Consider the following 60,948-nt stretch of genomic DNA (forward strand, 5'->3'; position numbering starts at 1 on the left):
TGATGTTGTCTCACTTGTTTATTTTTGTTTTTGCTGTCAAATAAAAAAAAATCATTCCCTAGACCAATGTCAAGGAGCTTATTCTATGTTTTCTTCTAGGGGTTCTATGTTTCAGGTCTTAGGTTCAAGTCTTTAATCCATTTTGAGTTGATTTTGTGTGTGGTGTAAGACAGGGGTCCAGTTCCATTCTTTTGCATGGAGCTGTCCAGTTTTCCCAACACCATTTACTGAGGAATCTGTCTTTTCCCCATTGTATCATCTTAACTCCTTTGTCAAAAATGAATTGACCAAAGATGCGTGGGTCTATTTCTGGGCTTTGTCTCCTGTTCCATTGATCTATGTGTCTATTTTTATGCCAGTATCATATGGCTTTGATTATGACAGCTTTGTAATACAGTTTGAAATTGGGATGTCTGATGCCTCCAGCTTTCTTCTTTTTTCTAAAAGTTGAGTTAGCTATCAGAGTCTTTTGTGGTTTCATACAAATTTGAGGATTATTTGTTCTAGCTCTATGAAAAATACCATTGGAATTTTGACAGGAATTGCATTGACTCTATAGATTGCTTTGGATAGTACGGACATTATTGCAATATTAATTCTCCCAGTCCATGAGCATGAAATGTCTTTCCATTTATTTGTGTCCTCCTCAATTTCTTTCATTGGTGTCTTATAGTTTTCAGTGTACAGATATTTCACCTCCTGGGCTAAATTTATTTCTAGGTATTTTAATCTTTTTGAAGGTATTATAAATGATATTGTTTTCTTAATTTCATTTTCTGACAGTTTGTTGTTGGTGTATAGAAACACAACTGATTTTTTTATATTGATTTTTAAAAATTTATTTTTTAAAATTCAAGTTAGTTAACATACAGTATAGTATTGGTTTTAGGGGTAGAATCTAGTGATTCATCACTTACCTATAACACCCAGTGCTCACCTTGAAAGGTGCCCTCCTTAATGCCCATCACCCATTTAACCCATCCCTCCACCAACCACCCCTCAGTTTGTTCTCTGTATTTAAGAGTCTCTTATGGTTTGCCCCCCTCTCTGTTTTTATCTTAATTTTCCTTCCCTTTCCCTGTGTTCATCTGTTGTGTTTCTTAAATTCCACATATGAGTGAAATCAGATGATACTTGTCTATCTCTGACTGACGTATTTGTGTATTGATTTTGTATCCTGCCACTTTACTAAGTGTCTTTATTAGTTCCAACAGTTTTTTTTTTTTACTGTAATCTTTAGGGTTTTCCATGTATAATATCACGTCTTCTACCAATAGAGACAATTTTACTTCTTTACTTTTCATTTTACTTCTTACTACTTCTTTGGATGCCTTCAATTTCTTTTTCTTGCCTTATTGCTCTGGCTAGGACTTCCAGTACTATGTTGAATAAAAGTGGCAGGAATGGCACCTGCATCAGAATTACCCGTGATATTTCTTTAAAAATTACAGACTTCTGGGCCCCTTTGATTCCCTTTGTCTTTTTTTGCATTGGAGTGCCCCAGCCTCAACCTCTGCTTTCTACCTTTACTTATTTCCCTGCTACTATTCTCATTCTTTATAGTCTATTCTCAACACAGCAGCCAGAGCGATCCCTTAACACTTTTAAGTTAGATCCTGCCTTCTTCTCCTCTCCTCAAAACTCTCTCATGGCTGGAGTCACAGGGTCCCTCCTCCATAGCTCCAGTTCGCGTGGGGCTCCTGTAATGTTGCTTTCTTTCCCTGTAGCTTCAGGCCTAGGAATCACCTGCCACTACCTCATCCCCGTGATCTCTGTGACCTTGTCTCTTATCGCCCTCCCCCTTGGATCACTCTATTCCAGCCAGCAAGCCTCCTTGATGCTTCTCAGGTCTGTTTCTGCCTCCGCCCTTCATTTTTGACCCAGATAACGATATCGGTTACTTGCTCACTTTTTTAAGGGCCCTACCCAAATGTCACCTTCCCTAAGAGTCCTTTCTGGGTAAAATAGTGACTCCCTCTACACCCTTCGAGGCACTCCCCAGCTCTCTAACTCTGTCTTATTTTCTCCCTATCGTCACCTAGCATATTGTAGATCCATTGTTACTTTGTTTCCTGCCTGTCTCCCTGCACTAAGATGTAAGCTCCAACAAGGAAGAGATTTTGTTGTTGTTTCTTCACAGCCCCAGCCCTGGTGTCTAGCCTGGCCCACAGGAGGCTCTAAGGGAACATGTTTTTGAACAAATGAATGAACGAATGAGTGAACCATATATAGGCATGTAAACGCGTGAATGAGGATAGATACACACTAAACTGGCATAGTGGTACCTCTGGGGAGTGGGGTTATGGAAAGGGGACTTACATTTTGTACATCAGCTTCCCTGCTGTTTGAATTTTTGTAGCAATCAAGCACGCATTACGCGTGTAATTAGAAAAATAGAAACAATAGCGGTCTTAAAAAGAAAAAGAGCTCTACAGAGCCCAAAAAACCGCTTAGGAGATCAGGTTGGGCAGCAGGTGGCAGGGTTGTTCCAACTTCTTCTCTCTGCCAGGCTGGTGAACATCAGAGCCCACAGGCATGTGGCCTGGTGCTGGCACAACGCCAGGGAGAGTGGTGTGAATACGGAAAAAAAAAAAAAAAAAAGGCTGCAATTAACACACAGCGTGATGTGACCGGTGACTATATCTGGCAGTGAGGTTACGGCAGATATTTTTTTTTAATCTTCCTTGCACTTTTGTGTATAGTTTGATTTTTTTTTTTTCCATGATGAACACGTAGTACTCGTGGAATAGGGGGAAAGAGGAGCATTTCATCTTTTAAAACGAAAATGTTTAAAGGTGTCAAGTCTTACGTCCCCAAGCGGGAGGCTGCCCCGGCTCTAGATTGTAGAAGGCTTCTATAGCGTTTCTCTGCCCGCGAGAGCCCCAAGGAAATGCCGCCCGCTAACTATGGGACAGTAAACTGGACAAACTTACCAACGTCCGTAGATTGTGGAATCACCTCTGCCTCAGGTGACCGAGAGTTTCCCAGCGGAGGAGTTTGGCGTTCCCGTGTCGAGGCTTTAAAAGGTTCACAGCTGCCGACTCTAGAAAACGACATCTCTATAGGTACAGAGTCACAGAAAATTCTAGAAAAAGAATTTTCATCCGACACTTTTCCCTTCCCCAGCCCCCCAAGCTTTTTTCTGCTTTATAGCAGCTGCTCTCACCAGGGGCATTTTGAAGCAGGATTCTTTTGTCCTTGCCCACATAAACCAGTGATTGACGCAAGGGGCAGCCAGCTGAGCGTGACCATCCCTTGTGCCACTTGGCCTCTAGGATCTATGTGCGTATCTCACCTTTGGGTTATGATTTTGCTGTTAGTGCCCCTGCCCGCACCTGCCACACGCAAACGTACGCGTGTGTTCACGTGCATGCATGCACACGCACACACATCCAGCTCCGGACAGGAAGCTCACGAGACCCCTCTGGGCCCTCTGTATTTCACCCTGTCACCAGGTGCCTCTTCCTTCACCCCACCCGTGCTGCTCCCCACCCATTGACGGGTGCGGCCTGGCCCACGTCCACCATCCTGCTGGGCATCTGCTTCCCCAACACTCCTACGTTTTCACTCCCGGCTCCCAACTCTCTACCGACCCTGCGTGTATGTCAGTCAAAGCTCCATTATGCAAGGAACAGAGACCCGCTCAAGCTGGTTCAACAGCAAAGTGTGTAAGGGGACAGGAGAGTGGGGCACTGGCCGTTGTAAGGAGATGGAGGTCTTATGGCGTTCCCAAGAGAGCCACCGCAGCGGGACCCGGAACGGGCAGTGTGGCAGCTACAATTTCTGGCACTCCCCCCAAAGGCCCGGGATCTCGCTCCGTATCTCTGATCGGCTCTGCATATCTGCCCCATCCTCCTCTCTCTGTTGGCTGGTTTCCTCTTAACTTTTGCTCATAGACGGTCCCTCATATTTGACCCAACCCCAATCTGTCTTATAGCCTTTCACTCTCATCTCAGATTGTGGCTCAGACCCTCGGCTTCCTTATACCATATTCCCAAGAGAGGAATCTGTTCAAGTTTACCTTCTTAAGCTAGGCCACAGGAGTTCTCCAAAGAGCGCTAACCTCCCTATGAAACAGCCACCGTTGGTCAAACGCCCAAATGCTGCCATCAGACACCACTGGGAAGGGTTGGGGTCTCAGGGACGTTTCGGATCACGGAAGCCACGTGCAGATCCCTGTGGAAGCACGGGCAAATTATAAGCATCTCTGGTACGGCAGGCCCGGAAACTGTGGTCTGATTACAAATCCAGACCAAAGGGCTCTGTCTACGTATAAGGACTTACAAATCCTACATGATATTCATGTGTCTCGTCTATTCGCAGAGACTCCCAGAATTTTCAGGTCTTCAGGTTCATTCAGCCTACTAACGCCTGTCCTGGTCCCTGCTCCCTGGTCCCCACTGCCTGTATTTAAGTCCCTTCATTGAAACGAAATGTGGTGTATTCATAATATGGAATGTCACTCAGCCGTGCAAAGGAATGACGTACTCGAACATGCTAAACACAGAGGAACCTTGGAAACATGTTAAGGGGAAGAAGCCAGTCACGAAAGACCACATACTATATGATTCCGTTCATATGGATGTCCAGAATAGAGACATCTATAGAGACAGAAAGAAGATTAGTGGCTGCTTAAGACTGGAGGTGGGGACGGGGTAGGGAAGTGATGACTAAAGGGTACAGAGTTTCTTTTTCAGGTTATGAGAATTCTCAATTTCGAAAACTAACTCTGGTAAAAAAAAAAAAAAAGAAAGAAAGAAAAGAAAAGAAAAAAGAAAAGAAAAGAAAAGAAGAAACCTGTGGCGATCGTTGCATATATCTGCGAATATCCTAAAATCCACGTCTCTCAGAAACTCAAAATGGCAGAAATGCAAAAATCCTTTGTCTCAGACTAGTGAAAAACCGTTCAAGTGGAGGAAAAATACGAGACACTCTAACTTCCAATTAATTTTGCCTCATCGTGAGATGAGTCATGGCACACGCAGAGATACAAACCCCAACAAAGGTGGTCAAGTGTGGCAGTGAAATTCCAACCCAGGGCGCACGATTCTCCCACACTCGTTTTAAGGAAAACAGCATGAGGGTATGCATGTGTGGGTGATGGTATTAGACTTTTGCAAGGAGTCGTTAACAGCTAACAGAGCAATTGCTTCCACTTGTGGGAAGTGTTGCATTTATTTTTTAAAAAATTTTTTATGTTTTTATTTATTTTTGAGAGACAGAGACAGAGCATGAGCGGGGAAGGGGCAGAGAGAGAGGGAGACACAGAATCCGAAGCAGGCTCCGGGCTCCTAGCTGTCAGCACCGAGCCCCACGCGGGGCTCGAACTCACGGAGTGCGAGATCATGACCTGAGCCGAAGTCGGACGCTTACCGGACTGAGCCACCCAGGCGCCCCCATCTCAAAGTAGTTTTAAAGGTAAGCAGAGCAGTGCGTGTTTCCAAAACTAATAACAGGAAAGAAATATAGGCGAACAGACCAGGACAGACAGGGTGTGTCACAGAGGAAGGAACCAACCGTGGAGTAAACTTTTTCAAGTCTGACCTTCAGAGAAGCTAACTTATGTTACTTAGCTCTCAGTTTAGAAGTTCAGCTTCCCTGTTAGACGTTTTTAAATGTGTTTAACCGCTAAGTATTTAAGAAATTATAGCCGATTGCTAGCACACCGACATGGGCTCACCGAGAGCTCATTCAAATAGCAAAAAGCAAAACGTGGTTTTCACAATTAGGTAGTGCTAAAAAAAAAAAAAAAAAAAAAAAAAACGGCCAAGCTATGATTCATTTGCTTATTTAGCCTTCATTACAGAATTTTAAAATAGGGAATTAAGTCACTTTAATTGACACTAAAAAGTACAACACAGAGCAAGGTAAAGCAATTCATATTTACATTTTTGTATAAAATATGATATGTATCACAAAACACTTAAGAATGAGAACAGTGAAGCGTTCTTTCTAAAAAAAAAAAAAAAACTTCCCCTTAGGGGCACCTGGGTGGCTCAGTCAGTTGAGCATCTGACTCCTGATTTCGGCTCAGGTCATGATCCCAGGGACGTGGGATTGAGCCCTGCATCGGGCTCCTTGCTGAGTGTGGAGCCTGCTTAAGATTCTCTTTCTCGGGGTGCCTGGGTGGCGCAGTCGGTTAAGCGTCCGACTTCAGCCAGGTCACGATCTCGCGGTCCGGGGGTTCGAGCCCCGCGTCGGGCTCTGGGCTGATGGCTCAGAGCCTGGAGCCTGTTTCCGATTCTGTGTCTCCCTCTCTCTCTGCCCCTCCCCCGTTCATGCTCTGTCTCTCTCTGTCCCAAAAATAAATAAAAACGTTGAAAAAAAAAATTAAAAAAAAAAATTCTCTTTCTCTCTCTCTCTCTCTCTCTCTCTCTCTCTGTCTCTCTCTCTCCCTCTGCCCCTCTCCCTCACTTACACTTTCTCTCTAAAAAAATAAAAAATAAAATAGTTGACTCTGACTTTGGCTCAGGTCATGATCTCAAGGTTCGTGAGTTCGAGCCCTGCATCAGATCTTCTGTCCCCCTCTCTCTTCCCCTCCCCCGCTGGTTCTCTCTCTCTCTATCAAAATAAATAAATAAACTTAAAAACTTTTTTTAAATTAAATTAAAATAAATAAATAAATAACTCCCCTACGACACTCACTTTATATTAGGAATGAAGTTTCCCGATCTCTATGCCAGAGGTAGTATTAAGTTTATCTCTTTTTTTTTAATTTCTTTTTTTTAAAAGTTTATTTATTTATTTTGAGAGAAAGAGTGTGTGCACAGGACAGGTGGGGGGTGGGGGGGGGGGTGCGGAGAGAGGGAGAGAGAGAATCCCAAGCAGGCTCCGAACCCTGGGATCATGACCTGAGCCAAAATCAAAAGTTGGACGCTTAACCGAGCCACCCAGGCACCCCTTACGTTTATTTCTTAACTTGCTTTTTCTTACCTGGTGATACGAAAATCCTGTTTTACAAGGGTCTGTGTTGCAAAAGGAAAAAGACACAGTGCACGGTTGGCAGTGTTTGGAGACTCTAAAACTCATGAATTATTTGATACTCTACAGCTGTCTTCCTCCGATTTCTAGAAATGGGGTTGGGCTAGGCCATCTTCACTTTGAAGTAGTCTGGCTTCTTGCTTGCTTGATGCAGACCCAGTTTGAAGACCTAAATCTGTGTTTCTGGTGTCAAACTTCTTCCTTTCTGTCACAAGCTCATAGGAAATGAGCGGATGAAATATACACATGAAATAGACAAGATACGATAAATAATAATCCCAAGTCTGTGGAACCAGAAAGACAGCCGTTGCCCATTTCCTCACCTTTTCACCCCGGAGACGGTGCTAAGCACAGAATTAGTAAATCCTTACCCAGTCTCCCTTTTCTGAGATTGCAGGGGGTGGCCCTGCACTAGAAGTTGACCTAGCCTCCAAAATAAAGCAAGAAATTTTCTACTTCAAAGCTTCTGTGAGCTCCTGGGGCAGGAGGCTCTGTGATCGGTTTACTTCGTATGCCTCTGGAGCACAGTGGGAAAACAGGAGAAACAAAACACTGTCACCCGTTTTTGTGTAACAGTACAAGTTGGCAGGGCCAGCCTGGCAGGTGTTGTGACCCTTTGGGAAGTCTTTCTATTCCTCGCTTTGGATTGGACAGGACAGTCCTTAATAATTAATGGGTCCCCATGGGAGACGTGTTGATCCCCGAGGATCAGATCATGTCCTAAAGGTATAGGTCCCTGAGTCAGCCTGCTTAGGTTCACATTTACCATTTTCTATCTGTGGGACTTTGAGCAACCTTAACATCACTAGCTGGGTAACCCCTCTGAGCCTCAAATACATCATCTGTAAAACTACTGATAAAAATAGTCCCTCCATGGGTACCTGGCTGGCTCAGTTGGTGGAGCATGTGACTCTTTTTAAAAAAAAAAATTTTTTTTAATTTATTTATTTCTGAGAGATAGAGCGAGACAAAGCACGAGCCGGGGAGGGGCAGAGAGAGAGGGAGACACAGAATGTGAAGCAGGCTCCAGGCTCTGAGCTGTCAGCCCAGAGCCCGATGCCGGGCTCGAACCCATGAACCGTGAGATCATGACCTGAGCCGAAGTTGGACGCTTAACCAACTGAGCCACCCAGGCACCCGGCATGTGACTCTTGATCTTGGGGTTGTAAGTTTGAGCCCCATATCGGGTGTAGAGATTACTTCAAAATCACATCCTAAAAAAAAAAAAAAAAAAAAAGTCCCTCGATGACGGAGTTGTGAGGATTAAATTGCCATATCTCATTGAATCTAAGATGATCTAAGACATCATCGACTGTAGGATAGACCATTATTTTATGTACCTCTCAAAAAGAAAAGACAAGTTACCCCATTGAGCTCCATACATCTTGATGTTGACACATCCTGGCTTCAGAAATGTTAAAATACTAAATGTGCACGTTTCCTAATCAATGAAATGCAGTAGTTAATATTGATACGGCACTTAGAGCAATGCACGACATATAGTGAATGCTTAAAGTTTGCTATTTTGAGGTAGGCTTTCCCAAAAGGAAGGTAGTCGTCCCCACCTTGAAAATGGAGACCTTACTGAGAAGAGAAGTCCACAGCCTTCAATAGGAGAGAGTAAGGCCAGGAACCCGATGTGTCCACAGAAGACCCTTGTGTAGGAGTTAATTCTTTCATGCTTTTTTGTTGCACAACATAAAGGCAAAGCCACATTTATTTAAAAAAAAAATTTTTTTAATGTTTATTTTTGAGAGAGAGAGGGAGAGACAGAGTGTGAGCGGGGGAAGGGCAGAGAGAGAGAGGGAGACACTGAATCCGAAGCAGGCTCCAGGCTCCGAGCTGCCAGCACAGAGCCCGGCGCGGGGCTCGAACCCACGAACCGGGAGATCATGACCTGAGCTGAAGTCGGCCGCTTCACCGACTGAGCCACCCGGGGCCACATTTAATGTATGGTTTGCATCCTCTGTCCTTCATTGAAATTCTCTCCAGTTACCCTTACCCCACCCCTCCAATAAAGTCTGAAACTCCTATAAGACTCTGCGTGCTGGAGTTTGAGACGACTGCCCAGCTTGGAGCTGATGCCCACGCAGAGATGCAGCAGCACCCTGGGAAGGACCATTGTGCAGGAGCTCCATGTGGTGACAAGGTCGGCCATGAGCGGGGGCCTGTATGGAAGAATCTCAGAGAATGGCCCGGAGGGAATCCAACCCAGAGAAGTGGCTGCCCCGGAACACCTGACCAAGAGGTAAAATACGAGGGGGCAAAACCTCCTTTCCCCAGGATTTTAGAGAAAGAAAGACCCTAGAAAGACCCTTGGGGTGGCAGAAGTGGCTAACAGTTTAGGTCACATCAACGATGCTAATGCTTAGGTCACATGGATGACGAAATTATAAAACAACCCACAGAATCCGCACCAGCAGTCATGGAATTGGATCGCTATCTTTACTGTGTTTCTTCACTTTAAAAAAGGCACGTGTTGGGGGGCACCCGGTTGGCTCAGTTAGGCATGGGACTCTAGATCTCGGCTCAGGTCATGGTCTCACGGTTCGTGAGATCGAGCCCCGCGTCGGGCTCTGTGCTGACAGCATGGAGTCTGCTTGGGATTCTCTCCTTTCCTTTCTGCTCCTCCCCCACCCACACACATGCGTGCACACTCTCTCCCTCGCAAAATAGACTTCTTAAAAAAGAACATTCTTCACACTTGATTATTGCTGAAATCAGGGTGTATAATTATGGTGGAGGCGATGAGGAGAATAATAACAATATAATATAATAGAGCTAGCCAGGTGTCCCTCTAAGTCCCTTATCTGTAACAACTTATTCATAACCCTCTTTGAGAGCTGAGGAAACCGAAGCTCAAAAAAGGTGAAGTACGTCTTGCGAGGTGTCACGTATGCGCACCTATTAAGAGGCAGAGGTGTGCCGAGGCGTGACCCTAACCATGACCCTGGCATCCAGTTTGCCAGAACCCTGGGATTAGTGTTCTCTCCCGAAGCTATCTCTAAACCAACGGTGTGCCTTAGATCCCCAGTGCTATTTTAGAATCGAGGAAATCCAACGGGTGGGGAAACAGTACCCACAGTCCAATCTCAGTCTCCCCAGACCATTTTCATCTCTCGTTTGACTTCCGGGAGTGCTCCGACGGAGGGCCTTCCCCTCGGCGGTTAGTGAAGGGGGTGGTGCTTATGCAGCGAAGACTAGCACCTTTGGACGGCGCCAGTCCTCAGCTGGCTCAAGCTTTCTAGACTCTTCTCAGTGCTTTAGAGCACACAGCGGCCTAAAGGCCCGCTGCAAGGCCGCCATTTGCCCGGAGAACCCTGGCCACCGCACACCGGGCACAACTTTGTGGCAGCTGGGAATGGGTAACGTTTGCTAACTGAGACTGGAAAACCACGTCTAGGTTTTTGTTTCACGTCGTTCAACTTTTTTGAATATCTCAAACCTGACCCGGGTTTGCGGGAAGCCCGGAAAGACTTCGTTAGGAAAAGCAAACACTCAAGCAAACAAAAATCAGATGCTGCCGGGCGCCTGGGTGGCTCAGTCGGTTAAGCGTCTGACTCTTGGTTTCAGCTCAGGTCATGATCTCCCGGTTCGTGGGGTCGGGCTCTGTGCTGTTGGGATTCTCTCTCTCCCCCTCTCTCTGCCCCTCCCCCCACTTGCTCATGCTGTCTCTCTCAAAATAAATAAACATTAAAACAATTGTTTAAAGTAAGAAACGAAGGGGTTTGAGAAGAAAAGTGTAGTCGAGAGGGGAGACAAAACCGCCGGATGACCTGAGTGGTGAGAGATCTCTGTGGAGGAAGGGGGAAAAGAATCCGAGGCTGCACGGTTGTCTTTTATGGGAGCCATCTTGAAACTGAGCCACGAATTACGGGACATAAGTACAAGTCTCGCACCTAGCTTCCTGACGCCATTTTGTCTCATTCCTCTGGGAACGTGCATGGATCTTCGGTTTGAAGATTTCAGGGTGTCCCCCTCAGCATGTGTCCCGAGGGGCAAGACGCAAACCATAGCCAACCACCACAGCAAACTCCTCTTGCTATAAGCACACTGCTTCCACCAGCCAACTAGGCACAACTAAGCCAAGTAAGCAATCAACACAACCGCTCTCCACAAGGGCCCCAGACAGGATTTCTCGCCGTATATAATAACCAAACTCTGGTCCCCCATCCCGATATTCAGCCTGGCTCTGGGTCTGAAAATGAAATCAGTCATCTCTGAAGTCGAATATCCGCCAGGGCCATCTCTGGGCATGGGGCCCCCCAACTCATAGTTTCCAGATAATACCATGGTGCTCATTTGGGCTTTAGAAGTTCACAGCCCTGATTCTCTGAGGAAAGCACAGGTATGAAAAACACTTGGGGGAAATGTGTGTGGGTAACTAGTTATAAGCCAGCTGGTGAACGTTTGGTGACCTACTGTCCTTCTTTTAAAGATTTTTTTTCTTTCTTTTATTTGTTTTAGAGAGAGAGTGAGCAGGGAGGAGAGGCAAAGAGGGAGAGAGAGAAAGAATCCCAAGGAGGATCCACGCTCAACACGGAGCCCAACACAGGGTTTGATCCCATGACCCTGGGATCATGATCTGAGCCGAAATCAAGAGTCCAAAATCAGTTCATCCGACTGAGCCACCCAGGTCTCCCGGTGAACCAGTGTTCCTTAGAACCCACTTATGGGTTGAACCCTCAGGGGCTAAGTCACTACCTCCCATCTTTTCTGGAAGCAGTGGAGAGGAGATAATCCATGGAATGAACAGCAGGGGCAGAGATTAAGGAAACACACAGAGCAGCCAAAAACACTGAGAGCTGGGTACCACTTGTCACAGACAGTGGACAGAACAGGAATAGCATAATGATTTTTTTTAACGTTTCTTTATTTTTGAGAGACAGAGAAAGAGCATGAGCAGAGGAGGGGCAGAGAGAGAGGGAGACCCAGAATCTGAAGCAGGCCCCAAGCTGTCAGCACAGAGACGTGGGGCTCGAACTCACAAACCTCGAGATCATGACCCGAGCCGAAGTCGGACGCTTAACCACTGAGCCACCCAGGTGCCCCAGGAATAGCATAAGGATTAAGAGACAGACAGAGGAAGTGGGCTGCCTAGACTTAAACCTGCCATGCCATTCCATAGCTGGGTGAGTTAATTAACCTCCTTGGGCCTCAGTCTCCTAATCTATAAAAAGGAGATAATAGCAGGATAGCTACCTCAGGGGGTTCGTGCGACAGTATATGTGTTGTTAAATAGACAATTATAACAGCACGCCTAAGCACATGGCAAGTGCTCTATATTATCGTTTCTGAGTTCTAAATGTTTCTAGAATGTTCTACCAACCTCAGCTGCCATGCCAGTTTGGTGAGCAGCCGTTAAGGACGGGGCAATTCAAAGGTGGGTGAGAGGACAGCTGCTATGAGGAAAACTTCCAAGTTCAGGTCATCGATTACCTCCCGCAAAGTCTAGTCCTTTTACACACCCACCTTTGCGGGGGGCAGGGGAAAGTGGGAGCGTTTCCACATGGACATGAAAGATTGAAATTGCTTATTTCGGGAAAAGCAAAAGCAAACACTATGGCGATACAATGGGGGCCGTCCCCACCTACTTCCTAGGCGACTTCATAGGAAGCTGGCATTGGCCCTTTGAGCCGTGCGGGGTCATCTGGGCCTGGTTCTGTCACACACCTACTCTTTTCTATTCCACCATGTAACAAAGAACCAAGTCACCGTTCTTTGGTTACCCAGCACTTTGATGAGTGCAACTCTTCATTTCCTAGTAACCGTTTCCTTCCTCATTACTAAGCCCTACCAACCGAAGGCCTCTGAGCCCTTCCACTCTGACTCAGAACAAGAGGCCCGCATGGCAAGCCCGACGCCATGAATCAGAGCTTTTCCAGTGTTTGTTGATAGGAAGGGAAGAACGCAGATATGGCAACAGCGATCACAAAAGCTACGGCTTTGGAAACCTCGCAAACCAATTTCTAGTCACTCGTCATCTAAAGATTTTTCCTGAGGGGTAAAGCACCTTGATGTGAAGGCGGAAACGATGACACAGAAAGTGCAAAGGTCTCCCTCTCCACCCCACCTCATCCTATGCTCCACTCCGTCCCGCGGCCCACAGGTGTTTCATCGCTCAGGATGGGGAGGAAAGGGTTTGACACCGAATTCACATCAAGGTGTTAGCAGTCGTGAGTGTGACCCCTCTGGGTAGTATTTCTAGGTAGTAGGTGCAACTGTGAAGGAAGTCCCAGGTAGGGTAACAAATCTCTAAGTGGCGGACATCCCAGCCCTGTGACTTCTAGGCCCCAAGCCCCAGAATAAGATGAACTGGTCCGGATGAGACTTTTCTCAAGTATCCCAACTAAACCACTTCTCCCCCACTGGTCAGTCTCTCACCAATGACCCCCTTTGGTTTTCTTTATAAGCCTTATCACGATCTGGAATGGTCTTGTCAGTTTCTCTATTTATCTGATGATTGTCGGCCCACCCTCCTGAGAATGTAATGTACATTAGGACCGGGGCTGTGTCTGGTTCATTCACTCCTGTATCTTTTAGGGCCAAACACAGTGTCTGTCACGTAATAAATAGGTGCTCAATAAATACTTGTGAAGTGAATGAAGGACTAATGAACTGAAGTGATTTTTTTTTTTTTTTTTTTTTTTTGCACGAGATAGCACGGGGCTGTGGCAGTGTTAGGAGGCATCGGTCATGTTGTCCCTCAAAGGATGTTGGGCAAGGGGTAAGGTGGAATTCAGGCTGCCAGAGGCCAGAACGCTCTCCTCGGGATGTTTACACCAGCCTGGGGCAAGATGGGAACACCTCATCTTAATCGAAGCGCTGCAGAGGAGATTGAAAGGCGAAGAGAACAGGTCTCCAGGCGATAACCCCACGGCCCCGAAAGTTCAAAGGTTTCTACTTCGTTAGATGTACATCTTCCAATGACTCCTCGCTCTCCATGGCCTTTGCCTACGATAACCCTCACGACAGTGAAGGGGTCTGGGACAGGCCCCCCCACCCCGGCGCCCCCAGGATGTGCCACTCTGGGGTGCGGATTCTTTTGAGCTGAAGGCAAATCGAGACCCTGTGGGCTCAAGAGAAACTCTTGCGCCTCCCTTAACTGCGTAGAAGAATCTAAATTGGAGGGTCTTTCCAGAACAAGGGCTGTTAGCGGAGGTACATTTTATCCGAGTGACCCATCTGTACGGCAGGCACACATCTAACTACCAACATCTGCTCTTCTTATCGCTCTGTGAGGTACTTTTCTTCCCTCTGAAGTCCCAGACCCCTACCCCCTTGTCCTTAGTTCGGGATGACACATACATCTCCCTTTGCCTGTCTTTGGAATTTCCGCGTCCGCGTGGGGTCCCTGTACGTATGGTATTAAATTCGGCTTTCTCCTGTTCATCTGTCCCCTGCCAGTGGCTTCTTAGTCCGGCTAGAAGGACCCTTGGAGGGGATAGGAGTCTTTGCTCCCCGACAACAGCAGGAAGGTGTGTGGGTGGCAAGTATTATTAGGCCTCCGTGCAGGCGGAGAAAGTGAGACACGGCAAAGGTGGGTGAGGTGAACCGACGACGTGACCTATTGTGTATTCCGTTGAAGGCGCCACTCACCGAGTGCCTGGTCTCGATCGGCCTCTTTTTCAAGCCGTGTCAACCAATAGCCCACGTTAGTTTTGTCACTCACGTAGGCCCGGCTTTGCTTAGCTCGGGACTGGGAGTCTTCTCCGATGGCCTGGAGGCCGCCCCTGAGCACACAGTCACAAATGAACTGGGCTGGGAGGACCAGAGCCTCTGTGGTGACAGTGCTTAAGAGCGCTGGGTTTCCTGTAGAGAACGAAAGGGGCCTTCCGATTGGCTCGCGATCACAAGGCTCAGTCTGGGGCCAGGCACCGTGCTTCCCTTGTGTTATCTCACTGTGTTCTCATAACCCTCCAGGTAGGAAGTCTCTTTATCCCCCTTTTATAGATGAGGAAGCCGAAGCTCCCTGACCTGCCCAAGGTCACGCAGCTAATAGGCGGCAGAGCCACTTGAACACGAGTCACCTGGGTCCACCTCGCCGTGGGGTCAACCGCAAGGCATTTGTCCTTCCAGCGGAAGACGTACCCACCAGCACCGGAACAGAGCACTGGGGATCTGTCATCCCACACACAGTAGAAAGCTCATGCAGCCAGAGCCCCCACGCAATCACCACTGGCATCTAGAGCGACATAACGGCACAGGCTCTCAGCGAGGGTGCAGCGAATGCACCGGTCGTGTTGGTAACGGAGCCATTGCATCTTTCAGGAAGGGGCACCGCGTGTGTAGAGTCTTTCTTTTAGAAAGATTTCTCTCCGACAACACTGTAATGTGTAAGCGCCCACCCGTAAAGGGCCGGCCCTCAGTTACATGGGAAATGGGCTTCTCTGGAAGAGTCTTGCCCCCGTCGGTTCTGGGTAGCTGGGCTTGCCTGCCCCCACTGTCCTCCCTTCCCACGCAGCGACGACGCGGCAGTCAGCTGCGGCGATTGGGAGCACAGGCTCTGAAGTCAGACTGCTGGGGTTCTAATCTTGGCTCCGTCACTTGTTAGCACTGTGATCTCAGGCAAGTCACTTCGTCTTTGTGGCCCCATTTCCTCACCTGTCACTCATTAAATGCATTATTATTTGTAAGGCACTTAAAACGGAACCCGGCGTAAACACTGCATGAGCTGCCGTGCTGCAAGTAAGAAATGACCCCGTGATGACAAACTGGCTCGTGGACAGGCCCCCAATAGACAAAGTACAAGCAGCCAGTTGAAGGCGAAGCCTGGGAGGTAAAACTTCCGTGCACCAAGGACTTCTGTCCTCTTCCCGCTGTTTGTTGTTGGGCTCCAGGGTAGTTAGACCGTGGCCCGCCAGAAGCCACACTCTGTGACCACCGACACTCAGAATTGCCCACCTCTGTCTTCTAGCAATTCTGCGTAGGTGACTCAGCGCTCACTTTCTAATTCCCCCTTACCACTGAAGCCCGAGGCGAGCCCGAACCACAAGAGCCAATGATATTGTCAGTATACATTGGGCGGCCCCTCTCTCTCCTTCCTTCGGAGTCTGCCTCCGTCGATCTCCCAGGCACTCTGGGCCTTCAGTAGGAGCCCTGGCCGGGCAGGACTCCTCGCAGAGACATCCCACAGGTTATTGGCCTGGAGTTCCAGTCCTTCCCCGTACGGGATTCCGATTGAGCACAACCTACACCCGAGTAGCTAGCTGGATTCGAATGGCCTAAGCCCTCATTCGCAAAACAGATACGCTCCATCCGTTAATAGCTCCCTAATCTTTATTAGGGATCTGCAGGACTGATCCAAGGTGGCTTGGTGTTTCCATCCACCTCAGGATGTCCTCCCTCCTCCTGCCCGGCCACCCTTGATAGCTAGGACCTCTCCTTTTCTCAAAGTCGGCCATAGCAAACCACATCTTGGGAGCATCAGAATAGGTCTATAGCATCTCTACTTATGTCCTCGGTAGGGAAATGTTGGATGACTTTGTATCTTTTGTAAAATTTCTGAGGTCATCTATTAACTATTTTCCTCTGAGAGTTAAGCGATTTGGGCAACTTTATACTTAGAGAAATCTCCAAAAGATTAAAGGCATGATTGCCCCCTTTTTTTTTATTCAGAAGAGCACATTTTATCAGTAAAATATAAGATCAATTCATGCATGCAGAGAGTTTTCATGAAACATTCATCCGTCCTTATGAAATGTTGGATTTTATGCAAATGGGAGTATATGGTACATGATTTTGGCAATGAGTTGATGGTAATACCTCCCTGATATCTGACTTCTCTTACTGAACAAACACTTTTCCCTTCATTCGGCAGGCCTACGCTTAGGTTTCTTTCCACTTTTCTGCTCCTCTCCACCCCTTCCTCCCTACCCATTCCACCCCATCTCTATTTATTACAGAAATGAACAAAGACAACATGCTATGGGTTGAGTTGTGTCCTTCAAAATCCGACTGTTGAGGGGCACCTGGCTGGCTCGGTCATTGGGGCATGCGACTCTTGATCGCAGGGTCCTGAGTTCGAGTCCCATGTGTGGTGTAGAGTTTACACAGTTTAAGGAATTAATAAGATTAAAACAAATAATGATAAAAAAGTAAAAATTCAGATGTTGAAACCCCAACCCCCAGTGCCTCAGAATAGGACTGTATTTGGAGATTGAGTCTTCAAAGAGGTGATTAAGCTAGAAGAGGTCATAGAGGTGGGTCTTAATCCAATACGACTGGTGTCCTTACAAGAAGAGGAGATCACGCGGTCCGTGAGTTTGAGCCCCGCGTCGGGCTCTGGGCTGATGGCTCAGAGCCTGGAGCCTGTTTCCGATTCTGTGTCTCCCTCTCTCCCTGCCCCTCCCCCGTTCATGCTCTGTCTCTCTCTGTCCCAAAAATAAATAAACGTTGAAAAAAAAATTTAAAAAAAAAAAAAAAGAAGAGGAGATCAGAACACAGAGACAAACAGAGGGAAGATGGAGTGAAGGCACAGGGAGAAAGCAGGCATCTATAAGCCAAGGAGAAAGGCCTCAGATGAAACCACCCCTTGGACCTCTAACCTTCAGAACTGTTAGACCTTAAATTTCTATTGTTTAAGCCACCCAATACGTGGTATTTTGTTACATCAGTGTTAGCAAACGAATACACTGTATTGCACAGGCAATTAATACTACTCTTTCTGTGTACTTAAGGTGACCAAGCATGCAAATCTTTAATAACCTGTATATGCCAAAGGGCCATGTATCCTGGGGCAAGTCTTCAACAGGACAGATATATTCCAGAGCCCAGGGCCACCGATGTGAAATAGCTGGCTGGCTTAACCAACAGTGACTATAGACCTCAGCACTTTGTCCTTACAGACTGACACTCTGGCAGCAGGAGAGCCTGTGTCACAGCTCGCTCTGTTTATGGGGGAACAACCAAGCTAAGGGGGCCAGATCCACTCTGTGGATGCCCCTCCGCTAAGATCACAGCCCACGCAGTCTGAGGCCTGTCGTGAAAAGAGCTACCAGCCCCAACTTGAAACAATAGGGCTGACTGCCTTGGTCATTGGCATAGGCTCAGGTGGTGAGCACAGAAGAAGGAACAAGAGCTCAGTCTTGAACCATAGCAGAAGGGGAAAGGCCCTGGGTTGCAAAACCTGGCTTCTTGATCTGAGTCTCAAGGATTCTAAGTTACTTAGCCTCTCAAGGTCTTTCTCACACCTGTAAAATGGATGAGTTGCACCCCCTTCCCGCTGAGACAGAGGTTCTCAAGGTGGGATCAACATGAACCACCTATAGCACAATCATCTGGGATACTTGTCGCCCGTGAAATCCTGGGCCCTACCCCAGACCCACTAAATCAGAATCTCCTACCTCGGGGCCTCGGAATCTGCATTTCAAGAAACTTTGTTGCTCCAAGCTCTCTTCCAACTCAACATCTCATGAGCCTATGACCTTTTATCCACTCTGCCTCTCCCTGGCATCTGTTTAGAACTAGGATCACTTTCTTGCTTGGACCCCTTGCTACTCTTAGCTGCTGGTATGATCCTTAGTGCAGCTGGTGATGTCCTCAAGTGCTATCAGCTATAGAAACCCTATTTGTACTTTTAAGTGAGGAGAAAAGTAAAACTAACAGTTTGGTGGGAATTAAGTTTGAAACTACTAGTTTAATATAAACTTCTGATGCTGTGTTGCTTTTGATCCTCCAGAACTTGTTTGTCTCTCATGGACACAAATACTCAGTGGGTAACCTCACTGAAAATTTCCTTGAACTGGTTCCTTTGACCAACCAACCAACCAACCAACCAACAAAAAAACAACGGCGGAGAGAAGGGTTCACTAATCACTTGAGTTCTACCAAACATCGCATAATTGTTTTGCATATCACTGTTTTGGCCTTTCCTGCTAAAGGTCTTTCCTTGGGTTTGCAAACAGGAGTTTGACAAGAGTCCTGGTACTGACTGAGCTTTCTTGGTAATGTCACAACATTTCCAACCACAGAGTTGGTCTGCATTTGAGTCAGAGCCATTAGAGGAAGATTAATGTCTGTGGACAAAACTACTGAAATCTTTTATTGAGGAAGCCAACTAGATAATTACATTGAGAAAATGTCTTTTTACAATGGTGAGGTACAATCTGCCACCTCTTAGCAGAGAAATGCCCAGAAGATATTCTTAAAGAAGAGGAGAGGGGCGCCTGGGTGGCTCCATTGGTTAGGCGTCCGACTCTTGATTTCAGCTCAGGTCATGATCTCAGAGTTCGTGGGATGAGCCCTGCAGGGGCTCTGTGCTGACAGTGCAGAGCCTGCTTAGGATTCTCTCTCTCTCTCTCTCTCTGCCCCTACCCTGCTCTCTCTCTTTCTCAATAAATAAACTTTTGAAAAGAGAGGAGACAGGGGCGCCTGGGTGGCGCAGTCGGTTAAGCGTCCGACTTCAGCCAGGTCACGATCTCGCGGTCCGGGAGTTCGAGCCCCGCGTCGGGCTCTGGGCTGATGGCTCAGAGCCTGGAGCCTGTTTCCGATTCTGTGTCTCCCTCTCTCTCTGCCCCTCCCCCGTTCATGCTCTGTCTCTCTCTGTCCCAAAAATAAATAAATGGTGAAAAAAAAATTAAAAAAAAAAAAGAAAAGAAAAGAGAGGAGACAATATGAATATTTGAGACTCTCTCCCACAGGCTGTAGGGAATGGCATTGAAGGATGACTTCCTGGGCTTTTCTCTGACATCTGTTTTCACAATCTTCCTGTAACTCAGGGCTTCCACCTTTATTTCCAGATGATCTGGGTTGGTGTCTCAAGGAAAGCCTTGTTTCAACTAGTCCCAGGTACTTTTAATCAAAGTCAATGGGAAGTTCACAGACACACATGATCTTGGGTTGAGCATAAACACGTACCGTGGAAATGGTTGGAAAAGTCAGTTTTAGAAAAGCTGAGTATTGGCTAAAGGGGCGGTACCCTATGTAGAAGTCAGGATAGGTAAAGCCACCAAATGTTCAAATGGCTCTTTTCACTTGAGAATACACTGGCCCTGGTAGCTTTATTTCCTGAGCATTGGCAGTCAATGATGAAGATTTTCTTGTATCAAGATCATGCTTTCTTCTAATGGAATCCGGGATAATAAAGAGAGTCTATACTTACAAAAGAAGCTCACAGTGCAAACGATTTGGATTGATAACGCTTGTGCAAATCAACAAAGACAAATTATGGATTGTAAACATTTCCAAACATTCACGGGGCCCTAAGTAAAGCTCAGGGTTAGAACTTTTCAGCAGTGTGACAAGATGCAAGGAACCCCCATCCGGACTCTAGAGTCTGGGTAACACCTCCGTCAGCTGAGCCACTTAGAACCAGAAAGATTCTGCTTATTACCTTAGGATTTCATCTGATGCCTTCCAAGATGCTAGAATCTTCTCACTTGGTTACCACGGAGGTAAGGTGTAAACCCATCAGGGTACACTCTCCATCAAACCAACCAACCAGATTAAAAGGGTGTGGGAGAGGCCTCCACATGTGCAGCCTCCACATCAAGGCCACTGAAACATGACATTAGCTAGCAGTAGGTGAGACAGGTGCCAATACAGAATCTGAGTTTGAGGGTGGTAAACTTGAGCCGCTGAAAATGACTCAACCGATTGCTCCCATACGTGCTCCATTGCTCACGGAGGGGTATCTGTTTAGACAGTCCTCAGTTGGAGGCGCCTGGGTGGCTCAGTCGGTTGAGCGTCCGGCTTCGGCTCGGGTCACGATCTCGCGGTCTGTGAGTTCGAGCCCCGCGTCGGGCTCTGGGCCGACAGCTCGGAGCCTGGAGCCTGCTTCGGGTTCTGTGTCTCCCTCTCTCTCTGCTCCCCCCATTCCATTCATGCTCTGTCTCTCTCTGTCTGAAAAATAAGTAAACATTAAAAATAATTTCTGGACAGTCCTCAGTTTGATGCTACTCATGCTTGGTGGCTCCAACTTAAGGGTCTTTGAAGAAATGACTGTCTTCCCCAAATAGAATAAGAGCCCTTTGGGGGCACCAGCCACATCTCCAACCTCTTAACCTTGTGCCTTTTGCAGACAAGCAGGAGAAAAACCGCAATATGACAGTGATGCAGTGTTATTAAAAAGAAACCATTCTGAGCACCCGGGGGGCTCAGTGGGTTAAGCACCCAGCTACTGATTTCGGCTCAAGTCATGATCTCACGGTTCGTGGGATCCAGCCCCGCATCAGGCTCTGTGCTGATGGCTCAGAGCCTGCTTGAGATTCTCTCCCTCTCTCCGCGCCTCCCCACCTCAAAATAAATACATAAACACTTAAAAAATTCTGTTATGTTGCCTTTTATTTTTATTTTATTTTATTTTAATTTTTTTTTTCAACGTTTATTTATTTTTGGGACAGAGAGAGACAGAGCATGAACGGGGGAGGGGCAGAGAGAGAGGGAGACACAGAATCGGAAACAGGCTCCAGGCTCCGAGCCATCAGCCCAGAGCCCGACGCGGGGCTCGAACTCCCGGAGCGCGAGATCGTGACCTGGCTGAAGTCGGACGCTTAACCGACTGCGCCACCCAGGTGCCCCTATGTTGCCTTTTAAAACAGTGGTTACTAGAACATAGAGCAATGTCAGATGCTTAGTAGAAAAGGCTAAGTGGAGATGACTGTGAGATGGTGGATGTGGTAATTAACTCAATGGGGGCATCTTTCCACGGCACGTATGTACATCAAATCACCACGATGTACGCTTTAAATACCTTACCGTTTTATTTGTTAATGATACCTCGATAAAGCTGAAGGAAAGCTAAGCGAGAAAAAAAAAAGCATGATACAATCATTACCTCGATCCTATAATCACAACTATGAAAAGGTTTATGTGAGGGAAAGACCAGAAACTGAGACTCGATGGGGTGAGCCATTCTTCATCCTAAAAAGATTGCCCAGGAGAGGGGCTCCGCTGGGCTCTTCGCTTCAGTAAGTAAGCCCAGAGAAACTCTGAGTCATCCCGGAAAAAGAGGCAGCAGCCTCATTTCTGACCGTCCTTTCAAATCGAGGCCATCACGTAGCCCATTCTTATGTGTGCCTACCAGAGTGGTTTCAGAAAGCTGAGTCTCAAGGTGGATCAAGGGCAGCTGGAAAGCCCTGATTTTGGCTCAGTGTGGACGGGCCCGGAACTTGGGAAAGGGAAATGGAGCATGCTGGGTACAAGATGGGGCCTCCTCTCCCTTGGAAGGAAGATGACCTTTGTGGCTAAGTTTGCCACTGAAGAACTTTCCCTGTCCCCACAGATCATCAAGTGAATCACCAGGTTCACCAAAATATTTTGGGGGATGGCTGCTTACTACCTTGACACACACACACACACACACACACACTCTATCAAAACCACATTTGAATCAATCCCGCAATTTTTTTTTTTTTAAATGGGGAGTGAAGCTTAATACGTAGTGTTTGTTGAGGAGACAAAAAACAGTTAAGTGACAGCGTCTGGTGCTACATAAGTAAGGACAACGTGAATGGAAGACCACTCCGAGGCTACTAGAACAAACTCCAAGTTACTCTGCCACCTTCTGGGCTCCGGAGCTGTTTGCCTTTATTAGGATTTGCTATTTAATAGTGATGGAACGTGCTTCTGAGAACCGGCGCTAAAATCGTCTTATTCGTTTACAAAACCAGTTCCCAATAGGGAGGAATGGGGTTGGGGGGACTTAAGTAGAAAAATGTTCACTCCACCCAGTGTTCAGGGGAGAGTGAGTACGAAGTTGTATGGCCGGTATGAATCCAGTGATGCAAAAGGTATGTATATTTATTTCTTTATTGAGAGAGAGTGCATGCAAGGCAGTGAGCCTAGAAGGAAATACTCCAAAATGTTATCAGTGTTTATCTTTGGGTTGTGGGTGCTTTTTGTTTCCTTCTTTATATTTTTCTGCATTTTAAAGTTTCCCACAACGAGCACTTATCACTTTTCTCATCAGAAAACCAGAGCTCCAGCAGGCATTGGTGGGTGAAGCATTCTAAAACACAGGGCCCTACGTGACAAGAATAAAATGGGTTTAAGAACGATTTTAGAGAAATCTTTGGCTAAGTGAAAATGAATTCTTCGCAGAAATTAAGGCCTCTTCGAGGTAAACTTTTTTTTTCTGCTGAGATCTAATGCGGCAGCCATCCCCCCCCCCCCAAACACACACACATACACACACAAACTTGCCCTAATATCTCAGCATCTTGCCCCATCACCCAGGGCCCGAGCAAGAGGGAGCTGAGGGCCTACGGTATGGCCAGCATTGCACCGGGTGTGATGGGGCTGCAGGGATCTCTCCTCTCCGTTGTGAGTGAGCTCAGCCCCCATTAGCTACGCGAGAAATTTGGATTTCATCTGCCCATGCCCCCTCCAGCGTCCCTTACCGTAGCGGGAGCCCTCATAGAACAGAGGTTAAAAGCACAACACAGGAATCAGGCTCGGATTTCCATGATTCTCGGTGCTGCTTACTCGCTTGGCCAAGTAACTTGACCCTTCCCGGCTTCCGTTCTACCTCACAGGCTACTGTTGGGAGCCTCCGGGCAGATAAAGCGCACGAACTCTTTGGCAGGGACCGGGCATATCGTAAGTGCCCAAACGATGCTGGTCCCATCCTGTGCCCTTCCCAACGTCACCTCAAGTTCTGAAGTATGGTGGTATCTTGCCGGGTGTCGAGCAGGAAAGAACCACAGAAACAGCCATACAAGGCACTGGGTGGACAAAAGGGGGTGGTGATGTGGGAGGCAGTGCAAACATTTCGTACCATTCCTAGCCACCCACAAGAAGCACAGACTTTCTAGAAGGAAGGGCCGCGTTGCTTGGTAGATGGTTCGGTTGCCGCAGGAGCTTAGATAAAAGAGAGACTCCTATGGGGCTTCCTGGAGAAGGTACAGCTGCAGTTGAGTCTTGGAGAGACGGGTGTGGGGAGGTACAAAGGAGTGGAAGGGGTTGCAGGGAAGGTGAATGGAAGGGGAGGCATGATGGACGCAGTAATGCTGGGCTGTTGACCTAAACTCATACGTTTTACGGTCCACGTAGTCACACAGCTGTTCAACAGCACAGCCAGGGCTAGGAACTCGGTCTTCTGCCCGCCCAGAGTTGAGTGGGGATGGGAGGGCGGGGAGGAGGGCACGACCGCAAAAGGGGATGTTCCAGAAGTGGATCGTGGTGATGTTGGCACAACTCTGTGAATATGCTAAAAAGCCATTGAAACGTATACTTTAAACGGAAGAATTATGGGATTTACGTCTTGATAAAAAGTGTGGTAAAAAGTACCGAGGGCCCCAGGGCCCATCCTGGGTCCTGGCCCAGATCAGGGGCCCAGGTGCCGGGAGAGGAGCGGGGCAGGTGAGCGGCAGTCATGAACCGTTGAGCTCAGACGGTGCCCCTTGTGTTAGAAGTGCCAACTGTTAGGTTCCGGGTGCCGGCAAAGAGCTAGCTGGGTGGGTGCATGGAGACCTGTGGTTTGGGAAGTGCTCGGGCCAGCAGAGGCCCCAGGCAGCGTCCCCACTGCCTCTGGTAACATGACAAGCACCAAAGAGGGCTGCGGCTTTGATGCCTACCTCGTTTGTATGCTCCACGGCTTTCCAGAACCTTCTGTGAAGCTGTAAGGGGTCCCTCGACTTCTTGAACACAATGGTCAGGCTTTCGATGAATCGAAACACACATATCCACAACTGCTTCCCCTTCATTCATGCCACAAAACAGGAACGGCCCGTGCCCTTGTGGACGTCGTGATCCAGCGCGCGAGAGGGTAATCGAATAGGCACTGTGGTAGGCAGAATTCTAAGATGGTTCCCGAGATTCCTACACCCTGATGTGCATGCCTTGTACGGTCCCCTCCCTTGGCAGGTGGGCAGGACCCATGAGTATGATGGGGATATTACTCCTGTGATTCGGTTACATAGTATGGCCAAGGGGAGGCGACGCTGCAGATGTGCTTAAGGTCCCAAATCAGTTGGCTTTGAGTTACTCGAAAGGGAGATTCTGCCGGTGGAGCTGACTTAAAAAGCAAAAAAAAAAAAAAAAAAAAAAAAAAGTGGGAGATGACCATTGGCACAAACATTACAGAAAGGGAATGTAGGGTGCTAAGAAGGTCTGCAAAGGAGATATTTAACTATATACATACATTTGTATATATATACGACAATAGCTAACACTCAACGTAATATGTCCTATTTTCCAGGTGCTGTTTTTTTAAGTTTATCTTTTATTTTAAAATTTATTTTATTATTTATTTATTTTAGAGACAGAAAGTGCGGGGGGGGGAGGGGCAAGAGGGAGAGAGAGAGAGAGAGAGAGAGAGAGAGAGAATCTTAAGCAGGCTCCACACTCGTGGAGCCCGCCACAGGGGCTTGACATGGGGCTCGATCCCACGACCCTGGGATCATGACCGGAGCTGAAATCAAGAGTCGGACGCTCAACCGACCAAGCCACCCAGGTGCCCCCCCAACTCCGGGTGCTGTTCTGGGTGCCTGTTTAGGGCTCACTATAGTCCTAGGAGCAGAGGCCATTGTCCTGTTTTGTAGCTGATGAGCTAGAGATGCGGCACATTTACTGACTTCTGTGATGTTGCGGGCTTGGAGAATGGTGAAATTGGGAAGCTGGGCAGTGTGGTTCTGATGCTGACGGCCAGTCCTAGCTGATTAGCCCAGAAAAAGCCTTCCTTGGGTGGGGAGGCGGGCAGTGCTCCAGGGGAAGCCAGAAGGATGGGCTTAGTTCTTTTGCATCTTTCCCCCTCTTTGGTTTCTATGCTATCACCCCGTCCTGATTCTCTGTTCTTTTGACCCCTCCTTCTTCTCTTTTCCCTTTTACCTCATTTTGAGACTCTCCCAAGGTCTGGCTACTTCCTCTCTGCCCTCTTTCAATTTGAGACTCTCCCAAGGTCTGGCTACTTCCTCTCTGCCTCCTCCTTTCTGAAAGTGCACTTACTCTAATGGGTGATCTTTTAGGGTATTAGGGAGTTGTTCGATCAAGCGTCAGTAATGAATCACAACTAATTTCAGAATCAAATGGCATGCATGTCAATTCGTGTAAAACGGAGAGAAAGTACTCGGAGAGAAATGGCTACTGCGCCCGTTTGCAATTCCAGCTACCCAGCAGAAGCACGTGAGAAAGCTGCTCAGGTGATTCTCATGCGTAGCCAGGACTGGGAACCATTGGGTTAATGCCAATAAAGCCAATGAATACAGTCTTCCTTTAAGGGGGTCTAAGGAGTAAGCACGGAGGGGTGTGCGCTGTTGCCTTGCTGACGAGACCATGCATGAGTCAACACAAGCTAGAGCAGCAGGAAGAACGTCCTACAGCCACCGGCGCAAATTTTACAAATCAGGAAAAAAGAAAAATGGTGGTACATCCTTGTCCTTGGTGTACTCCACATGAGACTGATGATAGGCAGTTTAATTTTTTATGCTCTGTTTTGGGTTTTTACATTTTATTTTATCATCCTAAGAACACCTGAGATCCAGCCACTTAACAAACTTTTCAGTGCACAATGCACTATTGTGGATATAGGTACGATGCTGTACGGCCGATCTCTCAACCTTATTCATCTTGCTCAAACTGGGAATTTACACCTGTTGATTAGAAGTCCCCATTTCCCCCATCCCAGCCCTTGGCAAACACCACTGCAGTCTTTTGCTTCTATGAATTTGACTATTTTAGATACCTTACCTAAGTGGAATCATGCAGGGGTTGTCTGTGTTTTCATGACTGACTTAGTTCATTCAGCATACTCTCCCACCCTTCTTTTTAAAGGCTGAATAGTATTCCATTGGATGTATATACTACATTTTCTCGACCCAGTCTTCTGGCGATAGACATTTGAGTTGTTTCCACATCTAGGCTATTGCTGCGATGAACACAGCAGTGCTCCTATCTCTTTAAGATACTGATTTCAATTCTTTTGGATAAATACCCAGACGTGGGATTGCTGGATCACATGATAGTTCTATTTTTAATTTTTTGAGGGATTCCCATACTGTTTTCCACAGTGGCTGCACCATTTTGAATTCCTATCAACATGTGCAAGGGTTCTAATCTCTCAATGTTCTCATCAACACTTGTCGCCTTTTTTTATATATATATAGTAGCAGTCATGACAGGTGTGAGGTGATGTCTCATTGTGGTTTTGATTTGCATTTCCCTGATGATTAGCGACATTGAACATTTTTTTATATATCTGTTGGCCATTTATTTCTATGTCTTCTTTGGAGAAGTGTCTATTTGAGTCCTTGGTCCATTTTTAAATTGGGTTGTTAGTTGTTTTTTTTCAACTATGAGTTGTACAAGTTCCTTGTATATTTCAGAGACTAACCCCTAATCAGATGTATGGTTTGCATATATTTTCTCCCTTTCTGTAGGTTGCCTTTTCATTCTGTTGAATGTTTCCCATGCCGTGCAGAAGCTTTTAGTTTGACGTAGTCTCGTTTGTTTATTTTTGGTTTTGTTGCCTACGCTTTTGGCGCCATATCCATGAAATCATTACCAAGACCAATACCATGAGACTTTCCCCTAAATGTTCTTCTAGGAATTTTATGGTTTCACGTCTATTGTCTAAGTCTTAAATTCATTTTGAGTTGATTTTTGTGTATGGTAGAAGATAAGGGTCCCATTTCATTCCTTTTGCGTGTGGATGTCCAGTTTACCTAATAGCATTTGTTAGAGAGACTGTCCCATTCCTGCTGTGAATTCTTGGCACTCTTGTGACTCAGTTGACAGTATACATGTGGACTTCCTTCCGGGGTCCCTATTCATTTCCAAAGGTCTAGTTGGTGTCTTTATGCCAGTGTCTTACTGTTGCGATTATTGTAGCTTTGCAATATATTTTCGAGTCACGAAGGATGAGGCTTCCAGCTTTGCTCTTCTTTCTCAAGGTAGTTCTGGCTATCCACAATCCTTCGTTGTTTCACATGATATTTAGGATTTTTTTTTTCTATTTCTGTAAATAGTACCATTGGAATTTTGTTAGCGCTGCATTGAATCTGTAGATTGCGTTGGGCACTATGGGCATTTTTACATTATTAAGTCTTTTGATCTATGAACATGCAGTGTCTTTCCATTTGCTTTTATCTTGCTTAATTTTTTCATCAGTGTTTTGTAGTTTTCAGTAGACAAGACTTATACCTTCTTATTTGAATTGGTTTCGAGTATTTTATTCTTTTGGGTGCTATTTATGAATGGAATTGTTTTCCCGATTTCCTTTTCAGAGAGTTTGTCATTAGTGTATAGGAACGCAACTGATTTTTGTACATTGATTCTGCGTCCTGCAACTTTACTGAATTCGTTTATTAGTATTAGCAGGTTTTGCAAAGGACTCTTTAGGGTTTCCTGTGTATAAAATCATGTCCTCTGTAAACAGGGACAGTTTTACTTCTTTCCTGATTTGGATGCCTTTTCTTTCTTTTTCTTGCCTGATTACTCTGGCTAGAACATCCAGTTCAATGGCGAATAGAAGGGGCAAGAGTGGACATCGTTGCCTTGCTCCTGATCTTAGGGGAAAGCCTTTCAGTTTTCCACCATTGAGCATGATAGGAGCTCTGGGCCTTTATTATGTTGAGGTACTTTCTTTCTATTCCCGGTTTGCTGACAGTTTTTATCCTGAAAAGGTGTTGGATTTTGTGAAATGCTTTTTCTGCATCCATTGAGACGATCATGTGATTTTTACCCTTTGTTCTGTGAATGTGGAGGATCACATTGGTTGATTTGTGTATATTCAGCCATCTTTGCATCCTAGGGATAAATCTCACTCGGTCGTGGTGTTTGAGCCTTTTAATGAGCTGTTGAAACCAGTTCGCTAGTATTTTGTTGAGGATTTTTGCTTCTATATTCACTGGGGATACTGACCTACAGTCTCCTTGTGGTGTCTTTGTCTGGCTTTGGTATCAGGTATCGTTGTGCAGACGTCCCAGAATGAGTTTGCAAGTGTTCCTTTCTCTTCCTTTTGTTTTTGGGAAAGTTTGAGAACGAATAGTATTGATTCTTCTTTAATGTTTGGTACAATTTTCAAGCCATCCAGTTCTGGGCTTTTCTTTCTTGGGAGGTTTTCCATTATTGATTCCATCTCCTTACTCATATTGGTCTGTTCAGATTTTCGATTTCTTCATGGTTCATTCTTAGTAGCTTGTATGTTTCTCGGGATGTATCGATTTCTTTTAGTTTGTCGAGTGTGTTGCTGTGTACTTCTTCATATTAGTCTTGTGTGATCTTTTTTATCTCTGTGGCATCAGTTGTATTGTCCCTTCTTTCATTTCTGATTTTATTTGAGTCTTCTCCCTCTCCCTCTTTTTTTAGTTAGTCTAGCTAAGGTTCATCAATTTTGTTTACCTTTTCAAAAAGTTAACTTAGGGTTGTTGATTTTTTTTAGCCGATTTTCCATTTCACTTATTTCTTCTCTAATCTGTGTGATTTCCTCCTTTCTGCTAGCATTTGCAGGCAACTTTTGAGTTAAGAATGTTCTGGACCTCCTGAGACTGACATCAATTTTTCTGCTGTTTCCTCTACTTCCTTTTCCCCATTTATTGAATCAGATCCCCTGTGCTAGGGGAGGAGACTAAAGAGAGTGGAAAACGATCAGAAACTTTCATTGGGAATTAGATTTTCCCTGCCTCCCCCCTCCTGCCCCAAAAGGCCTACATGTCTTCCGGGCCATGGTGTGAGCCTGCCAGTCTAGAATGTTCCATAATGCAACGATTACTTTCCTGCAGAGGTCATGAAATGTAGAGCTTTGGCTTTCCGGTCTTGCTCAAAGATCATCTTCATTTCAGTGAAATACCAGTCCAGAAGCTACCTCATTTGAAAAGTGTCATATGCCGTCCCCAGCCTCGGTTTAGGAATCATTTGTGCAAAAGCCACAATTGCTCTTCTTTACAAAACCTCTACTGTGGTTTTCGCACATCACTGCTACCTTGAGCACAGTCTTTCCTCTTTCTTACAGGAGTAAGAGAAAGTATTAGTACTAAGTCAGCTCTGCACACATTTCCGGTTTCAGAGGGGCGAACTCCGAAGATGCAGTCATTTTCATTGTTCCCCGACCTTGTGGAGGATACCCCCCAAACCCACCTCACTGATAGAAAATCCTCTGGGGCCCTAAGCTGCAAATGAACATTTTGCTCTGAGGTGGGAGTAGATTTTGAGATAGGTCTTTGCTAAGAATTATGAAAATAGGAACATCAGTCATCGGCAAGATGTATGGATTCCCAGGTGCAGCCCACATATAGCCAGGAAGTCGCCTTAAAAGCTTACATTTCTGTGTCCAGGTAGCTCAAAGGCCTGGAAGACGTCCTTTCCCAGAATGCATGTGGCTCTACCTGGACACAGAAATGTGGCCTCTCTCAAAATCTTTTGCTATCAAAACTGCACCCTCTCCTTGTCTAGCAAATTAGCCAGTAATGGTCCTTTTTAAGGCAACTTCCTTCCCTACAATTAATTGGCCCAAAACCCTCCTCAAGCTTGCCCTTCCTGTCCCGGGGGGTGTGGAAAAGGCCAGGAAAGGGAAGAATTATGAAATCCTACGGGGTCCCCAGAGCTCTGCTCCTCACCCCAGTGCTCGGAGGCCCCTGACCCTCCCTCCTTTTCCCCAATCTCTTGGCTGGCTTCCCAACTTCCAGAGAGCCAATCCTTGGCACCGAGAGTAGCCACACGGCCCCCAGCACCCCCACGCAGGGCATGAGGTAACTGTAAAGCTTCCTGGGAAATTGGACTTAAAAGGAAGACCTGGGTACAAAGCTTGCCCTCTGGGAGAACCTCGCCACCCCCGCAAGAGGGCCCGGTGGGAATGGTGGGAAGGTGTCACCTGCATGGGGGATGGGGGGATATTCTTAGGAGAAGGCGTGAGAACTGGAGGTTGGGCTAGGGTGACAGCCAGGGATGGAGGTACCTTCTGCCTGCCCCACCCCACTTCCTTTTTCCTATTTGTTTCAACAAGTCTTCCTTTTTGATTGACTTTTAGACATTTTCTGTACTTCTCATGTTCTGTTCCTGACCTGAGACCTTTCTCCAACCACTTTGCCGCCATTTTCTCTCTCTGTCTGTCTCTGTGTCTCTTGATGTGTCCTGCCCCCGTCCCAGAACCAAATACATCATTCTGCTGTTGATAAGCCCACCAACCTGCAGAGCCTGCCCTCCCCTTGACCCTGGATCTGTTTTTCCCGGGTGGTGCTATCTTTGGACAAGGAGCCCTATTTAGTATGTATGTATTTAAAAGATTTTCTTTTTCAGTAATCTCTATACCCAGCGTGGAGCTTGAACCCACAACCCCAAGATCAAGAGTCATACGCACTACTGACTGAGCCGGCCGGGTGCCCAAGGAGCTCTTTTTATTTAAAAAGGTTTTTTGAAGTTTATTTATTTATTTTGAAAGAGAGAGAGAGAGAGAACATGAAGGGGAGGGGCAGAGAAACAGAGAGAGAATCCCAAGCACGATCTGCGCCATCAGCGCAGAGCCCGATGTGGGCCTCAATCCCATAAACCATGAGATCAGGACCTGAGCCAGAATCAAGAGCCAGACACTTGAACTGAGCCACCCCGATGCCCCATAAGGAGCTCTTTTTAGACTCACCTTGTGTGAGGTGAACGTTATAACCGCTGCACTGTGGAAACTGACTTTTCAGACTCACCTTGAATTGTACCACATAGGAGCCTCCTTGTAGGCGATATGAGAGGTCATCTCCAGAAATTAGCTATCCTTTGCCTGGGGAGTGGGAGGTGGAGGAGAAGGCTGTAGAAGGACAGAGACTGAGAAGAGAGAGGAACCCCTTCAGCAGTCCTGCTGCTTTTTGCAGAGCACAACAGCTTGGCTTGGATAAAAACATCCCTAATAGCAGAAAATTCTTCTAGGGAGAAGCTTGCATTTGTCACATTCATTCAATAAAACGTACCGATGACCTACTGTATGCCAGGCACCATTCTAAATGCTGGAGATATAAGTGCTGGGGGAACATGACAGACAGAAAGTGCTATCCTTATGGATCTTACATTCTAGAAACTTCTACCGGGCCAGGTGTCAGGACCATGAGTGCTAGTCACAGCCCCATGAATTCTTAGCGATGAGACCCCGGAGGAGTTCTTTAACAACTCTTCGAGCCTGAGAATTCTTATCAATCAGAAGGGTATAAGTTTGAATGGGTTGATGGATACGGAAGTGTGCTCTTTGAAGAGTGTCAAATACCATATAAATATATGGTTTTGTTTTTGTCTACCCTCACTCCTTCCAGGGTTTTTAGAGAGTAGTTCCTCACCATGGGCCTACAAGAAATGAAGGCACCTGGGGACTCTTTCACTTAGAAGGATTCTGTGAGTGCATGAGAGTACTAGTAATCAAAGATAGGTAGATGGATAAATGATGAAAGGTAGACAGAGACACAGATTTTTTAAGTTTATCTTGAGAGAGAGGGAGAGAGAGAGAGAGAAGGGGGGCACAGAGATCTCAAGAACCGTGAGATCATGACATGAGCTCAAATCACGTCAGACACGCTGAACCGACTGAGCCACCCAGGTGCCCTGAGACACATATATTTTACAAAAGTCACACATACCCATTGTAGGAAACTTAGAAAATACAGACAAGCTGAAGCAAACGGAGAGAAATGTTCCAGAATTTATCACTCATAAGATGGGGCCAACTTTTCCCATATAAGTGTTGTATTTGTTTCCAGTGGCTTCCATAACCCTACAGCAAGCTTACACACTCCACACATATGCTACCACAAGCCAGGTAGCTCGAAACAACAGAAGGTTATTCCCACACAGTTCTGGAGGCCAGAAGTTCAAGATCAAGGTGTCAGCAGGGCCACAGTCCCTCTGAAGGCTCTAAGGAAGAATCCATCTTTCCTTGCCTCTCCCAGCCTCTGGCGGTTGCCAACAATCCTTAATGTCACTTGGCTTCTGGCAGCATCAGTGTATGTCTGTGGCCAAACTGTCCTCTTCTTATAAGGACACCAGTCATTGGATTGGAGCCCACCCTAATTCAGCATAGCCTCATCTGGATTTAACTAATATCTGCAAAGATTCTATTTCCAGATAAAGTCACATTCACAGGTTCCCGTGGACAAGAATTTTGGGTGGATGCTATTCGACCGTGTACAAGTGTCACCCCCCATTATTTACTGGAACATGCTTCAGATATGATTGGTTCTCCCAATTTGGGAGAGAGGTATCCAGGCCTCCATGACCTTGTCACAATAGGGGGTGTCAGGGCTTCCTGCCCCTCTGGGTCAGAAGGCATCTTGACGTCAAAATCCTTGGTTGGAGGGGCACCTGGTTGGCTCAGCCGGTGGAGCGTGCAACTCTTGATATCAAGGTTGTGAGTTCAAGCCCCACGTTGGGCATAGAGATTACTTTAAAAAAAAATCCTTGAGGATTAGATGTTGGATGAGATATAGATGTGCTCTGGTGGAAGCTGTTCTAAGTCTACACTTAGCAAGATGGCACCATTCACTGTGGGACACTGTGAAGGAGAAAAGTTCTCAACTCCATTTATTGGCAGGTGAATGCCTGAGCCCCAGCAGATCTCAAAGGTTGTGGTAATTGTTTCCAGCTACCAACCTGTAGATAAAAATTAACATGGGTGCAGAGAATGGAGAGGAACATACAGCTCATTTCTAATTAGTACTCATAGGCACTTTGGGGACACTCTCATCTTCCTTTTACTTTGCAGCCTTAAGTGGAACTATGGAAACATTCTATTTTTGCCATGACATTTGTACTAACAGTGTATCACAGGGGTCCCTCTACACCAGTAACTCTACTTTGGTACCAAAATGTATTTAACTACTAATCCCAAATCCTCTGATACAGCCCTTCTCCTCCTCACCCCACCCCTACCGTGGTCCCTGACATCTTGCCATTTAATTGAATCTCTTCATCTCCTTCTGTACCCTCCACTCTGCCAGGAAAAAGAAATGCTTCCTGCCCCTGGCATTTCCTTAATTGCATGCAGACGCGGTTGGATGTTCTTTGCGAGGCTGCTGAGTCAGAAGCCTGGACGGGCCAGCTGCAGTCTTAATGAACTGACTCAGGAAGGAAGTGCTTACAGAGATGGTGTACCGTGCAGTCAGTGGGTGGGAGCAAATGTCGGCTAGAAGACCTGAGCCTTGGGAAGGGGCGGCCTGATTCCCCGGGGAAGAGCATTGGCTGGAAGTCTGGAGGCCTGGGCTGGTCTCTGCTCTGCCACTAACTTGCTGCATGACTTTGGTAAGTCGTCCCCTCTCTCCGAGCCTCAATTTCCCCATTTATGAAAGCATGGGGCCGGCCCCAGGAGACCCTGTGGGAGCACCAGAGGTTCTCTGAGTGAGGTCCCCACCAAGAAGACAGTCTCCTGTGAGGATATTAAGAAATGAGTGGGGAGCAGGAGGGCTGTTTCCGAAAGAGCCCCAGGAGTGAACCACAGGACGGGGCAGAGGGACTGCTGGCGCCCAGGGTCGGGACTAACGAGGGCAGCCTGGAGAGCAGTAGTTAGAAGTTGGGGAGAGACAGAATGAGAAAGACAGGAGAGAACCCTGAACCTGTGAAGTCAAGAAGAAGGATTGGGTAGGGGTAAATTCAGAAGGGCCCAAGGAAAGGCTGTGTGGTGGGGGGTCTCGGTGCATAGGAGCGTGGGGCCAGCCTACCAGGGCTCTGGAGCTCTAAGGGAGGTACAGAAGGCAAGCTGAGACCAGAAAGAAGGAGGTTAAAAGCGGGCTTCAACCACACAGACAAGCCTTATATGTTCATATCAGGCTGATTTCTAAAGGAAAACGGGTGCCAATAATATACCCACCTGGGGTGTACTTGATCCCTGATCTTCACTCTGGAGCAGAGGGGATTTTGTCTACCTATAAAGCCCTAATAGCCTGTGCTCCACCTTAAGGGCCCATTGGAAGAAGCTGGGGTGCTATGCAGAGCCCGGAGCAAGGCTTTGGTCCCAAGCATGCAGCCTCACGAGAAGAAAGATGCTCGGTCTCCGGGTCTTTGCGTGTGTTATTTCCTGTACCTGGAGGGCACCCAGAAAATCCCCTCAGGGTTCTAACATTACCTCCTCCAGGAACCTTCCCTGGCCCTCTCACACTTCACCCCCACTCCTCCTGCGTGCTCCCACAACCCCATCTACTTGCCTTGTTCTGATGCTTCCCCAGTGCACTGTGGTTGGCTCCTTGCTTTCCTATCTCCTTAACTAGTAGCTCTTTCTTCTTCGTTTTAGTTCCCCAGACCTATCAGAGAGCCCAGCGCTTGCTAAGTGCTGAGCCAATATTTGCTACATGGATGTTGACCACTTGGTGTCAGCCACAAGGCACCTCAGGCAGTCCTGCCATAGGAGACATCAATGGGAAGACCTTTGTGCATTATACAGAAAGAGTCCATGGGACTTGTGTCTTTCTGTTGGACGCACAGCAGGAGGTGTTAAACTCACACGAGGGACGCGGCAGCTTCCAACAGCCCCGTTGTGACTAGAAATTTCTTCTAGAATCTTCCTTGCGCTGGTTGGGGTGGGGAGCACAGCAGGGAGTGAGGGGACAGAATCCTGCATCCAGAACACAACTCTGAAGGGTTTTTTTTTTCCTTAGAGCCAGAAAAAGAGGGATCACTCACCCATTCTCCATCAGATACTAAGCTGCTGACTGCCTCAAGGACGAACTTCTCTCCCTTGGCTTTCCAGGCTTGGCCAGATAGGTAGAGAGAACATGGACGAACATTTACCGTGTCAGGCATGGAGCAGATTGCCTTATATAGTTTTCTCATCTAATTCCCAGGACCACCCTCTGAAGCAGGAACTATTGTTACCGCTGCTTTATAGACAAAGCGACCTAAGGAACCAAAAGGTTAGTTTACCCAAGATCCCACAGCAGGGTAGTCTGGAATGTCTGCTACTGAATTCTGGCTATTCCCACCCCCCATATCCGCCCCTCAGAAGGATTGTTACACTTAAAGACCCCTAGTCAGGTTAGTGGCATTGGTATTTTCAAGCAATTGTTTTAAATGACCACGTTCTATATTTTTGTTGTTTTAAACGATCACGTTCTATGTTTTTGAAAGATGCTAGCAACAAAGAGGACATATGGGTGGCAAATGAGCACACACAAAGATGTTCAACGGCATTAGCCATCAGGGAAACACAAATCAAAATTCTAATGAGATAATATTACAGACCTATTAAATAATACAGATGGTAGCAAGTGCTAGCAAGGATAAGAAGCAACTAGAACTCCCGGCCAGAGCTATCTTTGGTGACAGAAGGCAGCACAGCGGTTACCTTTGTGAGAAGTAGAGGTGACTGAGAAGGGGGGTTTCAGAGGTAAAGGTCTACATCTGGGTGATGATTCCGACGGGCGTGTTCACTTCATGAAAATTCATTAAGCTTATGAGCTGTGTGCTTTTCTGTCTGTAAAGGTTTATTTAAGTAAAAAGTTTATGGAAAAGTAAATTATTACAGGGGCACCTGGGTGGCTCAGTCGGTCAGGCGTCCGACTTCGGCTCAGGTCATGATCTCCCGGCTTGTGGGTTCGAGCCCCGCGTCGGGCTCTGTGCTGATGGCTCGGAGCCTGGAGCCTGCTTTGGATTCTGTGTCTCCCTCTCTGTCTGCCCCTTCCACAACTGTGCTCTATCTCCGTCTCTCAAAAACAAATAAATGTAAAAAAAAATTTTTTAATAAAAAAATAAAAAAAATTTTTTTTTAAAAACTAAGTTATTACAAAAGCAAAATACGTTCATTGTAAACATCATGCCAGCCTCCAGTTCTACTCCCCAGTGGCAATCGGTGTTACCTGTGTTCCTTTTCCATCTAGGCATATAGATAAATATAGCTTTATTTTTCTTACACAAATGGGGCACGGAGGTAAAGTGCCTCCCAAGTCAGAAACAAGGAGCAAGGATTTGCCAACAAAATTCACTTTGGGAATCTGGGATGGAGATAGGCAGCTGGTAAGAAGAGAGATTGAGGATTCCGGTCACGCTGGCAAAACTAATACCTGCAACCAGGCCAACCTTCCAAGTATCCCTGTCCCCAACATCATTTGTCAATGCTGATTATCCCGAACCCCCTCCTACCTTACTCCTCCTGAGCCTTTGGAGTGTCAGAGTCAATATAGTCAACTAGGAGATGGCTGCACAATGAACAAGGATAGGAGGTTCTGGATCAGAAAAGCCAAGGACAGTAGATGGATGTTGAACGCTGGGATTTGTCAGTGGAGTGCTAGAAGCCAGGATACAAAGTGATGGCAGGGATCTCTCCTCCTAGGGAAGCTTCTCTGAGATTCTTTCTATTCCAGCCCCCTGGCTGGCTAGGTACTCCTCCTTAATGTTCCCACAGCAGTCTGTATTCCCCTCTACTGTGGCACTTCTCACTTTGTTTTATGTTTGTCTGCTCCTGTACTGGTTGGCTTCTCTGAACTGGGACCTCCTGGCAAGGTAGGGAGCACCATTATTTTATTTTATTTTATTTTATTTTATTTTAGAGAGAGAGAGAGCACGAGGCAGGGAGAGGAGCAGAGGGAGACAGAGAGAATCTTAAGCAGGCTCCATGCTCCGGGCAGAGCCCGATGCAGGGCTCAATCCCACGATGCTGGGATCACGATCTGAGCTGAAATCAAGAGTCAGACGCTCAACTGACTGAGCCACCCAGGCGCCCTGGCACTATCGTCTCTATCCTCGTCTCCCCAGCATCCAGTTCAGCACCTGGCCCACAGCAGACACTCAGTGAATGTTGATTTGAGCAAATGAACTGATAGAAAGAAATGTCTCCTGTAATTGCTTCTTACCAATCTAGCCAACAACGGCAGCATTGTGGATGGAGGCACCAGAGAACACATCATCTCTGGCTTTTTGCTGCAGATCTACATGGAGAATCACACATGGGGCGACAAAGATTCTCAAGGCCAGGTAGGGCTTTGCATTGGAAGCTTGAAAATGCAATGTCTGGCTTTGAAGAAGATGTATACCGCAAATAATTTGCTATGCGTTGATAATGGAAATTTTCATTTTCCATTGGCTAATAGAAAATAAACAATGACTTTTAAATTATCTTCCTTTTAGTGTGATGTGTTTAGGTCAACATGTTGATTGTTTAATGTTTTAAAAAGTGTGATTTCTTTTTGCCTTCCAGATCCCGCAGAAATGTCTGAAAGGAAACTTTAAAAAATGAATCCGTACGGGTTTTTTGTTGTTGTTGTTGTTGCAGCATTGTCTAATATCATATGACTGGAAACAACCTAAATGTTCGTCAATAGGGAACTAGTTAAATAAGTTATGGTATATCATCATACAGTGGAATACTATGCAGTTGTAAAAAAAAAAAAAGAAAGAATAAAGAAGCATTTGCTGACATGGAATGATCTCCAAAATATATTGTTAAATGAAAAAACAAAGACGTAGAACAATGTATTGTATACTACTGTGTGTAAAGTAAGGGTGGAGGAGAATATCTATGTACTTGCTTGAATGCACGTAAAGGCATCTCTGCAAGAGATCTAAGAGACTGACGACACCGGGTGACAATGGAGGACTGGGAGAAAGCAGTGGACGGGAGACTTTGCGTTGCACATTCGTTCTCTTACGCCATTTACCTTTGTAACCATGTGAATGTATTATGTGGCCAAAAATAAATGTAAAAAGAACGAAATCACAGCAACCATGGGGAACAAGAAAAAGTGAAATAAATTTTGAGAAATCCGAACAAGTAAGAAAGGCAATGGCTGTGGACTAGCAGACAGATGAGAGCATTGCACTGCAATGCAAGAACTCGGAGGCGAGAGTGGGTTTTCCCAAGGAAACATCAAGCTCAGAGACAGTAAATGCGAAGAGCAGGGGTAGGCTGAGAGGTAACCATCATGGTAACTCATTAAAGAGCTGCGGCCGAAACAGCTGGGACAGGTGGGCTCTTTCCCCCTTCTCTCCCTTCCCCCATGAACCCTTAGCAGCAGCATTTGGCCTTTGCCCTCAGGCTAAAGTTGCCCCAGGAGGGCTCTGGGGAGGGTGCTAAGACCTCCACGAAAGACAGGAAAAAGAAAACAAAAGAAAACCCAGCATCAGTCAAGAGTGAAACCCTCTACAGGGCTTCACCCCAGAGAAAAGCCCTCCTGGTTTCATCGGTTGTGGGGGTCCCTGGCCTTCCTGCCTCTCCACCCACATAACCTAAAGGGAAGCCTGCCTGTTGACAGGCTCCACCCACTGAAACAGAACCCGCAGCCAGCCCTCCCATTCCGGAGAAGGGTTTGTGGGGGGAAACAGATCAATGCAATTTGCAGAGGAAACCCATGCCGTCTGCCCATAAAAATGAACATAGTTTTTCATTCATAAATATGACCAGACAACTAAGGGTCATCAGGCATTTGAGGAGAACTACCAACATGAAAGAGAAGAACCAAAATAAACGAGTGGAACTGACCCCAGAAGAAAGAAAGATAACTAAAGGAATAGAAGAAAACTTAAATATATTGTGACTTCTCGCCAGAGAAGCTCGCCAGTGCTATTCTATCAGATTCGATAGAAGGTTGAACAACTCCCCTTTCTTCTTTTTTTTTTTTTAATTTTTTTTTCAACGTTTATTTATTTTTGGGGACAGAGAGAGACAGAGCGTGAACAGGGGAGGGGCAGAGAGAGAGGGAGACACAGAATCGGAAACAGGCTCCAGGCTCCGAGCCATCAGCCCAGAGCCTGACGTGGGGCTCGAACTCACGGACCGCGAGATCATGACCTGGCCGAAGTCGGACGCTTAACCGACTGCGCCACCCAGGCACCCCAAACAACTCCCCTTTCTATGCCCTTAAAAAAAAAGTTAGTAGATTGGCAGAGATTCACTAATTCCTTGCCATGGGTCAGGAAGCAAGGGTTCTGAGCTTTGAGTTTTTAACGGTCTCTTTGCTCTAGGAGCCAATGGTAGGGAAGTCAAATGAGTCAGTTATGAGGCAACATGGCACATGCAATGATAGATTAAGCACAGAAGATAGATTAAGATGGAGTAAACTTTCCACATTGTCTGCTGGGAGGGGATATTTCAGAAGGGGTGTCTCTTCCTCTACCTTAATGGATAAGGGCAGAAGGAGTCAGCATGAGCGCAGGGAACAGCTTGAGCAGGAACAGCACGTTTAGGGGGATAAACCTGGCTTGACATGGCAGGGGACAGGTCGTGTGTTGGGCTAAGAATTGAGATGCCGTGCCCTAGGCTAGGGTTTGCCAGACATGTTCAGGGCAAAGAGTCCGTGTGAGGCCCTTTGTAGAACAAACAAAATGCTGATGCATTTAACTCTTTCATATGTACCGGAAATAATTTTCCTAGCAGAAACTATGACGGTGTTCTAGGTTATCAATATAAAATCACAACCACAAGCATACGCACACCCAAGACAAACTGTTGAGGTATGATCCATTGTTTTCTGAATTTTTCCCTTGGTACTTATTCGCGGCAATGCAGTCACTAGTTAGCAGGAGAGCGGCAGTGAAACAAGGGGACAGAGATTTAAGAAAAGTTGGCATAAGAAAAACCGAAAAGTGAGCCAACCTATTAACTTAATGCTCTCTGTGAATTCAGAAAAAGATGGCTATTATTTGACCTTGGTTGTAGGCACTTTTGCGCGCTCCAGAGATCTACGGATCTCTTGGAAACTAAGTTTAAGAATCACTTCTGGATGCGTTAGGCGGCTGGAGAATTGTTTTAATGTGTACTTATTCTGAGAGAGAGGGAGGGAGAGAGAGAATCCCAAGCAGTCTCCGCGCTGTCAACGCGGAGCCTGACGCGGGGCTTGAACCCATGGACCGGGAGATCATGACCTGAGCTGAAATCGAGAGTCGGACGCTTAACTGACTGAGCCACCCAGGCGTCCCTAGGCAGCCGAAGATTTTTAAAGGGGGCCAACACCAGGGCAAGGCCACTCTTTTTGGGAGGAGAGACGGGTGTGGGGTGTCCTGACACAAAGGACAAACTGGTACAGAATCAGAAATCAGAAACTAGAGCTCAAGTTTGGAAGTCGGCAAGGCAGCCAATTGTTGTAGAGGACCAGGCAGAAGAAGGACGAAAGAAAGAGGAGGCTTCCAGGAGTGAAGGGCAAGCAAGCTATTCTGGAGCTAATCCCGTCCATGTTGAACATGCCAGGGCACTGCCCACCTGTTTCCCTGGGTCTGGGGCAGAGTCTGAGGGAGTCAGGTCAGATTAGATGAGATGGTCAGTTACAAGATTCAGAATTAACGTTCTGCTGGCAGTATGAAGGGGGGGTGGGGCAGGGCAGGAAGGGAAGCAAGGAGATACATTAGGAGAATGCAAGTCAGTAATCTAGGAGAGAGGGGATGTGGGACTAGACTCAGATGTTGACAGGAAAAGCGTAATGGCTATCGAGAAGCTTTGGGGAAGAAGAAGCCACTGGGATTGGGGAGGAATCTGGGCAAGAGGTAGGGAAGAGTCGTGGCTGGCATCCAGGTCTCTGACCCAGGCAGTTAGGCGGGTGTAGCAGCACTCTTCCCCAAGATAGGAAGAACCTTGAGGGAGAACGGGGCTGGGCAGGAAGTGGAGTCAAGGGTAGGGGTGTGCAAATGTGAGGCGGCTTTGGGATGCCCAAGTGGAGACGCTGAGCGGTGGCTATACTTACAAATCTGAGATTCAAGGCCATGGTTATAGACTTGGGATTTATCACAGTGAGGGTCATAGTGAAAACCCTGAGGGTGGACGGGAATCGCCCAAGGAAAACGTGTGGAGAGGTGCGGAGGGGAGGCGCAGGGAGGAGAGGAGGGTAAGGATAGGGAATACCAACGTTTTTTTGTTTTTTAAATTTTTTTTAATGTTTATTTACTTCTGAGACAGAGAGACACAGAGCATGAACGGGGGAGGGTCAGAGAGAGGGAGACACAGAATCGGAAGCAGGCTCCAGGCTCTGAGCTGTCAGCCCAGAGCCCGACGCGGGGCTCGAACTCACAGACTGCGAGATCATGACCTGAGCCGAAGCCGGATGCCTAACCGACTGAGCCACCCAGGCGCCCCGGGAATACCAAAGTTTTAAGGGGAACAAAATAAAAAAGGGGATCACACAAAGAAGTATTCTGAGAGGCAAGTGGGCAACGCTAGAAGGGTGACAACAGAATCGTAGGTCAACAGACTAATAGAAAAGGTCACGCAAAATGCACTCTAAGAAAGGATTCGGCCCAAACGGTTGGGCTAATAGTGGTGTGGGTAGTTCCCGGGGAATGGTGGGGGTGGAAGTCAGACTGCAGGGGGCTGAAGTTGAGAAAGCGGGAAGCAGGGAGATCGGACAACTTTTTCTTAAAGGCGGTCACGTGAAATGAAGCCTGCCGTTGCCCCCATCTCTGGGGTCCCTTCGGCGTCCTGTCCCTGGGCGGTTGGCCGAGCTGATCTTGGCAGGGCCCTCGCCGTTCTGGCATTCTGTGATCTGGTAACCATACGAAACTGGCTTTGGAGAAGTCCCCGAGCCCCTGTCTGGGCGCCCGTGATCGTTTTCCTTCAGTGGAACGGAGGTTACTTGTCGAAGGACTGAAGCCTCTGACCTGACGGATGGAAGTTTATCATGTGCATCGAAGCCACCTACTTGGCAGATGCAGTGAGGAGTTGCACAGATCTGGGCCCGGGACAGGATGCTGACGCGTGGGAGGGGAAGAGAGCAGGTGCTAACTATACGGAGAGTGTGCCTGCCGGAGCACTTTGTGACATTTCCTATTTGTCTCTCAAAACAATTTTATAGGAATCACCAAAGTGATCTCATCATGGTTTCTTGACCAGGTTGGGATGTGGGGTAGGGATTTCCACAGCCGCTTTTATTTTGAAGGCAATCTGATAAGACGACGCAAAAACCATTGAGAAACGCATAACCCTACACCCCTCGATGATTCAATGTGTTGTCAAAACTTTGGGTGTTTTTGACGTTGTTGTTCTCTTGGTTTTTACTAGCGTGTAAGGAGGTAACAATTATTTCGAAAACTCACTCTCTTCGGCTAAACCAATTCCCCCAAATTCAGGGCGACTTGTTTGTCTATTGCTTAACACGTCTCAAAGATCTTTTGTGCACCTTTTTTGAAGTTTTTTTTTTTTAACGTTGATTTATTTTTGAGACAGAGCGAGACAGAGCATGAACGGGGGAGGGGCAGAGAGAGAGGGAGACACAGAATCCGAAACAGGCTCCAGGCTCCGAGCTGTCCGCGCAGAGCCCGACGCGGGGCTCGAACCCACGAGCTGTGAGATCATGACCTGAGCCGAAGTCGGACGCTTAACCGACGGAGCCACCCGGGCGCCCCGTGCACGTTTTTATTTGATCTTCACAACAGCCTGTAGGCTAGGCAAGGCAGCTCTTTGGAGATGGGGAAACTGAGACCTGGAGAGGTCAAGTGATTTGTCTGAGGTCCACAGCGATTTGTTGGTGGAGCAAGGACTAGAATTCAGGTCTCTTAACTGGAGCCTATTGTCTCTATTCCGAGCCATTATCTGACAGATTAGAACAGCGTAGACAAGCAATCTGGCTAAGTCAAGCCAAGATTCCCACTTTAACCTCGATCCCAGAGTTTGGGACTGATTTCTTTCAAGACCCTACTCCTCTTGGCCTTGGAGAAATTTATTTTTCTCGAATTACCTTTCCAGCTAAATTCTATTTAACAATTGTCAGCCCTCCTTTGTGCTTTATGCCATGCAGACCCGACTTGACAAGCTTCTGGGATTTCGTTGGGTTTTAAAGATGAAAGGAGTCTCGAGGAGCAATTCGCCAGTGGCCCAGCAGCCACAAAATCAATCCAAACTGTTGTTGACGTTTGTTTCTTTCCCCATACGCCAGGTTCCTGGGTGGTATTAGTAAGATTGAAATTGAAATAAGTCGGTTGCTGGTGGATGAATTTGTCACTTTCCTTGAAACTGGTGAACCCAGAAAGTTAGCGATAGGAAAAACACTGCCATTGTCTGTTAAGAAGCCTATGACATTTCAAGGCAAGAATGAATGTATGGAAGAAGAAACTTGTTTCTTCTTTACTAACAAAAGGGAAAGCCTGGAAGGGAATGATATGGGTAGAATTAAAAAAAAAAAAAAGAAAAGAAAAGAAAAACCTTTACGTAACTTTTTTTTTTTTTTTTTTGCTGGGAGAGAAGACTGCGAAACACAATTTCCAGGAAGTGTGGGCTGCAACGATTGTGCGCTCTTAACTAATCCTGAGTAAGGTGGCCACTTTGACAGTGTTCTCATGCTGCTACTGCCACCTCCTCGGGCTGAAGATCTCGTTCCAACTCTAACACAGCATGATCGAAACATATAGCCAAACTGCTCCCCGCTCCGTGGCCCCTGGACCACCCGTCAGTATGAAAATTTTTATGTATTTACTTACTGTGTTTCTCATCACCCAGATGATTGGGTCAGCACTCTTTGCTGTGTATCTTCACAGAAGACTGGACAAGGTAAGACGAACCACAAGCCCTTATTAATTACGTGTGGGGGTCCTTACCGCCGGGCGGGACGGTTGGGGTCCGTTCTGCCCCGATGGGCAATGGTAGGAACCCAACTAGAGACACGGTCTTGTGGCATCACGTCCGGCACCTCGTCCTGGAGGACAAGGTGTCCTCTTCTGGCCTCTGGGCGAGAGCCTGGGCTCTGGAGTCAGACTGCTTGGGTTCAAACCGCGACTCGGCTCCCTATTGGCCCCGTGATCCCGGGCAAGTCATTTTTTTATTTCTAAGCCTCAGTTTCCACATTCGAGAAATGGGGATGAGAGTAGTGTCCACCCCGCAGGTTAAGTGAATTTGGCCTTTGTAGCAAGCTTCGAACAGGCTTTGTCCTATGCGGACACTACCTGTGGTTATTCGCTCAAGTTTTGCTTAAAAACTACACTTTTCTTCTGCTAGAGACAGCTTTTGTTTTTTAATTGCCGACTAGAGGAGAGTGTGAATTTGATCTGAAACGTCCTAGTGCTTCAGAGCAGCGCAGACACGGCTAAGTCCCAGAATTTGCACACTTACGGCAAACGTGGCGTTCTCTCTGTAATTCCTCAAACACTGATGGTAGCTGCAAGCCCCTCAGTCTCCCTCTGAGGGGTTTTACCTTCTTAAGCGGCTGGACTTCCAGGAGCAACTTAGCAGGCGGTTTTGCATCCCGAGGGAAAAATAACCGTTAGGATTTATCCTGTCTCCGTGTGTCTTTCCACTTCCCCCGCGGGGCATTGCCGGCCGGGCCAACAAAACATCGATCATATATGAAGAGGAGAAACTTGATCAATTATCTGGCTGGTCCGAAAAGTCCGGGTGTAGGAATGGTGGGCGTTCGGCCTCCGGAGGCTGCATGTTCCCAGGGATGTTTGAATGCCCTCTGTTGGGAGGCCAGCCTAGAACTAAGGATAAGGAGGGGCAGGGATGGTCGAGGCCATCCACTGGGTTAGTCAAGTTTTAGCTTTCACAGCTGCGAAAAGAGGGGGGTTCTGGGTCTGTTTGTTTGTGTTTGGCCTGGTGGGCTCTTTCAGTCAAATGCACAAACTAAAATGAAGTAGGCAAAGAAGCTCAGCAGAAAACTGTTTTATAGACTGGGCTCACAGTGACCGAGCATTACTGGACCAATGAGGGATAGATCATTCTAGAATATTGCTGCTTATCATACGTGGACAAAATGCACACTTCGTGATGGAAGTTTATTAGAATGGCTGTGATTTCTACCTGGACTTTCAGATAATATGGTGTTTTAATTGCTGCCTTTGGTGATTACACTGACAGACGTCATTAGCTGCATGTTCCAGAATTATGTTTCTCATGTCCCTGTCCCTTCACAGATAGAAGATGAAAGGAATCTTTATGAAGATTTTGTGTTCATGAAAACATTACAGAAATGCAACAAAGGAGAGGGGGCCTTATCCTTACTGAACTGTGAGGAAATTAAAAGCCGGTTTGAAGCCTTTCTCAAGGTAAGGAGCCCAGTTGTTCGTTAAAGTGTCATCGAAACGCTTTGCTGCTTTTGCTAGGTCGGGAGACGGAAACCTGGCAAGGTAAAAGTGTAGACATTTGTTTCATATACCTACATACGTAGGTGCATACATACACGTGGGTAAAGGTATCTCTCTCTCCCCCCTCCCCCCCCAAAAAAAGGAAAGGAAAAATGAAGCCGAGATCCCATGTTAAAAGAGAAAGGAGAATGGGAGGGGCGCGTGTTCATAGGAATGTTCTTGAGAAGAACAAAAAGGCCTCTCCCGGGGACATTACACGCTCTCACGGCCGCATTCGCACACATCATGGGCTCACACATGCAGCCGCCTCTGTGAACATGACGAAGGACACCGACTTTGTCCTCCGGTATTTTTTTGTCTTTCCATCCAAACCTCGATGCCTTCTCACTGGGGACCTGTGGCCACCACCATCACCACGCTAGGTGGCTACGGTGGGTACCAGGGACTTCGCAAGGCTGATGCTCTCACACTGGAAAGAATGTTTCTCCGGTGACAGAATTTCAGGCGCCACCAAAGGGAGGTCTTTTCCTTTGCTCGTGGGGAGAGGTGGGGGGAAAGGGGGACGGACTTTCTCGGTGCCGCTCACACCAGACCCTACGTAACACCACTTGCTGGTGAAGCCAGTCCACCCTAGGGCCGGGCAACACCTGAGACGGACAGAGGACCCAGCAGGAAATCACTGCAGTCACTGGGGCCTCTAAAGGGTACCCCAAACAATAAGTTTTAGAATGTCATTTACAACATGGACTCCATCATCACGGACAAGGAGTCTAGAAGCTCCTTTTCCTGAGGCAGAGCATCAAAAAGTCTTTGCCTGTTCTGCTCCTCAGAACACTAAGTACCCTTGGCCCTCAGCTCGCTTTGGGGCCGTGAATAGGAAGCAGCTCCCCACGTTGAAGGCAGTTTGGTGCCAATCGGGGGGGGGGGGCGGCATCTAGATAAGCCAACAGGAGTTGGTTCTCACGTATAAATGATGTATAGTTTAGGGACTCCCGGGTGGCTCAGTGGGTGAAGCATCCGACTCTTGATTTCAGCTCAGGTCACCATCTCACGATTCCTGAGTTCGAGCCCCGCATCGGGCTCTGTGCTGACAGTGTGGAGCCTGCTTGGGGTTCTCTCTCTCTCTCTCTCTCTCTCTCTCTCTCTCTCCCTCTCTCTCTCTCTGCTCCTCCCCTGCTCGCACTCACCCTCTGTGTCTCAAAATAAATAAACATAAATAAATACATACATACATACATATATACATGCTCTGCAATTCAACCCGGGAGTAAAGGGCTTACGATGCAACCTGAGCTTACGCCTGTCCTCCTGCACTGTCCCTGAGGCGGAATTTAATCCAATAGCGAAGACGCCGAAGCCTATGAAGGTGTCACCTACAGGAATCAGAACGCAGCCCGAATCTGCTGCTGGCTTTGGCGTTCTTTATGCCAACCTAGGGTTTAGATGGAGACTCCTCCTTCTCTGCCAGGCTTGGAAATGACTTGAGTTTCTCATGACTTGAGTTTCTCTGGTTCCTCAAGGATTCTCGCCAGAACCACGGGGCATTGGGAGGTGTTGCAAAATTAAAGCCACTTTCAGAACAACAGTCAGTCATCCAACCGGCCTGCTTAATGCGCTCGGCCTTGTGACCTTGGGCAAGTGACTTCACCTCCCTGGGCCTGTTTTCTCGTCTGTAAGTGAGAGGGCTGAGATTATCTGCTCTGCCGTGCGGTAATTATACGATCAGCCTTGCGTTCCCTCCAAGGCAGTGCGAGTGGCTGTTGGGTTTTCTCCTCTGCCCATTGCTAACGGCTCTATTTTAGGTCAGATGGTGTAAAACTTCCCAAGCCAGCCTCCCAGGATAAGAGCGAGGAGGACAGCCGGCTTGGCCCCTCCAGCTGCTTGCCTAAAAATAGTGACAGCTCCAAAGTCTCACATGCAGAAAGGAAGACCTTCTCAACATGCCACCCAGGGCTCCTTGCGTGTAACAGAGGAAGCCCCTTGCCTCTCCTGCCACAGGGGCGGGATCCAAGGCAGCGCCCTGTGTACCTATGATACGCGCAGTGGTTAGACAACGAGTCCTTTTCCAAGACCGACCCCCTTTCCAAGATCCGTTCTCCCAAATTTCTCATTCTAAACAATATTTTGGAATCTTAAAAAAAATCCAACAGGCCAACCGCATAGTAACCCCAGACTGGATTTTAATATTCTTAGTGAGCGTTAACAGGCTTTCTTTCTGGGGTTCACGGTCTGACTGGTCCAGGGCAACCTAAGGTTTGATTTGGGGGGCTCCAAATCATAGGACTTGAAGGGGTCCTAGAAATCACCGGATCTAAGGGTGCCTGGGTGGCTCAGTCGGTGTCTGTCTCTTGACTTCAGCTCAGGTCTTGATCTCAGGGTCGTGAGTTCAAGCTTTGCACTGGGCTCCACGCTGAGCATAAAACCTACTTTAAAAAAAAAAAAAAAGAAAGAAAGAAATCACCAGATGCAATGATCAACCCAGGACTTCAGTTTTCTCCCCAGTAGTCCCTACCCAGAGGTCACCAAACTCTGGACACCTGTAGTAACAGGCAACTCATTATCTCCTGAGGCAGGGAGCACCTACCTGTCACTTGCACAGGATGGGATTCAGGGTTTATGCTAGGGTAAGTGGAGGCAGCATGTTGAAGAGTGTAATTTCACACTAAAACATACTACCCACCCCACCCCGCTAGACTGGTCAGTTCCAGGGTCGTCTGCCCGCTGAGGCCTGAGACGTCTTTGAGGTGTCAAAACATTTCCTCTTCAAGGTAAAGGTCCGCCTGTCCATCCCTCCCTGCCACATGGACCTCCCACTAAGAGAGAAATAACCAGTCCCAGATTTTCTGAAGGTCAACTTTAAGAAGTCTTTCAGTCGAGGTGGGGAGTGAAGCAAGGGGGAAAAAGGCTCTGGGGAGTGCGGCTGAGGGAAAGTTCACAGAAAGGCAAGGCTGGGCACATAAAAGACAAACTTTGCTGACTTCACGTTTTCACGTAGCCTAAAAGTATCTCACCCTCGATCATCACACTCCATTTTTGAAAAGACACTAAATACTCATTTGTTTACTTGCTGTCTCACAAACATTTTCCTGTCACCGCACTTTCTCAGCGCCACCATCTAGCTCAAGTGGAAAGTTAAAGCCCTGCGGGCCCCTGTGAGCATTTCGAGGCTCAGATTCCCCGCCAGGGCTCTGTGGCTTACACCCTCGCATCTGGCAACCGAGCTGAGCCCACAACGAGACCCCCAACGGTACTGCCACGGATTCCTTCTGGGGAAGAACGGAAAAGGAAGGGCCCTATAGAAAATGGAGTCCGGTAATGGGACTTTGATGATCAGATGTGAAAATACTACCTTGTTCCTCCCTTGTATTTAGAGTCCAGAGTGATGGTGTGAGCTCAGTCGGCCTCTGAATGTGATCTCATGGTTTCTGCTCTTGGCTTCCACCCCAGACCCCTGGGGTGACCTCATGCCAGCCAGTTAAGCCCTCTAGGCCTTGTATTCAGGATCTTTAAAATGGCAGCCGTAGCCATTATTACCTTCCTGCTTGCGTTGAGGGCTGTCCCTGTTCACTTCTTTGAGTACCTCCAGCTTTCCCCAGTTGCTAAGTGAAGAGAAACCCCTTAAGAAGTGTTGCATTGGCCTTTGAACGCTGGCATCACTGGGAGATTATCTGTGTTTCCCATCTGCCGATTACTCTAAATAAATACAGGCCACGCAAGGCGACCAGCAACCAGAGAATTTCCTCATCCCCTTGACAGGGATAAAAAAAAAAAAATGTCCGAGGGTCTTTTCATCGTCTGGAATTTCTTCCCAAGGTCGAACTTACTCTTACCATTTCCTAAGAGATTTCAGACCAATCTTATTCCAATAGACACACACCATGCTTCGTGTTTAATATTATTCTATATACTAGTCCCCAGGGTAGAAACGTCTCCCCATTCAGCATTATTTGTCAATACCTGTCAGAGGCAGGGAGGCTGGGGTCATAGGAAGGGTCAGCACCACAGCCTCTGGTCTGGAGAGAGCACCACAGTGGAGATTAATAAGGCCCAGATTCCGCTTCCAGGTTCGCCCCTGGGCTTTCTGGGCTGTCAGCTCATCTGTCAGAGCCATGGGCTCCCAGTCAGGATGATGGGATTAATGACAGGATCTAAGTCCGTGTGATAATCCTCCCCAGGAACAGGCGATAAAGCAATGACAGACGCCCAATGAATGATACCTCTAAAACCCCCACGCCCGATTTCCTGTCAAAATGACCTTTTGCAATGATTCTTATTTTAGGAGATAATGCTAAACAAAGAAACGAAGAAAGAAAAAAATGTTGCAATGCAAAAAGGTACGTTGCTCTCTACTCATTTTTATGAATACTTAAAAAACTAAAAGGAAGCTTTGGGCTGATGACACTGAACAGCCCGGTTGATGAATGAGGGAACTTTTGGCCCTAGAAATAAAACAGGAATACGATGGCCAAATCGACACCTTCTCTAATGCCTGCGATTTGGGAAGGCTTTGTTTATACGTGTCTATGGGGAAGTCATCATTTGGGAGCAGGGGCGTTCACCGCTCAGCGATAACAGGTTTCCATGGGGGACCGTGGCCAGTGGAGCATCTGGGATGGAGGAACGATACCGTGTGACGACGTTCTACTCTTCGCCCTGTTCTTGATGTCAGAACATCTCAAACATCTCAGGGGCGGAAAGGGTCTCGACTGGAAGGGTTCTCAAATGTAGCACCACCCACACGATACGCATCTCCTTCACAACGGCACTGACCATCTGTCCTCTGATCCAACATGCCTAGGCACCTGCTGTCTCATTCATCATCTGGGTCCATTTTTAAGTGGCTCTAATAATGATAATAAGATTGCTATACCACTCGAGAGAAATCTTTTCTCCTCTGGAGTTGAAAGTCGTTCCTGTAATCTCCCACTCACTGGACCCAGTTCTGCTCTTGGGGGCCGTACTGAGCAAAGCAGAATTCTTCTTCTTATGCGGCAGCTGTCCAGATGTTGGAAACGGCAGTCGTGGCCCTTGAGCCTTGTCTTCTCCAGGCTGAACACCCCCAGTGTCTTCCACTGTTCCTCCTATGATGCTTTCTAGGGCCTTTCCTCTCCCGCCCACCTCCTTTTCTGGACACTCGCAACGGGTCATCTGATTTCCACGAAGGTTTTTGTCCTCAGAATGAAATTTGAGGAACCAGTTCACATGGATGCTGCCTAGCGGTCTGCAGGGAAAGGATCAACTTGACGAAACCGCTCATCTAGGTCATGCAATTCGATTCAATATTTATAGGGCACCTCCAAGGTGTCTGACATCAGGCCCATTACCGGGGGGAGGGGGGGGGGAAGAAACTTCCTCATAGTCTCTGCACTCAGGAGATCAACACCTCTGATTAAAAAGCAAGCTTTCTACACGAGAAACAACTCGAGATAGGCACAATAGTTTGGCCTGTTGCCTGACCACATCAGACACGGCCTGGGCGCCCAGTGAGATCCCCAGCGGATGGGAGCTGTTTCCAAAAGCAAAGCTTCCAAATATGTTTCATGGAGACCAGGAGTTTAGCCGGAGTCCACGTAGGTAGAGAGGAGTCGGGTATCGAAGAGCCATGAGGGGAGCAGCCTCGGTGCCAAGAGCCGGTTCAGGCGTTCAGATTCTCGAAACCAACCTGTCCCTGTGGCAGGGACTTCAGACCACTTTACCTTTCCTTTTGCGTAACCGGTTTAAGCCCGGCCTCTCTTACGTGGCTGAGAACTAGATCCAATGGCTCTGCGGGCAGTTTCGCATTGCTCTTGGCCTGACAGTTGGCTCTTGGTTTCAATTTCAGGCGACCAGGATCCTCGAGTTGCAGCACATGTCATAAGTGAGGCCAGCAGTAGCACAGCGTCTGGTAAGTCCAAAGCATCTGAGTCGGGCACCCGGGCGGGAGGGCGGGGATGCTGAAGCGACACGGCCTACTGGGCAGGTTCCTCTCTTCCCCTGGGGCCCAGTCTACCAACCCACCCATACACCTCTCGTCCGCCCTCCTTTGTCTTCAAAGTGAGCTCCGACGGACAGATGGGCCTTGAAGGGACAAAAGGAGGTGGGAAGCAGTCCCGACGTCCTCATTATGTTCTTGTTCAATGGCCGATTCCAAATGATGGATTGCTGGGTGGAGGGACCATTATTCTGACAACACAGAAGACATGGCAGGGAGTGAGTGACCTCCCGACTGGGAGCATCCCTCATGCTAACCCCTCCTCACTGTGCGTAAATGGGCCTCCGGAGGTATTTCCCGCCATCTGTCAATCCCTGTATGATTAACCCCAGGCTCGCTGGGGCCAACCCCGGGGAAATTAAAGGTAAAATCATTCTGCAAAGATCGATCGTTAGCTTTTCCGACGAAGTAACAACAGACGACGCGCCGTAATCTTTGCAACTCTGAATGATTTTATTTCCATATGTGTTCTGCCATCATCCTGGCTCTGAGATCTTTTTCGACCAAACGCGTGCCTCGGGATAGCCAGTGCCAGAGAGTGCGTTGCATCTGACAAATGGGTGGAAATGTGCACACGAGCGTGAAACCGCCTCGGGAAAACATGCAGCACAGTGCTCCAGAACGGAGTTCGACACAGGATGTGTATGTGTGTGTGTGTGTGTGTGTGTGTGTGTGTGTGAGAGAGAGAGAGAGAGAGAGACACACACACACACACACACACCCACAATGAGAAAGAGACAGAGATAGAAATAGAAGACAGAGAGAGAGGAGAGGAGACACCACCTCATATCTGAGGCAGCTTGGGCGTCTCAGTGGGTGTAACCCATAAATGATTGTCGGAGATCATGATATGGAAGGAAGAGCACCAGATAGGAAGTTTTTGAACCCTGAGATTCCAGGACCGTGACTACCACTTGCTAGATGAGCTCGGGCCCGTGCCTTCACCGCTGTTTCCTGCCTCGTTGACTCACGGGGTGGCTCTCAGCATCACATCAGCCAATGTGGAAGAAGGCTACACTGTCATGTGCTCTACAAATGTAAGGTGTCATTCCTGAGCTTACTTTACTGTACTTTAGATGGCGGAAGAGCCGCGTAAAGCCCTTCGTCCCCACCCCTTGTTCCTACAACATTTAATAATTCTGCCAAGTAGCCATTCTCAGAAAATACACTTATGGGAAAACATCACAAGTCGATGGGCATGTCCGGGGTGGCTGTTCGCATGACACTGGCGCATCCAGATCGCACGACAGCAACAGAGCCACCACCTAGAAGAGTAGCTTCCCACTGGTCTTTGTCCACCTGTACCCTTGGATATATTCCACGGCGCTCAGATTCTGCCCAAAGCCCCATGATCGATATTGGTCCTAGCGTATTTCCCCATCTGCATCCCAGGAGGCCCACAGGCGATCAGATGCCAAGACAGTAACATCCCTCACCCCCCCCCCCCCAGTCCCAAAGCCGTCACTCCTGCCCGCTCATGCTGCCACAAACTTGACCTGGATCCCACAGCAAGGACAAAGATGAGGTAAAAGGGCTTAGGAAAATAATGTTGGTGGACTAAAAGATAGAGAACCCGCGCCCTTGTTTTGTCAAACGGTCCCAAAGTGAAAACCCCGTAATGAAGCGTCCTTTCTGGACTGGTCTGGAGGGCCAAGAAATGTCAGACATTTCAAAATGCCTTTCCTGTTACCGAAGGATGAGTCTTGACAGGTTGAATCTGATGCCCCGATAGACCACCAAATAGGAAATTTAAGAAAAAAAAAAAAAAAGAGCTCAAGGAAGCAAATGATCGATACTTTCACTTCTCCCCAACCCCCACAGCCGGCAGTCTAGCTCTCTGTGGGAGCTGAGATTTGAAATCGGGCGCACACACTACTTTGAACCCACTCAACATCTCAGCCGAGAAAATGGCACCCTGTTGGTGGGTACTCAGGTTTCGCCACAAGAACACAGGTACTTTCAAGTTGGTGACGCCCCGCTACAATGGAAGATCAAAACACACAGTGAAATGACAGGTTTATTTTCATACTTCCTTGCCTAATTTTAGTCCTTGCTGTGGGAGGCAGGTCGGGCTTGCGACAGCACGATCAGGGAGGAAGAAATGGGGTCTCTCCCCTTGTGGGCTAAGGCTGAGCTACGTGGAACGGGCAGCTCTCGGACTTTGTGAAATCCCAGGAGAGCAAGATGCCAGTGTTCCTGTTAGCAAGGGCTTTGTCTGAGCGGGTTAAGCGTGCGTGACTTATGACGTGGAATTTTGAAATCACTCACACCTTAAAGTTCACGGGCAAATCGGCTTCCAAAGCTCTAAAGGAAGAAGGAAACTCACCGCGTTCAGTGGCTGTACTTAATCCTCAGAACAAGTTTCTGAAAGACGCTGTGCTACCAGCCCCGTGTTACAGAGGAGGAACTAAAAAGCTCAGAGAGGTTAAGTGACCTGTGCGGGCTTGCACGACGTCCGGATTGGAACCCAGCTCCGTCGGAAGCCGCTGCCGAGTTGTCAGTAGCTGCTCCGTGGACGGAGGTCCGGGAGGGTCCTCAGGAGCCCCTCTCCCCCCAAACTCTCATTCGTAGAGGAAGCCAGGGTCCCACATTAGACTCTGTGTTGTGTTAGAATGCGAACCACGTACGCGTCATCTCACCATGAATCTCCCCTCTCCATTGCAGTTCTCCAGTGGGCCCCCAAAGGCTACTACACCATAAGCAGCAACTTGGTGACCCTCGAGAACGGGAAGCAGCTGGCCGTTAAAAGACAAGGACTCTATTATATCTACGCCCAAGTCACCTTCTGTTCCAATCGGGAAGCTTCGAGTCAAGCTCCGTTCATAGCCAGCCTCTGCCTGCATTCCCCGAGTGGATCCGAGAGAGTCTTACTCAGAGCTGCAAATGCCCGCAGTTCCTCCAAACCCTGTGGGCAGCAATCCATTCACTTGGGAGGAGTCTTCGAACTGCATCCAGGTGCTTCGGTGTTCGTGAACGTGACTGATCCGAGCCAAGTGAGCCACGGGACGGGCTTCACGTCTTTTGGCTTGCTCAAACTCTGAACACTGGCACCTCGCAGGCCGCGAGGCCTGCAGGCCGCGGCTGAGCTCACGCTGGTGGTCTTCTAGTACAGCAAAGCAGTTAAGCCCACCCCCTGTTGAACTGCCTATTTATAACCCTAGGATCCTCCTCGCGGAGAACTATTTATTATACACCCCCAGGCCTGCAGGGCTGCGACTCGCGAACCGCGGGGCCGAGCAGCCCAAGCAGGCCCCGGGTCCGTCAGAGTCTATAGTCTGAAGCGGCAAGCCCCCCCAGCCCCCACCCGAGGCAGACGTCCGGAGAGTCCCATGAAAAGACGAGACCATTATGCACAGATTGAGTTCAGAGTAAACGGCAGAAAATTCGTCAAGTTTAGTTTTGTGTCTTTGCGTGCAGTGTCTTTCCGTGGGTGATGTCTTTGATTACTGAAGACGTTGTTTCCGGGTTCCTGCGGCCCCTACGATGGAGGGGGCAGGCTCTAGAAAGTCTGCTCTGCAGCGGAGAACTGAAAAACCCTGCCCACCCCCCCCCCCCGGCCTCCCCCCGCCCCACACTCATTCTCTCCCTCCTCCGCCCCCCTCATCCGCACACAGTCAGGCTGTTACTACTCGGTTCTCTTATTTCAACCCTGTCCCGTCTCCACCACTGTAGGTGGGAGGAAGAGAGCAGAGGCAGCCGCTCTCAGCCTGCCCACTCCTCCTCCCGAAATGACTGTATTTAAAGGAAATCTCTCGTATCTACCTGCAGTCTCCATTGTTTCCAGAGTGAACTTGTGATTATCTTGTTATTTATTTTTTGAATAATAAAGAGCCCTTAACATTACTGCTGTGATCCAGCCCCTCGAGCCTGCCGCCGCCGGGTTGGGGGCGGGGGTGGGGGGATCTTTCCGAGGGGGTCTCTCTCCGACCTTGGTGATGTTTTCGCAAACTCGGTTCTCAAGCTCGGTTGCACCACAAAGTATCTTGGTGACAGCACAGTCCCCGGAGGTCTGCGATAGCCTTTGATGAATGATGTGAATGAAGCCCGTTCAGGGAAAAGCGATCGGGGTCTTTATCTCCAGCCTGCTCTGGAAAGGCTGCAGGAGATTAAAAAGAGACTTTGTTTTTCCCTTGATTAATCACAATTTAGTGAGGCTGGAGGTGAGGGGGGGTGCTTAGATGAGAAGCAGTTGCCTTACCTTTTTATTTTTAAAATTTTTTCCTAATGTTTATTTATTCTTGAGAGAGAGAGAGAGAGCATGAGCAGGGGAGGGGCAGAGCGAGAGAGGGACGCAGAATCCGAAGCAGGCTCCGGGCTCTGAGCTGTCAGCACAGAGCCTGATGCGGGGCTCGAACTCACAAGCCGTGAGATCATGACCTGGGCTAAGGTCAGACGTTTAACTGACTGAGCCACCCAGGCGCCCCTGCTTTACCTTTTTAATAGCTGCCTAGGTGGTTCTACCTTAGGCGAGAGGGCCTGGAGCTGGGAACCTGGCCCTCCATCCTTCCACCGAGGCCGACGGGGCCATTCTTTGTCCCTTGCGATAGAGGGCTTTTTCGCATAAGAGACCCAGAGTGGCTGTACTTGCTCGGCTACGCACTTCCACGAGAGAACTTTGGTGTGAGCAGAGGTGACATGGGTTGACTCGGGGACCCACGTACCGATACGTCCACAGTGCCGTCTTGCCCTCCGGAGCGGAAGGTCCTGCTTCCACATTGTCCTCTGCATGGGATGCTTGAAGGAGGTGGGGCAGCGGCCATGACAGCAAGGAGACGTTGCTCATGAGGTTCTTATAGATGTCAGGCTCCCGTAGGAAGGCCAGGACCCCAGGTCCAGCTGAGAAGAGGGCTTGGCCTGGTCCAGAGAAAAGAGACCACACACCGGGCCATGACTCTCCCTGCCTCGAGGTAGCTCAGTGCCACTTTGTGCACAGCCACACTTGCCTGGCGGGGTCATGGGGGCGGGGGAGGGCGAGAGGCATCACCCCTTTGGTAGGCTTCCTCCAAAGGGAACGTACGTCCAGCCTGGACGAAACTTTTAGTCTTCGTATCCTCACCTCCCCGGGTTTAAACATCGCCCCTGCACGTCACCCCGCCTTCTTCTTCTTTGGGAGTGGTATCTCCCCGTTATCTTGGCCTCTGGCGACCAAGTTGCTGACCACATCTGTTACCAGAAGGAATGCTCTAGATACAAAGACTACATTTTCTAGTCTATTTCTCCTGCTCTCGTACCTCCTACCGCTCCCTAAAGGACACCTCCCGTAGCTCCGGCCCAGAACCTTCTTTCCCCTGAGCGTCAGCCTCCCCAAGCCAACTGCCTTCACCCCCTCAGAGTACTTCCTCATGAGGTCACCCTGTCCTTTCCAAGAACCCCAGGTCCCACCCGTTACCCTCTTCTCTTCCTGTCCCACATGCTCGCAGCAGGCCATCTCCCCCGCTTTGCCAGCTCATGGGTTCGAGCACCACCTTCATGCCTGTAGTCCTGACCTGCCCCCCTGGAGTCTGTCCCCAACTGCCTGCATCTCCAAATGGTGGGCCCAGGCCCCCCAGCCCAATGGGTCCAAAGGGAACTGTTGACCCCTCCCCCAACACGAGACAAGTGCTCCCCAAGCCAGAAACCTGGCTCGACTCCTTCCCACTGTGCTCACTCCACATCCACACCGGCATGAACACAATCAGCTCTCTTTCTGAAACAGTTCCTACGTTAATCTACTTCTTTCTATCTCGGCTGCCACTATCCTAAGTCCGCGTCACTGTCACCTCGCTTCCGGAATGCCCCACCAGGCTCCCAGCCTCCCCGCCTCCACTCTTGCTCCCTGTCATTTGACCTCCACACACAGCCAAGGGGACTTCTTGTGTGGTTTTTTTTTTTGTTGTTTTTAATGTTTATTTACTTTTGAGAGAGACCGAGACAGAAGGCGAGTGGGTTAGGGGCAGAGAGAGAGGGAGACACGGAACCCGAAGCGGGCTCCGGGCTCTGAGCCGTCAGCACGGAGCCCGACGCGGGGCTCGAGCTCACGAGCCGTGACATCGCGACCTGAGCCGAAGTCGGCCACTCGGCCGACTGAGCCACCCAGGCGCCCCCAAGGTGAATTCTTAAACACAAGTCTGATTTCTCCACTCCCCTGCTTCAGCGTCTCCTGCCAATACGCCTCTCGGTGTCTTAAGTTCCAACCCTCGGTACCGCATGTGGTTTACTCTGCTTGGAACACCCCTCCCCCTCCCCCTCCCCCACCGCGCCCACAGCTCTTAGCCAAGTGGAAGACGTTCCTACTCTTCTGTGAGCTTTTTGAGGACTAAGACCGTGTCCTATTCACCTGTTCATGGTGACTTCAGTGTCTACCACAGGGCCTGACATAGAATTGGCTCTTTATCGCATGAAGGAAAAATGAATAAATGCATATCACTCGGTGAAGTAGCTCATGAAATAATTCTGGGGGTTGGGTAAAGCAAAAAAAAAAAATTTGCAATACTGTAAAAATAGTTTATGTTGACAACATTTCTATGATAAAAACGTACTCGGGGAGTAGAGAACGAGAATTATAGTGTAGATAAAAATAAATAATCTATTTCTATGGGGCGCCTGGGGGGCTCAGTCGGTTAAGCGTCCGACTTCAGCTCAGGTCATAATCTCACGGTCCGTGAGATCGAGCCCCGCGTCGGGCTCCGTGCTCACCCCTCAGAGCCTGGAGCCTGTTTCCGATTCTGTGTCTCCCTCTCTCTCTCACCCTCCCCTGTTCGTGCTCTGTCTCTCTCTGCCCCGAAAATAAATAAATGTTAAAAAAAAATTAAAAATAAATAAAAATAAAAAAAGTAAAGAATCTGTTTTTATTATATAGTTCATGGTAGGTCGCAAAACGGTACGTGCAGTTGTTCCAAACTTGAACATTTTCAAAGTTGTTCTACTAAATGAGGAGGACCTGAGGACATTTCTGGTCTACCTATAACGTTCTGATTATAAATTATCTAACTTCATTCCATTTTTTTTTTTTTTAACAAACATGTTACTTTTACATTCCCTCTAAGGGTTGGGGGAGGGAAGGCTTGAAATGACCAATGCTTTTTATTTCCAAAGAAAGAGAAAATGAGCCTAGTATGAAATATTAACGACCTCTGTTACCTGGTAGGAAGCAAATGTCTACAAAACGCAGTGTGCTCCTCGTACGGGGAAATCGCAGTTAAACGAAGGCAACAGAAACGCGGAACATGAAACTAAGTACAATTTTTTTCTCTGTGAACCTCCAGTTAAAAAAGAAAAAAATAGGAGGGGAGCCTGAGTAGCGCAGACTCTTGATTTTTGGCTCGGGTCATGACCCCAGGGTTGTGGGATCGAGCCCCACATCGGGCTCCAGGCGGAGCGTAGCACCTGCTTGGGATTCTCTCTCTCCCTCTTCCCCTCTCCCCGACTCTCTCTCTCACACACACACACTCTCTCTCTCTCTCTCTCTCTCTCTCTCTCTAATTAAAAAAAAAAATGTTTTAAAGCAGAAATACTCACTGCCGTGTAATGATTGTGTCTGGAGTCAGACAGATACAGTCTTGATCTAGGCTCTGCTATTTCACTAACTTTATAACCAAGGCAAATCACTTCTCCTCCTGTGGGCCTCAGTGTCCACGTCTGGAAAGTGGGGATGGTAATACCTGCTTGACAGGGTTGGTGAGGATTTAATGAGGTCGTTCCCCGAGAGCGCCCAGCAGAACCTGGAGTCCGGAACGGACCGTCATAGACAGCAGCGCTCAGGTGGGTTTCCACGCGGCCCCCAGAACACCTGCCTGCACCCAGCGGTGCAAGTGCACAGGAAGGCATCTTAAAACGGTTGAGATGTAGGAGACCAAGGAAAATAGGCCTTGCCAGGCAGTAGACCAAAGACCACACCCACATTGAGGGTATTTAGGAAGGTTTCTTTTTTTTTTTTAATTTTTTTTGTTAATGTTTTTATTTATTTTTGAGACAGAGAAAGACAGAGCATGAGCAGGGGAGGGGCAGAGAGAGAGGGAGACCCAGAATCCGAGGCTCCAGGCTCCGAGCGGTCAGCACAGAGCCCGACGCGGGGCTCGAACTCACGGACCACAAGATCACGACCTGAGCCGAAGTCGGACACTCTCAACCGACGGAGCCACCTGGGCGCCCCTAGGAAGGTTTCTTTTTAAAAAGACTGTAATCTGGGGCGCCCGGGTGGCTCTGTCGGCTGAGCACCTGACTTCGGCTCAGGTCACAATCTCCTTGTGAGTTCGAGTCCCGCCTCGGGCTGGCTGCTGTCAGCGCGATCCTCTGCCTCCCTGTCTCTCTCCCCTTGCCCCGCTCACACACACTCTCTCTCAAAAAATGAATAAAAAAGCCTGCGACCCTTGATTTCCAATCTAAAGGACATCAGCATGCAAATGTACCCCCTCCAGACCACACTCCTCTGAGTAACCCCAGCAGGCAATTCGGCAACTCTCAAGAACGCCAGTGAAATACACAGGGAACTTCCCACGGCCCGCTCCTGGAGCTCCTCTGAATTCTCCTGCACGCTTTCCTGTGGACTTGAGCCCCACTTGAGTCCAATAATCCGTCACAAACCCTACTCCTCTCTCCTGCACCTCTCTGCTGTGAATGTCTCGAACGCACAGCCTTTAACTCAGATTTGATGCCCATTTCTGGTCACTGCTTCTTTTTGTTGTTGTTGTTACCCATCCAGCCACCCATCCAACACTGATCGACGGTACGTGCAGTCTTCTGCACGACACCTGTGCAAGCTCCGGGAGCGGTGGCACAGACTGGGTCCTAAAGGATGTTGGGGTGGAGGAAAAGAGCCCCCGGGGGAGAGCACGGAGCACACAAGACCGCAGAGGTGTGCGCGTGGATAAAGGGTCCGGGGGCGCGGGCAGGAGTCAGCTCACCTCGGGCGTCGTGTGCAGGGCAGTCTTGGTGTCTGGGCTGACTTCTCACGGCATCCTGCGTGACAGCGTGGCTCAGGTGGCTGGCGGGGCAAGTTGTGAGGAAGCGGCCAGGAGGCTGGGTCACTGACCAGACCCTGCAGGCTTGGAGGACGCAGACAGCTTAGACCCCCGGTTGGCTTCCACTATAGACACTGAGGCAAGCTTTCAGTTTTCCCACCCCAATTATTTGGAACATTTACTCACTCAACACATACGGCGTAGGTACTACGGACTTGACCCTGTATTGGG

At 48.0% G+C, this 60,948-nt stretch overlaps 1 protein-coding gene and 1 long non-coding RNA gene across 3 annotated transcripts; both read left to right on the plus strand.

Annotated features, from left to right (window-relative positions):
* Positions 1-33,875: 33,875 nt before the first annotated feature.
* On the plus strand, positions 33,876-38,529 carry LOC102902285. 2 transcript variants are annotated; one of them, XR_442514.4, is made up of 4 exons: positions 33,876-34,125; positions 35,475-35,729; positions 37,567-37,785; positions 38,009-38,529. It is a non-coding gene; the product is annotated as an uncharacterized LOC102902285 (long non-coding RNA). The 2 variants fall into 2 exon arrangements; XR_002152374.2 differs by having other exon boundaries at positions 37,673-37,785.
* Positions 38,530-44,118: 5,589 nt separating this feature from the next.
* CD40LG (CD40 ligand) lies at positions 44,119-54,820 on the plus strand. The gene is given in 5 exon segments (NM_001009298.1): positions 44,119-44,278; positions 45,637-45,768; positions 50,087-50,141; positions 51,629-51,691; positions 54,443-54,820. Coding segments are annotated over 5 exon segments (783 nt in total). The 5' UTR covers positions 44,119-44,122; the 3' UTR covers position 54,820.
* The last annotated feature ends 6,128 nt before the right edge of the window (positions 54,821-60,948 follow it).

Source organism: Felis catus, chromosome X, assembly GCF_018350175.1.
Source record: "Felis catus isolate Fca126 chromosome X, F.catus_Fca126_mat1.0, whole genome shotgun sequence".
Taxonomy (NCBI): Eukaryota; Metazoa; Chordata; class Mammalia; order Carnivora; family Felidae; genus Felis; species Felis catus.